The 72089-nt window shown below is 42.6% G+C and overlaps 1 protein-coding gene across 1 annotated transcript; it reads left to right on the top strand.

The window, feature by feature from the left end:
- Positions 1-25459: 25459 nt before the first annotated feature.
- On the top strand, positions 25460-58020 carry SOD1 (superoxide dismutase 1). Its single transcript, XM_069204044.1, has 5 exons — positions 25460-25622; positions 34951-35044; positions 42284-42353; positions 51567-51684; positions 57656-58020. The coding sequence occupies exons 1-5, from the start codon at positions 25548-25550 to the stop codon at positions 57764-57766; spliced, it is 468 nt and encodes a 155-aa protein (XP_069060145.1). The 5' UTR covers positions 25460-25547; the 3' UTR covers positions 57767-58020.
- Positions 58021-72089: the final 14069 nt, after the last annotated feature.

Here is a 72089-nt window from a genome sequence, read left to right as displayed (position 1 = left end):
ATACATATTATCAGCATTTGCACAGCACTTTCAACAGTTAGTAAGGCACTGAAGAGATTCCTCAAACTAAATGCCCTTTTCCTATGGTTCTGGGATGTTCATGCATTGGCTGTGTGGGTCTGTTTGCTCCTGTTTGGTTGTGTCTAGTTAGTAGAGATTTGTTGAATATATACTTTGTTTATGTTTCGTATAGTTTAATGAACATGTTTGATTGTGTTAGAGGTCTTTGTACTTTATTTATATATGAATGTACGTGGCAAAATACTTTGCCATTGTCCATTGAGTTAGGAGGTTAATTGTCCATTGCCTGGCTTATGCAGATTACCTATACAGCATCATTAGCCAAATAACTATTGTGTGCTAGAGGTGTAGTATATCGGAGTTAACTCTATTTGAATGGCTGTAAGATATTGCATTGGCAGCGTTTTGTCCAACCACATGGCTTTGCTGCCATCTTATGTATATGAGAGTGTTAAGGACTTATCTTGTGTGTTTTGCTTTAGAAATTCAAATTGTTAGTGTAATTGGAAAGGTGCTGTGTAGAGAGTGTTGGGTGAAGATGCAGTTAAGTGCCCTATGGTGGCTGATTGAGGCTCATCAGAAGTGCTTTGGGTGCGTGATGAGGACTATTTTGTACTTATGGGGTGGTTGTATGGTCTGTTTTGGCATTGGGTGATGTTTGTAGCACAGTGATAGTTGACAATCTGGTGGCCCATTTGCAAAAAAGTTTAAGCAAGGTGGACTGGTGGTGAAAGATAACATTTGGTGAGAAATGGAGATGGCTATATGGAAGGATGGTTGGAAAGACATAGAGAGAGAAACAGATAACAAGAGAGAGAAAAGTGCGTGACAGTGAGAAATGCAATCAGGGAGACAGTGTGGGTGTGTGTGTATGTGTTTGCGTGCGTGTGTGAATAAATGTCAGCGAAAGACTGAGGCCCTCCTTACGACTTTGGCGGTCTTGAAGCTGTGGGTGCCAGGAGACCGGCCGCCTTATCAAGGGCACTGGCAGATTTCCGCCACACTTAGGGTGGAAATCCAGCAGTAGTTGTGCTGGTGGGTGAAGGCGCTCTGACGGTTCCACCACCCGCCCTGCCGGTAGGACACTGCCTGCCATATTATGGGCCATAATACGGCCTGGCAGTGTCCTGCTGGTGGGGCGCTGCCGGCAGTGGGAGCGCCCCTTCCCGTTCCCTGCCGGACAACCTTCTCCCCAGAACAGATAAGGTGATCTTTTGACAGGGGAGTGGGTGGGGAGTGTTGTGTGGGCATGTATGAGTGTGTGGTATCTGTGTGTGTGTGCATGAATGTGTGAATGCATGGTTGTATGTGTGTCTGAATGTTGGAGTGAATGCGTGTCCGCATGTAAGTCTGTATGCATGTGAGAATGCATGTTTGGACGGGTGTGAGTATGCGTGCATGAATACGTGTATGGATGTTGTTGTGAATGCGTGTATGAATGTAGTTGTGAATGCGTGTATGGATGTATGTGAGTGGATGCGTGTATGTAAGTGTAGGTGAATGGGGGTATGCGTGGTGCCTGTGGGTGTTTATGTGCATGTATGCGGGGGTTTAGGGGGCGATCTGGCTGAAGGGGGGTGATGTGGCTGAAGGGGGAGAAGGCGATGTGGCTGAAGGGGGACGATGTCTATGAAGGTGGGAAAGGGGGCAGGGGATGTCTAGTGCTTGCTGCGGGGGGTGGGGAGCCATCTACCGTTGACAGGGAAGAAATTCCCTGTCACCGGTAGCCCTTCCGCCATGGTTTTCGTGGCGGTACTACCGCTGCAGAAACCATGTCGGAAGGCTGGCTCCTTAACTCTTGGAGATGATCATTTCTGGTCCGATGTTTCCAACCGCCATTGAGGTAGGAGTGGAGATGTGGTGGGTTGGTAGAGGCCAACCCGCCACACTCATAATGTGGCAGTCTGCACCGCCAGTCTGTTGGTGGTGGGACCGCCACAAAATGACCCCTTGAGTGCCTGTCTCTCTTGAGGTGGAGTTGGGCCATTAAGATAGTTTTAGAGGGATACAATCTCATCTGAAAGTTTGTACTAAGACCAATCTTCTATCTGTACTTGATCCATATTGTGGGAACTTTCTTGAGAGACAGGGGTTACTGAGCTCAGATTGTAACAATCAGAGAATTTTACCACTGGTGACCTCAGGCTTAACTGTACTCCTGTTCACAAGACTGAGCACTCCTTTAGCACTTCACCCTTAGGGAAGTGGAGTTGAGTAGTCAAAGGCTCACTCAAGGAGGTGGTGTGGGCTAGAGACTCAGAACTCAACTAACCATCCAACAGCAATAAATAAATCAATGGACAATCAGTGATTTTATCTAGAGGGAAAAATGCTTTACTTCTACCCCCAACACTGTACTGTAATAAATTTGGAAAGTCACATACAGTGTATGTTAGACTGGTGTGCTTGGGGACAAAACCATTGCTGTTCCCTCTCAGACAGAGATCTTGTTGGGATGGTGCAATGTCCTTTTCAGGCCTCATCCTAAGGGTTGCCCTTGAAGAACAATCTGGGTCTTGAGTAACGCTCCCCAACTCCTTCTAGTGGAATCAGGTCTACTCACCCTCCTCTCAGGAGATTAACAAGTTAAAGGCTGGCAAGTCAAATACTATAAGTTCCCCCTTCTAGTTGTGCACCATGAATTGCAGATGCATCTTACGTCAGGATTACACTTCTCTCAGTGGTAGGTGGGCTTACTATTCCAAATGACGTCCTCTATGCACAGCTCATCAAGTGGGATTTTCAGATCGTTGCCCGGGGCCACCAATGTTTTATGGTGAGCATTTCTGGAGCAGGTGGACACCCAGTCAAGTGGGAGCTTGTTATGTTAACACCAGTAATGGACCAGCTGAGCTCAAGATGCGCTATTTGTGGTCCGGCGATCATTGGCTTCACAGTTTCTTCCTGAGGCTCCCTATAAAAAACGAAGTTAGACGCCCATGCCACCTTTAGAGCTGATCTTCAGCAAAGGTTGTTGTCTTCCTGAGAACCAATAGAATGAGTGGTGCACGTCCTCCTATGCCACAGCGGTGGTTTCAGGTCACCCTACCTGTTCTGCTTAGTAGTTCCTCTCTTCTATACATTGCCTTCCTTGTGTAAGTTTACTTCCAATGCCCTTCTTGCGAAATCAGTCATCTCCCTCTATTAAGAAAGGTTCAGACAGTCCTCCCTAGAAGGCTGGAGAACTTCCCCAGGTTTTTAGCTCCAAACCTGGCAACGGGAGTTAGCAATAGTGTTGATGCATAAATCTGTCTTAAATTCGCACTCATGGAGAGCACCAAAGACTAGGACTTGGAGTGGTGAAGTTCCGATACGGACTCAGGTGCTCCCTAATTGGAACAGTCACTCGTTCTTGTTTAGGGAATCCATATAACAAGGCTGAGACATTCTATTAAGAATGTCAGACAAGGTCTGTTGTTTCAAGGCTTTATATAACCAATTAATAAACAGATTATGATAAACATGCCATAAGCAAGTTAAGCAGAAAAGCATACAAATCATAATCACGAAGAAGTCAGTAGAGTTCTAAATCCAATTTGGCGTTGAATTGCCTTCTAAGGTGGGGAGAATGGGTCTCCCTAGTCACAGAAATCCACGTACTCACATAGAGCTTTAGACAAAGACTTTCATGCATTCTGTGGGATTACATAGCTCTCAGCGTTTGGACCAATAGGAAAGGAAGCTAGAACATTTAACAACAGAATACATGTGAGGATTCTCTCAAGACAGCAATACATTGAGATTCAGTCATTCTCACAGTCTTAGCTACACAGTTAAGCTGATACATTGATTTAGCATGAGGGTGGGACGATAATAAAGTGTCCTTGAGTCGGTACAATGAGAAAACTTTCTGAAAACACTTCCTGCTCAGCTATGTAAACACTAACAATACTTTATTTAGCGCAGAAGATGGTATTAATCTTCATGTGGTATATAGTGACGTTGAGGCAAGATGGAGGACAGTGTAAACACAAGCTAATGTTAGCAGCAGCTCTATTTGTAATGCTGATTACTAACTCTCACAATAGTCACCCCAAACCTAGAGCACAGAAGGTCCCATATGCCAGTGGTGTGTTTAGTCCTGTTTCTTATAGAGAAATATTGGCACATTGGCTAGAAGCTTCTGGCCCACCTTCACACTAAATTTGCAGATTAGCTGTGTGTGTATGAGCAGGAGGGTGGGGTAGAAGCTGAAAGTCTCCATTCTGGAGAAACCCACATTCAGGGCATAATGGCAAGAAAAGCAGCTCCACTTAACTATGTGTTAATCTATAGGGAGAAGCACTTCCAGAGAACAATGAGCCAGGAAAAAGAAGAGGAAAACTCCCCAGCGTTAAGTGACCCTCTCTTGCCTTTCCTTACCACCAGGGAGCACGACCTGCCCATACTTTTTTGATTTTAGAAAAACGGTTCTCCTACATTTTGTGAAAAAACACAGGACCAGTCCCGGGTCGTTTAATTCTGAGAGTGGAAATGCTTCTGCTGACGTGTAAAGCAGGAGATCTCCTGTGCTGTGAAACTGAGAAATGCAGCTAAACAAGCCTTCTTGCCAGAGTGACGGCTTCCCTGAAATGTGCGCAACTGGTGCAAATGTAAAGGGTGCTTAGAAGTTGGTATTGGCTTTAATTGATGGAATCACTTAAAGCTTCCTGAAGACACACATTTATTCTGTTTTAGAGGTATTTACAAGGGGGCTACCAGCTACTCTGTGAGGTGTGTACTTTTAAAAGACAGTTATAAAAAAATAGCTTCCTTGTGACACACATTCATTCTTTTTGAGAGGTATTACATGGGGACTACCAGCTAAGCAGTGAAATGTGTGCTTTTAAAAACAGTTATAAAATAATTGCACTACATACAGTCTGGATATTACTAAAATCTATATTTTGGAAGCACTTTTATATTTTACATCCTTTTGTGCATTTTGTGGCAGCCTATTTTATACTGTGCATAATGCAAGTTTAAAATAATGACTTACATGTTCACAGTGCTTTTTCTCACTGACTGGGACATTGTAACCCTAAACATACACAAGTCACTATTTTCCACTGCTCAACCTGGGTTAAATTTTGTGGATCTCTGATGCAGTGCATTAACTAATGGAAGTTTCATAATGTTCATTTCCCACTAATTAACATAACTTGCATTTCATTTTCATTTAAGATGTGTGCTATTTTATATGTAGTTACCTGAAGGTGAAAGACTGAAAATGTTACAGAATATTTGGTGTTTTAGCCAAATGTGCCATTCCCCATAAAGTTCCCATTCTTTGATTTAATGCACTTCGACCACTGCTTAACGCTCCTTAGTCTGACCCACTACAAAGACATATGCTTGGAAAGGAAAACCCTGCAATTCACATCTGCTGTTAGAGTGAATATTTAGCAAAGACAAAATGGAATTCAGTGTGGCTATAGCCACCTGCGTCACACTCTACGCACTAAATCCATGTCCCACATAGATGCTCAAAGAACCAATAGCAGGGAACTGGTAAACTAATTTAAAAAAACATATGAGATGTATGAGATGCCGATACAACACCCTCCCTAACAGGCGACAGTTGAATAGGCGTCTCCTGCTACTAAAACTGATGAGCTGATAGTAATCAGGGGCTGGTGCATGTGTGTCTCTCTAACCACAGAGCCCAGCTTTTGGTCTCAATCAGGGGTGGATTGGTAAGGCGGGCAGTCGGACACTATCCGATGGGCCAATGTCTAAAGGTGACCTGTGGGCCGTTTTTTACGGCCTCTGTTAACAGTCCACGGCATGCCCTTTCTCTCATTCCTCCCCTCCCAGGACGTCGCCCTGAGGTATGATGGGTGAGGGAGGCGTTGAGTCTAAGATGCAGCCTTGCGGGGAGCCAGGTGCTGCTCTGTCCCTGGGGTAGTTCTCACCTCGGCCCCCTGTGGTGCTGGCCCTGCCCAGAAGCAGTGTCTTTTCCATCCCCGGTGGGCCATTACATTAAGGGAATGGTGGGTGAGGAGGGTCGGAGTATGCAGGGCCTCACGGGGAGGGGTTATCGGGTTAAGGTCAGAGCTGCTAACTTTCAAACTGGGAACTATGTTCGATAAGTCACAGTGTCCGCTCAATATCCTGTGATTCTGGGCAAATGACTCTGTTGAAAGAGACTTCACAACGAGGAAAGGCTGAGGTGAAGCGTTTATTAAGTAATTAACAGCATACACAAAAAGCGGTGCCGACCTTCCTGCCATAACGTTCTTGCATTTGTTTCTTAGCGAGCTGGTATACATCCAGTTCCACAGTATTATCCATCTGCGGTAGGTTTCTAAATTCACGTAAACCAACCGCACCAAGTCTGCGCTTCAATAATGCAAAATATCTTTCCGGGGAACATTCTTGATCTTCCAAAACCTCCACGTACGCTTCAAACATATCAATCCACAATTCCCATTGTATGGGTGGTTCACCAGGTTCTGATAAAAAAAATGGTGGGGGTTGAATACTAGACATTGCAAATGTGATTGAAAAGTGAGTGAAGGAAGAAGAAAAAAAAACATTAAAATATTAATAAAGTTTTTGTCCTTTTATATTCCTTGTACTTTCACTTTCCTTTCATCCAAAAATTTCCCTTAACTCAAAATGGCCGGTAGGATGCTCCATGAGATACAATCATAAAAATAGAGCTGCTGTGCCACATGCGTCAAAACCAATGCGTTGCCGTAACAACACAGCACACATTAGAACGTGGCTTCCTGAAGAGCACGGTTAGACGCTCAATAGAAGAAAAAAAACAGTCTACACGCTTAACTGTGTTACTATGGCAACCATAGCAACAAATGAATGTAATGAAGATGCCTTCCTTGAGCATATTCGGCACGCAAAATGTAAAAACAAACTTCCGGCTTGAAAACTGAAAGCGAGAGAAAAAAACACTTGAGGCCATCACTGTGTCGCTATGGCAACCATAACGCGCTTTGATCGTGCCTCTTCACACAATTGGAAAGTAATCCAATACGACACGCGCACAACAGGCTGGCCTTCATCAAAAAGAAACAAGGAGTCAGTAACGCCCACTACAGGATCGTCGGCAATGTTGAAAACCGCCCTCCATCCCTCGACGAACCTGAACCGGAAGGCACAGACTCACAGAATGGCAGCACCCATGCAGAGCTCCCGCTCGTCGCCAATGTTGAAATAGACTTCACAAAGAGGAAAGGCTGCAGTGAAGCGTTTATTAAGTAATTAACAGCATACACACAAGGCGGTGTCGACCACCTAGACGCGTCCACCTCTGCCGTCATCTCTCCTCAACCGTCGCCTCCCAACATTCCGTCTCCTGGTCAACACTGACCGTTCCACATTACATACTCAACACCACACATCTTTCCCCCAACAATCTCAAAATAATAATTTATATACAATTGGTCATAGATGAATATAAGTTACAAAATTTCCAAAAGTTTAACTATACACAGTACAAATAACAATATTTGAGTGATAAAACTAATTATTCACATAGTCATCCAAATAGGCTGGTGCCTTCCTTTCTCTTCCACTACGTCGTAACATACCATTCCCACAACCACCATTCCCATCTTGAGCATTACTATCCACCACATCAGGAACGCCCTCCATTAGGTACTCATTACACCCTCCTGAAAATCCGCCATCACTCTCTCCTCCAGACCTACAGATAGACAACCGTCTCACATTCCAGATTCTGCCATCATCCAACTTAACTGCGTTTCTCAAAACTTTAACAATTTTCCTTGGCTCCGACCAACGTGGCCTTCCCTTATCAACATTTCCAGGCAACTTAACTCGAACACTTTGTCCCACTGACAACTCACACACACTGGATTTGATATCATGGTACAATTTAGTACGCAGCTGATAAGTCCGCACCAAGTATCTCATTCCCTTATAGCATTCCACACCAAATTTCACTTGATTCCTTTCCATCAACCACCACGGAACCAAACTGGTAGACGGTTTCCTCCGTCTTAACAATTCAAAAGGCATTTTGCCAGCCACAGAATGAGGAGTCACCCTGTACGATGTAAGCATGTTCCGTACGGATCGTTTCCATGAAATACCAGATTTTAGAGCCAACTGTATCGTTTCTTTAATTACCCTACTAAATCTTTCAACCTGACTGTTAGAAGAAGGATTATATAAAGCAACTCTGGCATGCTTTATCCCATTCTGTTCCAAGAACCTTGACATCCTTGTAGAAGTTAATTGTACCCCATTGTCCAATACTAGAACTTATGGTACCCCTTCCCCAGAAAATACATTCTCCAGAAATTCAATTACAGTTTCTGTAGAAATTTTGTTTACAAATTCCACCTCAGGCCATTTCGAAAAAGAATCCACCAAAACTATAGCACAAGCTTCTTCAGCTTTCAAAGTAGAGAATGGCCCCACAAAGTTAATTCCTAATTTCAACCAAGGCCTATCAGGCATCTCCACAGGAATCAAAGGTGCTGTGCATGCTTTCGCACTTTTATCACTCTGTGCACAAACCAAACAATTCCTTACAAATCTGTCAATCATTATATCAATTCCAGGCCCCCAGAAAAATTCCTTTACTTTCCGTTTATTCCTTGACATACCACTGTGATCAACGTGACTCTTTTTCACGATAATTTCTCGGATTCCCTTCGGAGGAATAATTCTATCATCCCTCAAAATTACCTCACCACAAACACTGAGCTCATCCTTCAATTTCCACAAAGTAGCGCTTTCACCTCTCAACACACGTTCGCTAGGCCAGCCATTCAATATGTAACCTTTCATCACTTGCATTTCATTATCTTTCACCATTTCTCTATCCCATTCCTGTTCCGTCAAAATTCCTTGTTCCGATCTTCCATGCGGTTCCAAACCAGACAACACATCCTCATATGTAAACAAAACATCACATTCCACATCAACATTCTCACCCCCAATTGACAAATGTGACAAACCATCAGCCACAACATTACACCTCCCAGGTATGTGCCCCACCTCGAAAAAATACATTTGTAACTTAGAAGCAAATTTGCAAGTCTTGGTGATAAATTCTTCCCACCAGCAGGACGTAATATATTTACCAACGGTTTATGGTTCGTGCACAATTTGAATTTCTTCCCCTAAATGTACAACCAGAATCTTTGCACAGCCCAAGTTGGGCCAACATTTCATTCTCGATCACTGAATAGTTCATTTCAGATTGAGAAAGTGTTCGAGAAGCGTAGGCCACAATCCATTTCTCATGACCTTTCTTTTGGGAAAGAACAGCCCCAATACCATAACTACTAGCATCAACAGCAATTTCACAGTCCACACTAGTTACAAAAGGTTTCAAACATGGAGCTTGTAATATTTCCTGCTTAATACATACGATACATATAGACTGATCCTTACCCCACACAAATGGAACATTTTGGGCGCCATTCAGACCCCGGCGGGCGGCGGGAGCCGCCCGCCTGGAGGGAGCCGCCAAATGGCCGCTCCGCGGTCGAAAGACCGCGGAGGCCATTCTGGCTTTCCCGCTGGGCTGGCGGGTGAGCGCCAGAAGGCCGCCCGCCAGCCCAGCGGGAAACCCCTCCCCACAAGGAAGCCGGCTCCGAATGGAGCCGGCGGAGTGGGTATGTGCGACGGGTGCAGTGGCACCCGTCGCGTATTTCAGTGTCTGCAACGCAGACACTGAAATACAAGGTGGGGCCCTCTTACAGGGCCCCACGACATCCCTCACCACCATCCTGTTCCTGGCGGTCGGAGCCGCCAGGAACAGGATGGCGGTGAGGGGGTCGGAATCCCCCATGGCGGTGCAGCAAGCTGCGCCGCCATGGGGGATTCCCAGGGCAGCAGAAAACCGGCGGGAGACCGCCGGTTTTCCTTGTCTGACCGCGGCCAAACCGCCGCGGTCAGAATGCCCTGCGGGGCACCGCCAGCCTGTTGCCGGTGCTCCCGTATCCCCGGCCCCGGCGGTCCTTGACCGCCGGGGTCGGAATGACCCCCTTTATCTCAAAAGTTTTCTCAGACTCTCTATTTTGGTGGCATAATTCTCTATAAAACGAGAATAAAATTCCGTGACACCTAAGAATGACATCAGTTGCTTCTTACTACTTGGCTCAGGAGCATCCACAATAGCCCTTACATGACTTATTTTTGGGCAAATTTCTTCTTGAGAAATAATGTGACCTAAGTACTCTATTTGTCTTTGGCCAAATGTACATTTCTCCTTCCTCACAGTCAACCCATTCTCTCAAAGTATGACCAAAACATAATTCAACACTTTGTCATGTTCAGGTCTATCCTTGCCATAAATCAGGATATCATCTTGAAACACCCTTGCATTCGGCACCACACTGAAAATTCTATTCATCTCCCTCTGGAAAACAGCCGAAGCACTAGCAAGTCCAAGAGGCATTCTTCTATATTGGAATTCACCTTCTGTTGTTATAAATGCAGTGTAATGTTTAGAACTATCATCCAATTCAATCTGATGATAGGCGCTCGATAAATCTATGGTGGAAAATACCGAGGCCTGGCTCACAGATGATACCAATTCTTGCAAATCTGGCAATGGAAATGTGTCAACCTAGATAGCTTCATTCAAAGACCTCAAATCGACACACAACCTGGGATCTCCATTCACTTTCAGAGAAATCACTACTGGAGAAATCCAATCTGAACTCTCAATAGGTTCAATAATATACCTATCACCTAACTCCTTCAACATTTCCTTAAGTTTAGACCTATAATTCACAGGCACATTTCGCACCTTATGTCTTACAGGGCTTGCATTTTCTTGCAATATGATTTGGTGTTTGAATCCATTAAGTTTACCTAAGGATTCCGAAAATACTACAGGAAAACTCTTCTCTAATTCATCAGAGACCAATTCCTGTTGCAAATCATGCTCAAATACAGTATACACTGGAGTTGCTTTCGTAGAGTCAATTTTTATGCCCAATTTCTTGATATGTGCCCAACCAAGAATTAACTGACCCTTCTCAGCCACATACAATTTACCTTCACATTGTCTACCCTGAAATTCAATGCGCACATTTACATAACCCATTATGGGAATTCTTTGACCAGTATAACTACCCGGGTTCACATCTGTTGGAATCAATTCCCTACCAGGCCATAATTCCTTAAACATATCCACACACATAATAGTGAACCAAGCACACAAATCAACCATTGCTGTTACTTCAGTTGCATCAATAAGTAGTCTGCACATAGGTAATTTGGAAGGGTTACACTCAACGCCGCCAGTAATGTCTTGAATCCTATTCTCATCCATTTACTCATGCTCCGATACATAACTTATGCTCCTTGTATTATTTTTGCATACTTTGCTGAAATTGCTTACTTTTTTGCATGTATTACACATTTTACTTACAGCTGGACATTTCTTAAAATTAGCTAAGTGATCCCCAGCGCCACACCTATAGCACTGTTTTGCACCATTGTTTTTCCAATCAAATTTCTTCCCACACCTCTTGGAATCCTTGTTCACAGAACTAACAGCAATGGCTCCTAGTTCAGAGTCATTAAAGTTTCTCCTGACAGTTTCAACACACTTCTCAGATACTTCAATAGTTCTTGCTACTTCAATTGCAACCTTCAGCGTTAGGTCACTGCTTCATGACCATAATTTCTCCTCTATTTTGCGAGATTTGGTTTTCATCAGTATTTGGTCTCTTAAAACCTGATCTTAAGATATTTGTTCAAATTTGCAAGTGACAGCTAATCCTCTAAGTGCCGCCACAAATTGATCAATAGATTCATCATCCTGCAGCATCCTCGAATAGAACTTCTATCGTTCCAACACCACATTAATCTCCCTGCCATAACGTTCTTGCATTTGTTTCTTAGTGAGCTGGTATACATCCACTTCCCCAGTATTATCCATCTGCGGTAGGTTTCTAAATTCACGTAAACCAACCGCACCAAGTCTGCGCTTCAATAATGCCAAATATCTTTCTGGGGAACATTCTTGATCTCCCAAAACCTCCACGTACGCTTCTAACATATCAATCCACAATTCCCATTGTATGGGTGGTTCACCAGGTTCTGGGGAAAGCGACTACTCCAACTGCTTCCCTGTTTGTTTCTCAACACACGTTCCACGCAGTGCATAGCAACAGTGGAATGCGTTCGATTATAAACATAACACATCCCCTTCCTTTCAATACAGAGATAAAAAAAATTGATATAATAAATACAAATAAGAAAAATAAATGATTGAAATGAACATAAATCAAACATTGAAATTTAACAGAAGTTCTAACAGCTGTACTTAAAATATATTATATACATATGACTCCTATGAGTACATACAGTTCCTATAAGTTACTTTATTAACTCAAAAAAAACTTCTCCCCCCACACAAAATCCTTAAGCCAACCGGGTGGTTTCCTCACTTTTCCTCTCCCTCCATCCAAAGCCTCACTAACACCGCCTTTAACATCCTTATTCGCTTCAGCACTAACCACATATCCACCAATCTCCTCGTTCACCTCAGCACTATTCTCACTTTCACCAGCACAAACCTCTGCATTATTCTCACATTTAACACTCTCCATACATAGTCCTTCACTACTTACAGTATCACCTTCTTCCCCTTCCAACCATCTAAAATTAGACTTAGAGGGATTGTGACTCCTAACTTCCCTATGCACCTTGGCCACCCGTTTAAGATTCCATACCTTTCCATTGCTCAACCTGACTGCATTGTTCAAAACCTCTACAACTTCTTCTGGTTCATAAAATTGACTATGTCCTTTCATGACCTTAACCGGTTTCTTAACACAAACCCAATCACCAACCACAATGTCAACTGGTTTTGTACCATGCTGCTCATCGTAACGTTTTTGTTTTTTTTAATTAAATATTTTTTTATTCTCAATACCCAAGAAAGTACAAATACAGTTCATCAAGTTAGACAATTATATTACAATGTGCAAAGAAGCATTCACCCTACTCTACATTGCCTCTATACTATCATTTCCTAACCATTCACCCAGTATTCCCCATGTGTCTTGCCCCTTACTTCTCCCTCTCTTCCCTTTTCGTTCATACAGTACATGTTCCAACTGATATGTTGCAAAGAGGTGGTTTAGCCAACTTTGATATGTAGAGGGTTGTTGATCCAGCCATACAGAGGAAATACACAGTCGATACACTGACATAACTGCAAAGATAAACTTAGAGACAGTTGGCTCAATTAACTCAGAGACCCCGAGTATCACAACCCCAGGTGTTAATTCAACTTCTAGTCTAGCAAAATCTTTAATAAACTTCTCAACTTTCTTCCGCAAATTCGCCAGCTTTGTACAAGTGGCAAACATATGAATTACATCCACGCCATATAGCTGACATCTTGGGTAGTGTATCCCCTCTACCCGACCCCACTTCACTAATTTCCCTGGAGTGATATACAAATCAAAAATTGTTTTGTAATGTTGTGCCTGAAGGGATGCTGAGATCAGGGTGCTACACCCTAGCCTAAGGGATTCATAAAAATCCATCTCTTCCACAATCAGCTTGTCACACCACTTTTTACTATGCTTGGCCAAATCCTCAGGTAGATCATCATTCAATCTATCATATATTGACCTTATCGTAATCTTGTCACAGGAGATCATCATCTCTAACAAAGGATTCTTTGCAAAGCCTGCTGCCCTACCAGTTTTTCTATAAATAAAATCCCTTACTTGTAGATATTTAAAAAAGCCCCTTTGGGCTAGACCAAATTTTCCATGAAGATTCTCAAATGTAGTGATTGTAGATCCCTCAATAAAATCACCTAATCTTTGTATCTCCTGTCGATTCCAACTTGCCATAATATTATCTCTAAATATCTCGGGGAGGAGAGTATTATTCATGATCAAAGTATAATAATTATATCTGCCGAGCCCAATTCTCTTCTGCCAAGGGTCCCAGCATTCAAAAGCAGCATTTAGAACTTTAAACCGAACCTTCTTAAAATAGCTGGGCTCCAGAAATGCAAGCAATGCCCCATTTGCGGCGGGGCCGATTAATACATCATAAATATTCGGGACGTACTCTTCTCCACTTACCAGACGGCTATTTTTAAACAAGGGTTGCATATACTGCATTGCAGCTACCATCTGGTACAGCTTAAAGTTAGGAAGAGACCACCCACCCTTCTCCCTTGATAGTGTCATGTATTTGCTAGCTCTCCGAATCTTACCATATGACCAAACAAACCGCATTATGAGTTGGTCCAGCATGCTAAACAAAGATTTCTCAGATTCTAATGGAATAGCCCGGAATAGATATAACACCTTAGGGAGAAGCATCATCTTTATCATATTGCACCGCCCCATAATTGTCATACGTAGATTATTCCATCTACCAAGGTTATATCTGCCATTATTAACAATTGGCTTAAGGTTGATCTGGGCGATCTTCTCTACCTGAGGTGGAATATCAATCCCTAAATAAAGCGCATGTTCTACCCTTTGTGCATCCGACGAGCTGCAATATTCATTTAAAACTATCGGAGTCTTATCCTTATTAAGTGAGTAGCTAGAAACTGCCCCAAAGCTTTCTGCAGCACTCTCGATTTCCTTGAGGGACAAATCTGGGTTGACAGTAATAACTGCAACATCGTCTGCGTAAGCCAACATTTTTGTGCCCCATCCATAGCGGACCACCGGCTGAACACTTTCATTTGCTTCCAAATAATGCAGAAAAGGATCTAAAAATAATGCAAATAATAGGGGTGAGCACGGACATCCTTTCCGTGTACCCCGCTCAATCCTGAGCTCATTTGAGTAGTCTCCACCTATCTGTATTCTAGCACTTGGGTGTTGATACAGAGCTTTGACTGCTGTAATAAATCTTTCCCCTAGACCGTATATCCTCAAAGTTTCCCACAAATATTCCCAATTGACTCTGTAGAATGCTTTCTCAGCATCCAACAGAATCATAGCCATGGGCTCTTCTGCTGTATGTGTAGCATCAAACAACGCTATCACCCTTCTAATATGATCAGTTGTGTCCCTACCAGGGACAAACCCATGCTGATTATGACTAACCAACTTACTAATACAAGCAGACAGCCGAGTCACAAATATTTTAGAATAAACTTTCGCATCATTATTTATAAGGGTGATTGAATGATACGAACTTAAACTAAGCAGATCCTTACCTTTCTTTAAAAACACTGCTATATTAGCAGTGCCCCAGGACGGTGGGGGATTACCCCCTTGCTGTACTTGAATCAGCACATTCAACAACACCGGTAAAAGCATGTTCTTGAAATGTTTGTATATATAATTCAAGAGGAATGCCATCCGGGCCTACAGCCTTCCCATTCGGAAGCTCTCCAAGCGCGTCCACCAATTCCTCCATTGTAACCTCCTGTCCTAATGTTGTTTGCTCCTCTGTGGTAATCCGACCACCCAAAGTCTCACTCAGCCAACTACTATCTGTATGCGCCATACCAGTATTAGCGGCACTATGTAGTTCTGCATAGTACTCCCGAAAGGCTTCTCCGATTGTATCGGGCCTGTGACTATCAGCCCTGCCTTATTCTGCACTTTCGAGACTGAGCCTAAAAAGGCCCTTTGACAGGTCCGCATTGCTAAAATATGCCCCACTTTCTCGCTAAATTCATAGCATTCTATTCGCCTTGTTAGATATTTTTCAGCTACCCTTTCCGCTGAATATTTATCTAATGACATTTTAGCTATCGCCATCTGATATAAAGCATGCTCGACCTCTACATCATTCTTGATCACCCTGATAAGTTGCTCTTCTGCTGCCTGCAACTTTCTAATGAGTACCTGAAGCTGGGCTGCTGCCTGTTTTTGTCGTCTTACACTGAACCCAAGAGTTTCCCCCTTTATCACAGCCATTAATGTATCCCACACTATCTCTATTGGGGCAGGTCCCATGTTAAAATCCAGAAATTCCTTCAACCGCATGCTCATATGCTGTATACTAAGGGGATCATTCAGCAGAGCTCTCTCAAACGTCCGACCCTTCCTAAATCTCTGCCAGTCTTTTATCTTAACCTCCAACACCAAAGGATTATGATCTGCCATAAATCAGGGGTATAGCTAAATCTCCAATAAATCTAGAAATATAGATGAGACAAGAAAATAGTCTATTTAATCGTGCAAACTTCCTATGAGGAGCTGAGAAATATGTATGTACCGGGTTTTCCCTTTTCAACATTGGCCATACGTCTAGCAATCCGGTTTCCTTTTGCATATTCTTAAAGGCCTGAAAAACTCTAGGCTTACGCCCCGGGTATCTTTCCTTCCCAACATCTCTTAGATTCTGCGCTCCATCCCATGACCCATTGAAATTTAAATCACCACACACGATGTACGGGGCGGGCCATACTGCTAATTCTGCAGATAGAAAGTAAAATCGTAACGTTTTTTCATAACAGCATGTTTTTCTTTCATCCTATTCTGAACTGATTCTAAAGACCATTGTACCACATTAAGCTGATGCAACCAGATTATGAAGAGAAGTAGTTTTATGTTGTACGCCAATTCTTTTGAAGTAATCTTATGATGCCTTGGACAAGAACTGAACACCATTATCACTTAGCACCACCGTAGGTAAACCTTCAGACACAAAAACCTTATCTAAAAATTCCACCTAGAAAACAAATCCATCAACACTATTACGTATTTTTGTCCATTACCAAATGGTCCTGCAAAGTCAATTGCCACACATTCCCATGGTTGTTTCGGCAAAAAATATTAATTCATTGGCGGTCTGATTTTGGCCACCAAAATAAACTTCCTACCACACCCTTTGTTTTTACAATGCCAAAATGTCCCTCATTACATAGAGTCACAATTACTTCCCTCAAGCTCTTGGGAGGAATAATCCGCTCACCCCTCATGATTGTACCATTCTCCATGGACAACTGCGATCTCACTTCCCAAAAAGGCCCAACCTCTTCCTGCAATTTGTTTTTATCAGTCCGATTTCCTTGCAAAAATTTCCTGACATCAACTAGTACTGTATCCTTATCATATTCAGATATCCACTCTTCCCTGCACACAGCATGACTACCATCTGCATGAACAAAAGCTACTTGGAAATTATGCCAAGATTCATCCAAACACTCTTCCAATTTAGTAGGCATTCTTGATAGGAAGTCCGCTACTAGATTATCCTTGCCAGGTAAATATATCAGTTTATATACATAATCCTGCATTCTTATTGACAATCTTGCAATCCTCGCAGAAGCATTAACAGTTCCCTCCGTTGTCAATAATTTCACCAACGGCTTGTGATCACATAAAATTGTTACGGGTTTTCCCCACACAAAAACTCTGAAGTGATCCAGAGCCCACGCACATGCCAATGCTTCCCTCACAATTGTGGGATACTTTTCCTCTGTTGGCGACAAAGCTCTAGAAGAAAAGGATATTATAAATTCCTTCCCATCCTTATCCATCTGACTTAATACCGCACCCAAACCTTTAACACTGGCATCTGTTTTGATTCAGTTATCCAGGTTAGGATCGAAACAGTGTAAGCCTTGAACTTTATCAATTTCAGAAGTGATGCGATTGAATTCTTCCTGGCATTCCTTAGACCATTCAAACTTGACTTTGTTTTTCAACAGCTGTCTCAGATGGAAACTTTTGTCAGCAAATTGTGGAATAAATCTAGCACAGTATTCAACTAGACCTAAAAAAGATCTAACATCATCCTTAGAACTTGGAAGCGAAGCATCTTTGATAGCATTCAGAAGAAACTCTTTTGGTCTGACACCTTGGGCTCCAATGTCATGACCCAAATAAGTGACGGTGTCCCTTGCAAATTTGCATTTTGAGAGTTCCACAGTTAAACCACTTTTCTCCAATATGTTCATCACCTCCTTCAGTCTTGAATCATGTTCGATGTTGTTCTTCCCATAGATTAGAATGTCATCCTGGAAGAATTTTACACCAGATTTATTTCCAAATAACTGAAACATAAGTCTTTGGAACACTGCAGCAGCAGGCGCTAAGCCAAAAGGCATCCTGTTAAATTGGAAACACCCAAAAGGTGTAATAAATGCTGTGTACTTTTTGGAATCAGTAGTAAGGGAAATCTGATGATACGCAGCAGATAAGTCTAAAGAGAGAACCATTTCATTAATCCTAGGTAAGGGAAAACGATCAATAACAATATTATCGTTCAAATGCCGTAGGTCCACACATAAACAAATCTTTCCATTACTGCGTCTGTAAACTACCAATGGAGAAATCCATTCTGATGCTTCAATAGGTTGTATTACTCCTAAAGCCACCAATCTTTCCAGCTCCTTTGAAACTTCGTCTCTAATCAATATAGGAACATTCCTAACCTTGTGTAGCTTCCGGACCGCATCAGCCTTCAAAATTATTTGGTGTTCAAAACCCTTTAAATTTCCCAAGTTTGTGTCCAACACTGAAGGAAATTTTTGTAACAGATCCCTTGCAAAGTCCAACTCTTCATCCACCACCTTCACTTGTTCTTCCCCGTTTGGATCCAGGACAAAGTGCAATTTACCCTGATCAATCCAGCCAAGAACTGGTGGTCCTTTCTTACTTATATACAGCTTAGCTCAAGTGGATCTGTTTTTAAATCTAAGGGTTAACCATCTATAACCTAACATATCAATTTTATCACCACTTGTGGTTGTATATCAGGTTCACATAACTCCATACCAATTTTCCCTGTGAATTTATCTCTCCATACCTCTTCATTCACAATGGTATAAGGTGATCCAGAATCAGCACAAAATGTCATTATAACTCCACCAATGCTTATTTGACACTCTGGCTTGTTTTTCCCTGGCTCCCCATTGACATTCAGAATCAAATTTGCTTTAGAGCATATGACATTATCATTACCAAACACATGACCCCTTCCATCCTCTTCATCATCCCGTTCAGAATCTTCCAACACACACACTTCACGTTATTATCTTTTTTCCTGCAAACCTTCGCAAAATGACCAATTAAACCACAATTTCCACACTTTCTTTGGAGCTGGACATGTCTTGCTATACGCTAGGTGATCCTTACTACCACACCTGTAGCATCTATTTTTCTCTTTAGGAAACGATTTTGATTGGGCATTGAAAGACTTACTGGAAGGTTGGGTGGCATTGTAAGACTTACTGGCAGATTTGGAGTTTATTTTACAAACAACCTCAGAATCTTTAACTTTTGACAATAATTCCTTGGCACATCTACCTGACATCTCTGCTTTACGCACAATGTTCATAACCACCTCAAGTGATAAATCACTATTCACCCACAAACGTTCTTGAATACTCTGATTATGAACATGCATAACTAATTGGTCCCTAATTAACTCAGTTTGTAATGCTCCAAATTTGCAAGCAATTGCTAATTGTTTAAGTTCAGCGACATAATTATCCACTGACTCGTTCTCATTTTGCTTACGTTGGCAAAATGTATATCTAGTAATGCCCATACAAACCTTCGGTGCAAAATAAGTGTCAAGATCTTTCAATGCTGCCTCAAAACATTCTGATCCCCTACTACTTGGAGCTTTTAACATTTGGTTATACACTCTTAACCCATAAGGACCCAAAGAATGTAACAAAATATGTTTTTTTTGCTCTGCTGACATGTTGCCAGAACCACCCACTGCATCAATGTAATTTATAAAGTACTCCTTCCACTCTAACCACTTAATAGATGGTTCAGAACCTGTTGGCCAAAATGCTTGTGGTGGAGAAATGCTGAAATTCTGCGTTGCCATTATTAATAAATACCCTCAATCTTAAATTGAAAACAAAAAAATAATATTATGAAGAAGAGTCCAAATGCAACTAGTAATCCCTGGTTTCCATGGAGATTTTTCCAAACAGATAAAGATGACCGCTAAACACACTTGTTAAGTTGTTTTCAAAGTAAATGGGGCTTGTCACGGTAACCAGAAGCATTGTATCTAAAGGAAATAGAAGTAATATGAAGCGGCACGCGTTGAATCACTGTCAAATCTTGCATGTATGAATTCCTGCACGTTTTGCAGCACAAGGGAATCGGTACGAGTGGCAGGATATCCTCGAAGAGCTCACATCCAGTTATTATTCGTTGCTAAGCAACTCCAGAATGCCTCAGGATCCTTCAAAATGGCTGCCGGTACGAAATACACAGCCGGCGTTCAGGTTGTCATGACAACATTGCCGCGCGAATGTCGCGTCAAGCTGCTGTTGCCCACAGCCAACACAACCTCCATTGTGCAATCCAGTGAGGAGGCGTACGACAGTAAAACACAAAGTCAGGCCCACCAGGGAATCGGCAATGCACAAACTCAAAGCACGATGAATCACCCCGTCGCCGGCCCTATAGGAATGTTGTGCTGCACCACACAACTCCTCACGCCACAGCACGCGTAGTGCTTGGCTCCAGGCGCTCGTCGCCAAATTGTAGTGACTTCACCGGCAAGGTATTTTTTTGTGTAAAGCACTTTATTGCCTGGAGCCTCTGGGGAAAGCGACTACATCAACTGCTTCCCCAATCGTTTCTCAGCACCCGTTCCACGCAGCGCATAGCAACATTGGAACGCGTTTGTTTATAAGCATAACAGCCAGGTCATTAAAATGCCTATCATGTCACCAGGTGGCAACCCTAGACTTATCAAGCGTTGTGGTTCTTCAGCCGGTTTTTTCACCTCTTCCACCCAGCCAAAATACTGTGCTTCTAGTGTGCGCCAATGTTACTTGCTCTATAAGCTTTAAGGCTCTTATTTTTAAAAACATTTATCTAAAAATGCATCCAGTGACACTAAACAAATAGTGTTTCATGATAGGGCGCTCTCCGGGAATGTGGGCCATGTTTTTGGCACTCCCAAGTCAAAAAGGAAGATCATCCTGGAGTCATTCTAAAGTTATCTGATGACTTCAGCTGGGCTATTCCTGTAATTATCTGGGGAAGTCATCCCAAGCCATCCTGAAGTATGCCTATAGGGCCAACTATTGAAATGAGATGACTCTAGAGTCATCACAGAAACTACTCCAGGATGGAATCATGATTACTTCAGTGAAAAAACATGTTATGATCATTTACTACTGCAGGATGACCCCAGGATGATTTCTGGATTAGGCTGGATTACTCAAGGATGGGTTCCTGATTACTTCAGTGGAAAACATGTGATGATCATTTACTACTGCAGGATGATTTCAGGATTAGGCTGGATTAGTTCAGGATGATCCTGGGAGTATTCCGGGATGGGACTGTATTATTACAGAATTATGTTGTGATGACATACAAATGAGGCTGCATTACTCAAGGATGGCACCAGAATAACTTTAGAATGAGGCCATATGATGCCGTAATGATGGGGATGTATTCCTCTACAACAGTGGTTCTCAACCTTTTGACTTCTGTAGACCCCCTTTTAATCATTACTGGAACTCAGGGAACCCACCGCATTATTGCTATCACTAGGTCACAGAGTTAAGGCTGAGCTGGGCAGACATAGCAGGTCTCCCACAGGATTTTTTTAAATTTCAGGACAGGGCAAGACCACATGAAATTCGGCCTAACCTGTCAATTCATGGCCCAGGTGTGACCATTGTAAAGCAATAGCTTTATCCTGTGATCACTGCACTCACAGATCAGGCCTGGATTACAAAGTGCAAATATGTTCTCAGGTGCAGGAGTATGGAAGAACTGTGGACAAGGAAGGAAGAAAACAGAAAGAGATGTAAACCATCAAGTATAGGTGAGAAGGAAAAACAGATAAAAAGGGAGAGTGAGGAAGGGGAAGAGACTGGAGGGTGAGTCAGAGATAATGACAAGAGGAAAGCGAACTGGGGAAAGCCGAGCCTGGAGTGGAAGAAAAGAACACGATGAGAATGAGAAGAGGGGAAAGGAGAAGGGGTAACCGAAAGGAAGATAATAAGAGCATTAATGGGGACAGAATGGGGACTGGAAGGGAAAGATTGAAAAGTGAAAAGCAGTTAGTGAGGAGAGAGTAAAAGCAGAGCTTGAAAGGAGAATGGATAGTAGTAAAGGAGTGAGGTGAGAAGCGGAGGAAAAAAAGGAGATAGCGTGGGAGAGCGAGAAAGTGTGTATATCTCTGCTTCATAATACATACAGTAATAAAATATGTAAAGCTAAAGAATGACACAGCTGTATCGTTCCTGGGCCTTCCTCGACTAATGTGTAGCTCTGCTTTACAAGGAATGCAATAGTGATTCTTACGAAATTCCTAGGCTGCTAAGGTTTTCTGTCATCATAGGATGTTTTCCTGTCATTAGTATAGGTACTCTGATAAAGTGTCAGTGTTCCCATTAGAATTTTTGGTGGACAATTACGGTGAGGCTCCACTCCTACCTCTGTCCCCTCTTGGTAGTCAATCTCTTTTACCTCCAGTCATGGCACTAGCCAGTCACCATCCTGTGATCCTATCTTGGAGCAAAAAACACTTCTCTTTTAAAAACATCCTTGTCTCCTCCTGTTAGCCATCTTTTCTTGTACCCCTTCTCCTTTGTCACCGAACTCCCACCTTCACTTAATTATTGACTTCATGCTAATCTTTGACCATGTATAGCGCTATGCTGCCTTTTGGCTAGAAATAGCATATACATGCATGCTGTCACCTGTTTAGGCTGTGGTCTAACACCTTTCATTCAGTACCAAAATCCTCCAACCCCATCCTCCTCCAAGACATTCATACCTGTCCTTTTCTGTCATAATCCCTTCATTCTATTGTTGATACACTCATTATGCTTTCCCAACAGCTTTTTTTCCTTCGGCCTGCCCGTTTTCTCTTCTGAAATCCACAAAATGGCTCAGTGAGGTAAATACTCTTAAGGACTTCTAATAATCGAGAGGGCTCAAATTAAAACCTTTTGAAAGCAAACTCAGTCTTCCATCCTTCTGAGACTGATGGATGGAATATGATGAAAGAATGTAACAAATCTAATTGTCAATGCTTATACAAAAAAGAAGAATAGTATAAAAATCATCTTATCACCTGCTGCACTCTGGCCCCCATCATCACCCACAAAAATCAAAAGTTACTTATTACTGGTACTTAAATCATGTGATAATATCTGGATCATACGCCACACTTTCACTTTTTTTTTTATGTCGATCCAATTTTCTGTGTCTTTCTGTGACATAATTGTTAAGTAAAACGTTATAGTGGAATTTCAAATAATGTAAACAGAATGCCATTTAGCTGTTTTGGGACCTGTCAAATTCTCAGGAAACTTATTTAAGGAAGAGGCTTTAGGACAGCTGATTAGATGGCCATCAAAAGATGGTTTGTTTACACAGGAGGAATGGAAATTAGCCATGTCTAATGATAACTTACTATCTCAGGTTTTACATTACATTAGACATGGTTGGCCTAATAACAATAAATACTGTGGTGAAATGAATATATACAAACAGATAGCCATGGAATTATCCTGCAAAAATGGGAAAAAATTGCCATGGATTTTTCTGGACCTTTTCATATGTTATCAAAAGATATGAGATATCTAATTGTTGTAATTGACTACTTCTCACAGTGGATTTATTTTGCATTTGTGGAAAATGCTGATACTGACACTGCAATACAATTCTTGTCAAATTTGTTTATGCTGGAGGGTGCTCCGTCGGTGATTGTCACCGATAATGGAATACATTTCACTTCAAAGAAAATGAAAAGTTTCATGGAGAAATTCAATGTCCATCATTTACAGGTAGCCTTATATAGTCCAGCTTCCAATGGCCTTGTAGAAAGAGCCAATAGAATTTTAAAGGAAGGCATCCAAACAGCTTTAGCTATTAATTCTAATGTTCATGATTTTCTCAAAGAGAAAGTTTGGGCTTACTCAAATACTCCTCATTCCACCACAGGAGTTTCCCCATTTGCTCTTCTTAGAGGGAGAGAGTCGAGGTCTAAGCTTGTGCCAGCATGGTTGACTGAATCTTTTTTAAAAAAATTAGGCAAATCGGATGTAACATTAAATGATTTGAGAACCCAAGTATTAAGGAAACAACTGAAGCAAAAAGAAAGTTATGATACCAGGAACAAAGTTAAGGAAACTGAGTTAAATATTCAGGATTGGGTGTTAATTAATAAACCTAAGAGAGTCTCTAAGGGAGAATCTAAATACTCACTACCTGTAAAAGTTGTTAAAGTGACTAAGGCTTCTGTTTTATTGGATGGCAGAGGGTGGTGGAACAGAAACAGTGTCATTCCTATTTCTTCCAGACAAGCAGACATTTTCAATGAAGTTTATGCGAACAGAGAGGTAGACAACTCAAGTCATGCTTTGTTTCATGAGGTGCCAGATACAAATTTGTCCAAGTCAATCCGGGAGGGAAGTAGTGAAGACAGACTACAAGCTCATGCTTCGAATGCCACTGTTGAGAGTGAAGTTTCTACTCAGCTCATCCACGACGAGATGGATGCTTGCGGCAGGGATGTTCCCAGGCCTTCAAGTATGGAAAGTACTCGTGGCAAAAGAAGCATTAAGATGCCTTCGAAATTTGACGATTTTATTTTGGAATAGTTGCATTAAGATTTAATTTCTTTGCTTAGTTTTCGTTGTGAAGGGGGGAAGATGATGTAATATGTGACTACATTACTCTTCCTTTTGTTTAACAGTGTACATATTATTCTAGTGGAACTTGTTCAATGTTGTAAATGCATTCTGTCAGTTCTGGAGCCTGGTGCGAAGGCAGTTGGAGGTTGGCTCTGGACCTGTGAGGGTGTTGATGTCTGTCGTGGATCCATCAATAAATCTATATCTCTAAACTTGCACTGGAGTGTGAGTGGAGCTTATTCCTTCCTTGTTCCCTCCATACTACACCCTGCAAGGGTAAGAACTGTGCTGCAGCATTGTTTAGCAATGTTTTGAAAAAGGGGGCGGGAAGGTTGATCCCCCCCCCCCCCCCCACCCCCCACTGTCACTTCGGTGCGGCCCTGGCCGCAAACCATACTGCAATTTTGGCCCCCGAGAAAAAGTGTGAGTACCCATGGTTTATAGAGTCATCCTGTTTGCCCTGGGACTGCCCAGGCTTAATTATGATCCCAATCCGACCCTGGTCTCAATAGTTGTCACAAAAGCGCACATGTACGATATCTATGAGATGTAGGTCAAAACGCCCGTAGTCAGGTACGAGTGGGCTGCGTAACACAGTCACGCATGTACGTGGAAAAGTTGACAACCGTGCCAAAATATACTGAACACTGGTGTCCGGTTCATATTCTTACTGTAGATTAATATTTATGCTTAGGTAATTATCTATAACATAAAATACAATTACGCGTTCGGCTCTAAACTAGAGTTTAAATATTTGTCTACAACGACAAGAGCAACGTTCATTTAGATGCCAATCCCTGTACGCTGTCTCTTCCTTTGTTATATACAAATTTGAGGTCAGCACTCTAGTTGTTTACTAGAACTCGGTGGATGTCGGTACATTGGGATTGGTGGGGAAGTCGGTGACGCAGCTCCATTTTACAATTGGTTTGGAGCGCTGTGACGCGACGCCTGTTGAAAGGAGAGTGCGCTCTACAAAGCTCGGAATCTGTCAGTGCTTCCAGCAGCTTAAACCATGGTGGTCAAGGCGGTGTGCGTGCTGAAGGGGGACAAGCAAGTGACGGGCACCGTGCACTTCACGCAGGATGAGGCAAGAAGAATGTCCGGGGCGGGGGGGGTGCTGCTTTTGAATTACTCGGGAGGGTGGATCGTTTTTTCAGCACGAATCAAAATCTTATATGTCCAGTAAATTGTCACTGCTGTCCTTCGTGGATATTATCGGAGAGTGGGGGGGGGGCTGACTTGTTGACGTTGGAAGGGGCAGCATTCGCCTTGGCATCAAAGTACGCGCTGTTTTGGCCAAGTAGAGCGGCATCAGTTGCGCATGCGTGAGGGCGATGGCTCAGGCGCCCTCGGGACCGTCTCGTGCAGGGTCAAGACCCTCCTCTAGGGAGAAGAGGCGATTACTTGCAGGGAGCTAGACTTTGTACACCTTGGTTCACTCTAAAGAGTGCTACCTCTTCCCCACCCATGTGCAATCCCTAACCTCTGTCTCTATAGGTCCCGCCCACCCTGCTGCACGTGTTCCTTGTCAAGGATCTGCGTATTGTTTTCCAGCCCTTTCAGAACTGCTAAATTAAATCGAAAGGGGGCGTCGGAGCCGAGTATTTAACTTGTTTTTGCTCCTGTTTTGAATTATAACGAGGTGAAGAGAGGAAACTCTCCTGAATTAAAAATTGTAATCGGGCAATATTTTTATAAGGGTATACACACACACTAGCGTATAAGGATGCCGTAGTGTGTATATATAGTACTAAATTAATATGCTTCCCTTAATTCGTGATTGGCGGTGTAATTGGGGTGTGTTGAGCCCCTTGCCTCTGCAACTGCTGCAGTATTGATAGTTAAGTCCTTGGTTGTAGGTTGGATGACATTTGGGTGTATTCTCTGCTCATCCACCCGCTCAAATAAGTTGGCACCAAGGGAATTATTGCTAATAATGCTGCACTCTTACTTTTTGTGCCACGTATTGTTTTCTAACCTAGTTGAAAGGATTAATGCAACTGCGTCAGAGATCTGTGTGTCCTGAGTGTTTCACTCTATAATACTGGTGACGTAGCTCAAGCGTTTAATGCATTTGCTGGTGGAATCTGCCAGCATTCTAGAGTGTTTGGTTTTATATTATCTTAGCCTCAAACGATTAATGTGTTTATAGCAGAGGGTAGTGCATAAGTGTATGTCACAGATGGGTTACATATTTCAGTTTTTTTTTAGTTCTTGAGTACAAACAGCATTCCGCTGTTTGTTAAAGAACTCCTGTGGACCATACCACCAACTTACTGTCGGCGTACAGCCCTCCCCATTACTTACCAGTGGTTTGCTTTGTCTCTAATTATTCCTTGCTTCTTTCTTGTTTGATACTTTTACTTTCTCTGCTTTTGTTTGGTCTTTCCCTGGAGCATAGTCAAAGCCATGCGTTTAATTGGATGACTTGTATCCTTCCACGACTAACACGCAGGGACCTACTTTTTTTCTTTTTCTTTCAGCACTCAATAAGAGTGATGTGTTTTCTTGATTTTTCGCTTGTGCTGCTCTTTCCCCCAAAATATTTGCCACTGACCCCCATATTGTGTTTGGGAAGTGTAATAGCAGAGAAGTGTGATGTATTCTTCTCTCTTTGCCTACATAGTAAAATATTATGCTAACGACAGCATCTTAGTGAGGATACAAATTGGGGTTGAGTGCAGATGCACCATGAAATGTTTTTAGCTCCTTTCTAGAATCCAGGCTCATCCATTAATAGCATACAGTGGACAGGTGGGCACTTGATGACCTCGCCATCCCCTGGATTTAAGTTAGGCCGGATAATTTCTTCGAAAATCTATCTGTAATGTCGTCAAGCGCTACCTCGCCAGTGTCGCATGGTCTGCTTCTGGTGAGGGCTATCGTGCCCCAACCCCACGGGTAGAGCTTTGGTAAGGTGGCATGTGTGATCCCCGACGCTTACCCACTGTCACAGCCTAGTATCCATTGTGTGGCAGAGAAGGAGCACTTTCTCTTCTGCGTGTGCCATCTGCAAACTTGTCTGTCATGGTTCTGTACAGCACTCGAGGAAGCCATGATGCTGCGGAATGCCACCGATAGTGGTTAAGGTTAATTCTGCAAACAGAGCCAAGAGTGATTTGATTTTTACAAACTGAGGCAAGGGCATTGTATTTTGTCCCTGAGTGTATACTAATTCAAAGACGTTTGTGCAGACTAACGTAGAGGATTGTGCGAGGCTGTGTTAAAAGTCCAAATTGTTTTGTTCGTGTGCGCAACAGTGACGTTTTTGATTGGGCCCCTAGAAGGAACTGGCTGACATCCGCGTTGGTAAATTGAGTATTGTGCGCTCGCAAGGAGAGAATCCTTCCACTGTGGACGGTGTTATGCGACCAGAGCCGGAATGGACACCATTGTCCCTGGCACAAATGTTCAAAGCAGCCTCGCTCTGCAGGAACTAGAATGGGGCATGGGGTTGGTTTCTTAAAGCAGCACATGACCGTGCCAGACTGGACCTGTAAGTGGCCCATCCGACAGGTGGTACTTTATTTGTTTCATGCAGAAGTCATCAGTTGGCCCCCAACTAGAAGTGGGCGAGCCGCTGAAATCTCGAGTCTGAAATCTGCCAGTGGTTCAGCTCGAACCGATAACGAACCAAGCCTTTGTCAGCTTCTGTCAGCCACCCTCACGCTACCCTCCTGCACAAAGATCTGTCGCGTGTGAAAACGCTTTAAAATACGGGAGTTCAGAATACCAACTGTACAAAAACCAATGGTTTGATTTTCTTCACTATTGTGTTGCTCAATCTATAATAATCCAGGCCACATACAGCGTTGCCTCTTGGGTCACTAATGACATGTTATTTGAAAGTAAATCTACAACGGGAGTGTGTTTAAGTGCGAGAGCCAGTTGGCAAACAAAACGTAGTTGTAAAGGGAGATAACATATCATCTTTCCACCCTGATCGAATTCTGGACAAACCAGTCGATCTTTTCTCCCTGTGACAACGTTCTCTTTTATAAAATGGTGCAACCGTAGCATTGCGAGTCACGTAGACGCCTGGGAGTTTTGGTTCGGCATTTTAACAGGCATGCCAGCAGGTCTCATCAACCTGTGGAGGTCGCGCGTCGTGTCCGCGTGGCGGACGGGGTTTCCGCTTTGTTCATACAGTGATGGGCATTGCTTGCCACTGTAAATTTGTTCACAAACGCTCCACTTCAACATCTGACCCACACACGTTAATTTCAGACTTGCTCGGTTGGCATTTACCCTAATTGGGATGATCCATAATTCGCCACGGGCAAACACACTTCTGTTGGAAAGGGCTGCATGCACTCCGCCTCTCCCTTCTGGCATGCTGCTGCAGTAACTCTTATGAAAACCGCTGAGTCACTGTCTCTTGTGTAACTTAAACTTTGGAATTGCTGGACTGTGCTACCGGTAGAAATGTGAACTTGAACCTTGGGATTTTTTTTTTTTTGAGTGAGAGTTGGTGATTTACGCTTTTGCGATGATGGTAGTGACTTGTCGATGACAAAATTAAACCGATGTTTTTGGACTTCCATTTTTAAGTAATTCGATGTTCATACATTCACTAAACAGGCTGTTGAAGTTTAGTGCTTGAGGGGCGGAGTGTTTGTTATACTACCGAACGTGTGGATTCTGCTGCTTTGTCTCTTGACATAAAGAACATCACCTGCCATGAACATAATTTGAACACATCCTAGCCCACTAAGCGGCGTTTTTTATACACACACACACATTTTTTTATTATTTTTTTCATGTATTGTTGATTTTATTGAACACATTGAAGTGCTATAAAAACTCAGTTTTCCCCCAGGGGACCGTGAAGTATGGAAACTATGTCCCTGTCCCTTGTGAAACAATGAGTTTCATCATGTTGGAAGTCATGAGTTCTTCAGCAGGATAACGCAGGATGCTTGGTCTGTTGCTCTGAGATTGAATACAATGAATTAAATGTGCTGTTAACGCCTCAGTTCTGATGCTAAAAGCTCAGAGACCGAGGCTTCCAACTGAAGCTTTGGATTTTGGCACTGAAAGGTGTGACCTGGAACTTCCGGAAATTCATAGCCATTGAATTTCTCGTGTCGCTAAGGTCATCTTGAGCCACATTCACTCTCTCTCTTCATCTGCACTTAGTTTTTTGAAACTCAAAATCTTAAAGGGGAAAAGCTGGGAGCCTAAGTCGGGCAGGACGCCTCAAAGTACATTACCTTCTGAAAGTCCACAGTGCTTCCTCACAGCTCTAAGACTGCCTGGACATCATCTAGGGCAAATGGACACAGATAGCAGTAGGAAATAGACTTAATCCTTTCCCTAGTTAGGACTTGTGTAATGTCCAATCCCAACTAGGTAGCTGTGTCTTCCACATAGAAGCCCATTTTTGTCCCTTTACTCTTTGAGAAGACAAGTTCCAGTTGATTAGACCTTACCTTTGAGAAGCACTAATGCTTGTTTACAAGGACTTGTACTTCCAAGGGATTCCACAGAATTTGCTGTTGGTGGTAGTCCAGGTGTTATGTTGAGATAAATGGTCTAAGTTAGATGAGGTTCGTTACAGATCACTGGTTGAAACAGGTTCATTTCAAACCCCTCTCCCCCCCCGCCCCCAAACACACAAAACTACAAACACCAGGTAAGAAGGACCACTAAATTCTGTGGCAGTAGAACAAGTACCCACTCAGTTATTTGAGTCTGGTTTGAGGAAAGGGGATGGAATTGCCATTACAGGGAGTGCAGAATTATTAGGCAAATGAGTATTTTGACCACATCATCCTCTTTATGCATGTTGTCTTACTCCAAGCTGTATAGGCTCGAAAGCCTACTACCAATTAAGCATATTAGGTGATGTGCATCTCTGTAATGAGAAGGGGTGTGGTCTAATGACATCACCACCCTATATCAGGTGTGCATAATTATTAGGCAACTTCCTTTCCTTTGGCAAAATGGGTCAAAAGAAGGACTTGACAGGCTCAGAAAAGTCAAAAATAGTGAGATATCTTGCAGAGGGATGCAGCACTCTTAAAATTGCAAAGCTTCTGAAGCGTGATCATCGAACAATCAAGCGTTTCATTCAAAATAGTCAACAGGGTCGCAAGAAGCGTGTGGAAAAACCAAGGCGCAAAATAGCTGCCCATGAACTGAGAAAAGTCAAGCGTGCAGATGCCACTTGCCACCAGTTTGGCCATATTTCAGAGCTGCAACATCACTGGAGTGCCCAAAAGCACAAGGTGTGCAATACTCAGAGACATGGCCAAGGTAAGAAAGGCTGAAAGACGACCACCACTGAACAAGACACACAAGCTGAAACGTCAAGACTGGGCCAAGAAATATCTCAAGACTGATTTTCTAAGGTTTTATGGACTGATGAAATGAGGGTGAGTCTTGATGGGCCAGATGGATGGGCCCGTGGCTGGATTGGTAAAGGGCAGAGAGCTCCAGTCCGACTCAGACGCCAGCAAGGTGGAGGTGGAGTACTGGTTTGGGCTGGTATCATCAAAGATGAGCTTGTGGGGCCTTTTCGGGTTGAGGATGGAGTCAAGCTCAACTCCCAGTCCTACTGCCAGTTCCTGGTAGACACCTTCTTCAAGCAGTGGTACAGGAAGAAGTCTGCATCCTTCAAGAAAAACATGATTTTCATGCAGGACAATGCTCCATCACACGCGTCCAAGTACTCCACAGCGTGGCTGGCAAGAAAGGGTATAAAAGAAGGAAATCTAATGACATGGCCTCCTTGTTCACCTGATCTGAACCCCATTGAGAACCTGTGGTCCATCATCAAATGTGAGATTTACAAGGAGGGAAAACAGTACACCTCTCTGAACAGTGTCTGGGAGGCTGTGGTTGCTGCTGCACGCAATGTTGATGGTGAACAGATCAAAACACTGACAGAATCCATGGATGGCAGGCTTTTGAGTGTCCTTGCAAAGAAAGGTGGCTATATTGGTCACTGATTTGTTTTTGTTTTGTTTTTGAATGTCAGAAATGTATATTTGTGAATGTTGAGATGTTATATTGGTTTCACTGATAATAATAAATCATTGAAATGGGTATATATTTGTTTTTTGTTAAGTTGCCTAATACTTATGCACAGTAATAGTCACCTGCACACACAGATATCCCCCTAACATAGCTAAAACTAAAAACAAACTAAAAACTACTTCCACAAATATTCAGCTTTGATATTAATGAGTTTTTTGGGTTCATTGAGAACATGGTGGTTGTTCAATAATAAAATTAATCCTCAAAAATACAACTTGCCTAATCATTCTGCACTCCCTGTATTTGGCTTCTCTTATATCTAAAGTGCCATGGTTGTTACTTGCTAAGTCTTGGAAGTGATTTCAGGTCCTATTCAAGCAAACGTTCTAACAGTTATCAAAGCAAGGATGACGGTGCCTCTTAAATGAGGTTTGCTCTGAAGTTCCCAAGTGGCTGGATATGGCAAAGTGCAGATGTTTTTAGACAATTGTTTAAAATGTTGACTGCAGGAAGCCGAGCACAAACTCTAGGAACATCTTCATTTTAAAACCAAAAACAGGACCTTGAGCCTAGCTATCGAAACTCATGTTTGAAAATTCACACCTCCCACATTCCCATCTGTAGTTATTGGGGCCATGGGGAAAAAACCTGGATTCATATAGTTGAATAAAGTGTTTTATAACTTTGCTACCCATGGCAGGGGTGTGGTATTCCTATAGCCCGACTCCCAGGACATACTCTTTGGGGTCAAGGGCAAGTTTTCAGATGTGTTTTGTCCAGGGGAAAAGTAGGCCTAACCCTCTGCAGCACAAAACCTTTGACTGCCAATTTACAGTGCCACATTATGGAGCAGGGAGGGCAATTGTCCGCAGTTGAGGTATTTTTTGTGCACATTAATGCTGTTCAAACTTGTATTTATGGTTCAATAATGCAAAGCCTTTGTTAGTAGGGTCACTGCTCCAAATAAATGTTGTAAGCTGCGACTGCACTACTGACAGTGGTTCCAGTGGAAAAAAAAAAAAAAAATATGTACACACATTTGCAAAGTTTAACACTGAGGCTACGTATAACGCTCCCAGAATGCTCTCTGATTAGATGCAAATATTTGCAGAAGTTTGAAAGCAAGATTGATGATTCTTTGCTTTTAAAATAAAATGTTCACAAAAAACATGCAACTGGAAGACACAAAGGTTTTGCTAAACTATAGTGACATTTTAGGTACCATTTCTTTGAAGCATCATTTATTAATATGTGCTGATGTATGTGCTAGTATTTCCCAAAATATTCACAATGGAAGGTCAGTGTAACCAGTTCCAACAAGATTATGGGAAACATGAAAATAACCATTGGTAAAACCAATAGGTCTGACATTTGTGATCAGTCTTTTGTTTTGTCAATGTGTGTCTGGGTTTGACATGGCTTTTGTAAAACTTTATTGTTGTTGGAGCTGCTGGGCCCTCACTGTTGAAACAAGCAAGAATATTGTTTTGGTAAAAAAAAAAAACACATTGCCACAGTAGTGCCTGGCAATTGGACACAACTATGTTGTGTGCCACTATGTTTTGTGCCAATATATTCCTCGTGAAAGAGCAGATTGTGATCATTCACATTGAAGCCAGCCAAATGGGACATCGTTTATCTTAATAAAAAGAGAAGGTCTGATTAATGCCAGACCTAGTTTGAAGCCCAGTTCTTAAAGACAGTCACAAACGTGCACCCACTACATTTGTCTTTGCGTTCATGCATATTTACATATTTCATGAATTTACAGAAGTATACCAGAAAATTGTACTCCTAGAAAATTTGTGAACTGTACTTTAGCACAAGCAAATATGCATATATAGATTTGCTCATGTGAAAGTCTGGTGAGCGTTTGCAAGTTCACTTTCCCTCCAACCACTTTTTTCCCAACCCTGGAAGAAGTTTTACTTCAACCTTTTGCCAGGAGTAAATTTCCAACCTTTCTCGGTATTGGAAAAGATCAGAGAAGAGCTGTTGAAACCTTAAAACATGGAAGTTACTAGGTGTGAGCAGACTTTAAAGGACATTCCAACCCTGCAACTACTGCTACTTCCAGCCCCAGTACTTATATCTGTAGAAAAGTGTCACAATAAGTAAATTGCTAGTATTAAAGTTCTTCTATAGTATTGACCCGGATATAATCAGAGAGGCAGTTATCAAAGCTTTTATATAATACGATTGCTGCTATAATTCGTTGCCGCACTACATGGAACCAAAGGGACAAGTAGATTTATGAAGTAACCTGTCCCATCGACAAGTAGATATTTTATTAAATTCCACACCCTTGCCATGGTGAGAGGTTTTTGTTACTTCAGTGATTAGTATATTGTTTATCTTTTCTACCTAGCACCAAAAGGAGCAAATCACTGTTATTTTATCTCACTTCATAAGGCCCCCCCCCCCCTCCAAAAACAAAATTGGTATTATTCAATTGTAACTAACTTTCTTGTTGACTTGCAGATAAATATTTTTTCTTCAGTCCTGCCTCTGAAGATAACCTCTTGTCCGCATGTCATGCAGACTACTACTTATAATGTATACCGGCCTGTATGTGGCTGTGTGCAGTATTCTGTGATGCTGTCCGTAAGGTAGTAGGGAGTTGATATAGATGTTCGTAATGTTTGAGGGTGGATGCACTATGGGAATGAGGCGATTGAAAAGGGGTAGTCGCCACATATCATCCTACCTGCATCAACTGTTCTGGGCCATGACTCTGATACACACAAACGGGGGAGTTCCTGCTGTTGGAGAACTATGTTGTACATTTATATCCGTGATTTGATTTACTTGTGTTCTAAAATGAATTTCCATGCAGGAGTGAGTATAGACCGCCAAGTGAATGGAACTTTGAAAATATACTGGACCAATTTGCAAGATTAGTCTTCTTTCTTATTATATGTTACTCATTGCCTGTTTCTTACTTGACATAATCTCTCTTGACTAGTCCGCCTCTTACAACAATTAATTTCTCAGTTGCATTCTGCAATATTTACATTTTAGGGTCACATTCTTCTCTATGCGTTTGATTGGATTTATTGCTCTTGTGCATCTGAAGACACTGGTTTGAATGTTAAGAATTACAGATGAAGTATTTACATTTGAAGCAAAGAAAGGGCAAATGTTGTTAGCTACCAACTCAAACGATGCCTTCCAGCTGGATCTGTGGTACAGCACCTTGGCTTTCTGGTGCATTGGAAAGGGGGGGGGGGGGTGTGTGTGTGTGTGTGTGTGTGTGTGTGTGTGTTTTTCTCGATTTGTAATAGTAGGACGTTATTATAATATGCCATGACAGATTGATGAACAATAATGACAATGAAAAAGCTAGAACTACAAATAGTTTGAGAACAGTAATGACAATTCCCCACCCCCTTTAAAAAAAAAAAAATATATATATATTTATTTTTTTCCTTTAGGCGGGTGGACCAGTTACCGTTGAAGGAAGTATTCAGGGATTGACTCCTGGCAAACATGGCTTCCATGTCCATGCTTATGGCGACAACACAAATGGTAATGTGTTAAAATCATAATCCAATCTGTTTATTGCTAGTTTTAACCATTTATGTGGGTTCTGTTACTAGGTACTTTTGCGGCTAAGTGACAACTTCAGAGTTTTAAAGGGACTGGAAGGGTAAAGGATTATAATAGCATGACAAGCAAGAAACGTATAGATTTCGAGGATCCAGATGTAGAGCGGATCAGGTGGCTTGGCTTGCGTGCACTCGGCTGAATTTCAGTCAGCCAGTTTTGTTTTAAAAAAAGATGAAGTGTAAGATGATTTCAAGGGGAAGAACTTGAGTAATGCAGCGATCTTTCACCAAAGCTAATGCACTGCTGGTTTAGAGAGATGGATGATTGAACATGTTTGGCTGGTTGCTCTCTGGAGAGCTAGAGTGGTGCCTCTCTTCGGAGTGTAGTGGGTTCTGCACATGGTTTTGAATCCAGCGAGTGGTCTACAGAATTTGGAAGGAGTTAACTCCATGGGTTAGCAGAAAATGATCTGCAAGGCATTTCAAATTTTAACTGGAGTCACTGCAGGAATGTTATTAAACTGAAAAATGACTGCTGTTAGTACCATAAAAATCTTGTTCAACATCTGTAGGAAAAGGGATACTTCAGAAGAGTTCTGTATGGTTGGTAGGTTAAATGGCTGCATTCGCTATTGGCACGATGGAGAATTCATAATCAGTAGTACCACCCAGATCATGGACGTGATGATCAGGTAAAAAGGGGTTCTCTCTTGGAGTGTGCCTAGTGAAATAGGCGATCAGAGTCCACCAGCCACACAAGCAGGTCCTCCAACTTAAATTCATTCAGATCAAGGTAGTTATTATTGATCATCACTGTATGTGCATGGAACAACGAACAACCTTTGACAACCACTAGTTCACAATAGAAGCTTAAATTGTAGCTGAGTTTCTTGGACATATTAAAGCTGGTCTGTGACTACCATTAATTTACACAAGTGGTATCTCATCAGCATGTGACGCCTTGATGAATACTTTTTACCTGTTGCCCATATAGAAGCTACCCCCTGGACTTCCTCTTACAGCAGACCACACCCCTTTTCCCGTTCTGGTTGCTAGCTTCTCCTTCTATCCTCCATCCACAGCTTGCAAACCCAGACAAAATCAGAACCTGATGCACTAATAACCCCTTTTTCTGATACTCTTTTAGTAAACTATTTCCATCATTGTTCATGTGACTCGCAATTTCAAGCCTCATCATCCTTATTCTGATGGTCTCCACTCTTTTTTACTTCATTACCACAATGGAAACCTATATTCATACCAATGGCTCTGTTACTCAGGTCCACACTACCGTCTCTCAATCCACTTTATATCTTTCTGCTGTATTGATCTGTTTTTCCCTTTAACAAGACACACTTGACTTTATCCCCATCTGAGACCACCCTCCTCATTTTTGTATTCAGTCATTTGCCGACGCCTTAACTTTACCCTCGTTTGCTTCCCGAGCCCGGCCAGGTTCTTTAAGAAGCTTAACCTGGTTATTCACACACTACATCACTTCTCTTGCTGCCCTAACCCCCAAACATGGAGGCACACACAGAGGCCTTGATGTGTTAATTTGACACTCTTACCAACCCCCACAGTTGGCTCAGTACACTTCCTGGCTTACCCCCTTATGATTCTGGGGTAACCTGAGATGTTGGAGCGTCTGGGTGAGATAGTCAGGAAGAACTGGGTCCCTCCCGGGGGATGTTATCGGTTGCACCCAGGGCCACAAATAAATGAGTGAGTTAGTACATGGAGTGGAGCACAAGATTGGAAGAAGGAACCAGAAAGTTCAGGGGATGCGCCCCCGAGATATAGGGGGGGGGGGGGGGGGGGGGGGGAGGAATGTACCACCGTGATACGTGCTGTTGTTTTAGTTGGATCTAGTGGACATCCTCAAGTGGGAGTGGTGCCGAGCTACACCTCAAGTACATTCCAATGCTCACTTGCTCCGGATGTCAATTTTGCTGCACATTTTTATTTTATGTGTTCTATGTATAAGTTTTTTCGAAATGAAAAATGAGAATAAAAACAAGTTTAAAAAAAAAAAAAACAATTCTGGGGTAACATACCGGCTTCGTCTGGTCTATCAGTGCCCTGACTGTCGCCTGACTATTGAGTTCTCTCCCTCTGTCGGCTGAAATAAAAACAGCAGTCAGGATTGGGACTGTGGCAGGGGGAACAGCAGTCGAAGTTAACAAATAAGACAAGATTGATGGTCCTTCTTGCTTGATGTGCCATTTGGCTACCGAATAGTGCATTTGCGAGATCTCAAAAGTCTGTAGACTGGAGGTGCTCTGCGGGGAGGTGGGGAATAAGAAGTAATTGTGCATAATCCCTATCGAGATGAAAGCTCTGACACAGGATGTTTTTTTATAAATGATCTATTAATCATGTTTGTTCAAAGATAATGATTCACATAAATTGATAAACCGTAATTACACAAGTTCTAGAACATGTACTTACAATAAAATAATCAAAGTACTCTATCACTTAAAACTGTCAACGTTATTCATGATCCTAAAACCTGTTTCGATGTCGTTATCAAATATTAGAAACAAATGTAACATTTTGAATACGTTTTTATTCTGTATAGAAAGAGCAAACACTCAAATAAAATATGATCATTATTTGGGATAACCTGGAAAAAAAAAAAAAAAAAAACTTTTTCTTGGTTAGTCCACTAGTCCAAACATGTGATCGGAAGGAGGTATACTTGCCCAAGCGTTTTTAATCTGTACGTTCAGAGTATTTTAACTTGTCATGATATAAAATGAACGACTGCTTTAATGTAAGCTGTAAACTCTAAATATTTTTCTTTCTGCAATGTTTTCTACTTCATATATTGCACAAGTCTGAACGTTGTTAATAGCACACCAGAATTGCTATAGTCCTCCAGCAGATCAAAAAATGAAATCCTGTAAGGCCTAAGTATTTATAATGAAGTTTGGGCCAAGATAATGGGCTTCTTAGTATAACACCAAGCATATAAAAGTAAATCGATACAACCACTCAAACCTTCCTGAGGCCACAACCCACTGTAAATATTTTAGTTGAAGTAGTGGACCACAAGGAGAAAGGCCTCCACCATGCCCTACCTTCCAGCTAATTAATTATAGGTTGGAATTTGGTGAACATTGTTGTGAGCCATTTATTAATGCAGGAATGGCTTTTGTGTGTTAGACCTGAAACAATGGGTGTAATGAAAGGCTGTCGTATTTACTATTTAAGTTACAAGTGTATTAGTAAGAATCTTCAAGGCCTTGCTTAGTTCATGAAAACTGTGAACTAGAGTTAAATGGCATTTCCCTCTAAATTGGTTGGCCCCAAAAAACGTTTTGCCATGAACGGATTCTATAAAAATACCTTTAGTCGTTGAAGTGGAAGTAATTGTATAAAACAGCCCACAAGGATGTTAATAGAAGTCTAGAGGGAAAGTACCGGTGTGCAGAAAAATGACAATTTCTTTGTGGGTGTTTTCAGTAGACTGGGATCTCAAGGCCGGTGTAGTTGCAAGTGGATCTGAGTAGCTTTAATTGAGAAGCTTGACTTTGTCATAAAAAGTTAATTTTATTGCTTTGTCATTTTTTAAGGTGCGTGGGTTGTTGAGCTGCTAGCAAGGCCTTTAATAGATTGAATACCATAAGGAGGAGCGTGTAGACCAATTTGTCTCTGAAGATGCAGTAGCTATTCGAGACTCCAATGTTAATGTTTTCTATGTAGCATGTATGTATGTGTTGCCCAGTTCCCTCAGAAGAGATTATCTCCTTGGGGTTGAAAGTTGGGTAGTTTAGTACTGTACAGATGGTGCCTTAGCTTGCCTTCTCATATAATTTAATGCCCTGCTCTGACCTGCCCTTCCCTCTCCTCCTCGTGGGGCAGTGCCAACATTAGTACAGGCTCCTCATCTTTTATTCACTCGAGCATGACGAGGCTGGGAACCAGCCAGAGTAAAGGGTTCCTGACATTGTTTGGGATTGGGGGCCTCCACACTTGCACCAAGACAAGGTGGCACGAGCATGTTGCACCTTGAAGTTGTATAGCGCTGGCGTTTTCTAATCCAAATCAGCTATGTTACTGGTAGTATTTTGAAGAGCTAAAGGAACTCATCTTGGTTAAGGAAGCCCACCACCTTAAGTTGCATTATGACATGACCCCAACCTCTAGAGGTGAGTGACTGTCTCGCAGGTACTTCCTGGATAGCCAAAGCGGCGCTCTCAAGATTTACTGAGCAATGCAGTGTTCTCCGAGCATGACATTTGGTGCCAGCATGGCTGATAGCCTTTTTTTCTGGCCATGTATCAGTAGTCATTTTCTAAGAGTTTTATAAATTGATTAGCCTTTACTCAAGGGAAAGGTACCTTCATTCAGTAGGAGAGAAATGGAAGACTAGATGGTCCGGGTTTTTCCCAGTCCGGGCAGTAACTCTGTGGTGGGCATTACGTAGATTTCAGACGCAAGCACTGTAAATATTCGAGAATGTAATGTAAAAGTCTGCCTTTTGCTCTCTCCCTACCTATCTTTCTGTTTGTCTCTCTCTCTGCCTCCCTCGCTCTTTCTTCTCACTCTGCCTCACTGCATATTTCCCCATCTCTCTCTGCCTGTCTCCTTGTTACTGCATTTCTCACTCTCTTCCGGTCTGGCTCCCTAGCTTTAAAACATGGTTATCAGATGACTGTGGCCTGGGAATTTAATACCACGTGGGTTTAAAGCACCTCTCCAAGACAAGTAGCCCTTATTTACTAAGTTTATTTGTAGTTGGGGATTTGAATTAACTCTTGTGCTGAATTGATAAAACTCACAAGCCAGCAGACTACTGATAATATGGGTGCATGTAGCCTTCCACAGAGGCTGCAAGTGCATCACCCTTGAGCTGGTGTTCTTCATTCCAAGTGCAGTTAAGTACCAATAAATATTGGTTGGTCAGGTGAATTTTTAGTTACTGTTGAAATTACAGAGTTCGCCGAATCAGTCTAAGCATTACCATAGAAGTAAAGCTTGCCAGAACTGGTAATATGTTTCTCGTAATATGCTCGAGATGTAGATGGACTGCCATGCTAAATCGGGAAACATCTTAAACTTTATGTAACCCATTAAAGAGCCATGAAGAACACAATCAGATTGATGGCCAAGGCATCTTTACTAATGAGTCTAAACTAAAGCAGCTCATCGGTGAACTAACAGCAAATTTAATAACCCAGATAAGAAGGGCAGAGGGCACTGTGGACTACAAGACAGAATTGCATATAATAAACCAATGAATAAATATATAATCACAAACTCGGTGCTGGGAAAGAACATTTTGCAACTAAAGTAAGTTTGGCCTTTAGCGCCACTAGAATATCATTTAAGACTCCATCCCTGGCAAACGTACGTGATGCACCATGAGGTGATCCCAAGTCATTCTGTAGTAGTAGTCCTAGTACATAAAGTTTTTAAAAAGTCAGGAAAATTCGATATATTGGATTATTGCATAGCAGCTACAAGGCAAAGGTTAGTATAACTGTACCGTTTGACAATTGGACCACCATGACGCACTTTGATATATTGTATCCACTCTGATCAAATGGCTGAAACCTCAGCCTGTTGGACATTTATCCTGCAGACATCACTTCTGCCCTCTCTCCGACACAGTTTGGTGGAGACGCACACGTAGGCTTTTATGTGTTCTCATATTGCAAGTAAAAGTATATGAGGCTGGGCTTTGTTACCTAATTATTAATAGTAAAATTGGGTCTGTTTTTCAGAATGATCAACTGTCTACTACATGTCAATCCACCCCATACGTAATCCTCACGGTAATGGAATGCTTGGGGCCGTAGAGATAATTAATCTCTTGCAAAAGGCATTAAAGAACGAAAGCTATAGGCATTAGAACAGAATGTTTTCCAGCTTTTACAGTAACTCGGGAAATAATGCAGTTTTCTCAGTTTGAGCACGAGAGTTACAAACCGTTTCAACTTAGATGAGCGTTTTATTTCCAGATCACGCAGACTCACAAGGGATTACTAGAAGGACATGTAATGCAGAATGCAAGTTAGATATAATGTTAAGCTTGCAGACTTTGCAGGCCAAGAAGGAGGAGCGACCAAGACACCGGTTAAGATGCACCGAACAGACTGTTTTAATATCACCCTATTCCTTTCTCCTAGCCAGTACAGTTATTTAGGACTTTCACAAATTAGATAAAGCCTTTTCGGGTTTATTAACACTGGGTGCAGAATTTGTGATGTTTTGCAAACAATTCTGATCCTTTTCCGTAACAAAAATTTAAGATACAAGGGCACAGATGCATTAAGAACCATATCTTCTGTGGAAAGATCAAATAGTCTGCTACACGCCTATGGACCCTCGCATGATTAAAAAATTAAGGGGTGAAGGGGGTGCTTAATACAGAAATGTGGGCACCCAGAGATATTTAAGGCTGGGTTAAGATGTTGAGGGTTTTCTATGACTTCAGAAGAACCATGGCATTGACCTACTGATGCAAACAATTGACGAATTAGGAGGCAAAGCCTTTGAATAATTTGATAGATTACTCATCATCCTTCTTGAACGATGGGAAGAGTCCTAATGTTTAATTTTTCTTGCAGCCGTTGTTGAGCCATGTTCTGAGCAGGTTCCGTAAAGCATTTTGGTAGAGACTGCAATTCACCTTGATGTTCGGGTGGCTGCAAGCATGCATCAAACTCGAATGCGGGTCTTCTGGATTCTTTTCTGACTCCGAGCCCGATTTCATTTGTGTCAGCCAGAGTTTTTCTTCATGACATTTTCTGACAGAATGGACACTAAGGAAGATGACACTTAGGATTAGGGTATGGAAGTTAGATTTGAAACCGGTCGTGCATGTCTTTAAGGAGAAAAAAAAAAACAGAGCCCAATTATCGTAGTATCAGGAGTTTTTAACCTTAAAGTTAATTTCTCTCATCCATATACATTGAGATACAGGAAATGTGTTTATTCCTATGCAGGAGAGGGATTACCAAGTACATATCCTTAATGCTACCCAGACACATACGCCAGTGTTTGTGTGCCTGCCTTTACTCTTAATGATGTAAAATGCAGGAGGTAGTGGGATTGATCATTCCAAAGTTGTAGAGAAGCCTGAATATTGATACTCGTGATTTGAAAAGCATTGCTATTTTGTGAGTTTTCTTTAATTTTGCTATAGAAAATGCATTTGAGGTTTTACATTTTAATAATTTTGTTTTCTGGTCTTTATGATTTGCTGTAGGCTGCATGAGTGCAGGGTCACACTTCAACCCAGAAGACAAAAAACATGGTGCACCTGGGGATGCAGTCAGGTAAGAAATGTCTTCTTTGTAACCTCTGTAGCAGGGTATGTTCCCTATTTAATCATTAGGGACCCCGGTGCTAGTTAACTAGAGTTGATACATCCCTTTTTCCCTGATTTTTTTTTTTTTTTTTTTTTTTTTTTTTTTATATATATATATATATATATATATATATATTTTTTTTTTTTCAAAAAAATGGTGCAATGCAGTCACACACAAAAGGGCTGCACAATATCCGAACAAGTTCGTAAAATGTAGAGTCAAAGACCACTCGTATATAATCTCATCGGCTCCAATTTATTGAAAAAAGTTTAAATGCAGGTTAGTTTCACACCGCATGAAAAAATATAATAAATAAGAGGCACAATAAAAGAGTCTCTAATGTGCCCACCAAGAACAAACACACGCTGTCCCAACCAAATGTCGACGCGTTTCGGCAATAGCCTTCAACTGGACATTGGCAGACATTTTTACACCCAACTATTTAAACCCTATAGTCCTTCTTTTGTTATTGACTACATAACTAAAAGGAAAGTGCAAACAGAGCGGCCATTTTGTAACATAACCGTTTTAGATTTCAAAAGTAGAGAATAGTGACCCTGTGCTTGGATGGGATATGAACTCTTAAATATAACGTTATGTATTTCTTTTATATTGTAATACAACATCACATTTATGATATAATCACTTATGAATGCATAAATAGATATGTTTTCTCAATTGATAATTAATAAATACGAGGAGGAAAACAACCCATATATAAATATTTTTTTCTCCTTTTTCTCTCTCTAATATCCAAATATTGTCCACTTTTTGCTTGACAATTTCAAAAGCTTGATATATAAATAGATAAATATATGTACTATGTTATTTTCAATAGTCAATCTATATACAAGCTATAAATAAATGGAATAATTCCAGTCAATTTATATCAAAGAATAGCGATAAAAGATATATAAAAAGGACAGATATATAGATAATAAATAACCAAAATTCTATACAATTTATGCTGACATATAAATATCTCAATTAGTCTTAATGACAGTATTAAATTCAGTTATGAATAAATAGTTACACAATTCATAAAAATGGTAAAAAGGTCCTCCAGATATCAATATAATATCAACAGAAAAAATTATTATCAATATATCTATGACACAGGTAAAGATACCATTAATCTTGGAATTAAAAATATAACCCATCAAATTCAACAGGGATATGTATGTGCAAACCACTAAAGTATCCCTCAAAAGTTCATAAAGTGCAAAAGTAATAAAATGAGTGTAAAATCATTAAGGAAATTGATAATGTAAATATGAAATAACAAAATAAACTGTGTCCTAATCCGGAAATATTATTGATCAGTAACAGGATCCCGAAAAAATCTTCAATACAGAATGAATTTCATATTTTCTACTGTAAGAATATGTAAATGTAAAGATCTAAAATTTCACAGATGTACATGAAGCTCTGCATCCAAGTTATGACCCCAGGGGTTTTCTGTGCCTAAGAGTAGAATCATTTTCGACTCAATTTGTCTCAACTGGGCAGTTCTATTAACCCCCCGGGGGTGTGCAGCGATGGTTTTAATGCCATCAAATGTTAGAGAACTGCAATTGCCTTCATGTACATCCCAGAAGTGTTTAGCCAAAGGGTAAGATGGATCATGGTTCTTGATGGCTCTAAGATGTTGTAAAAACCTGACTTTCAATTTATGAATGGTGCTGCCTCATATTTTTTATGGCAGCCACATTCAATAACATATACGACATATTCAGTTTCACAGGTAATGCGATCTGCTATATCACAAATTTTCCCTTCAAATGTAGTGTATGTGTGGGTATTTTGTGCATATAAGCAAGATTTACAGTGCCCACATTGCCAAAAACCGAGGCTTTTCTTAGTTAGCCAAGATGAATTATCTTTGGAACTAAATAGACTTCTGGTGAGATGGTCACCCAATGATTGAGTTTTACGATATGTTATATGTGGATGGGGACCTATACTGTCCTTTATGGCAGAGTCATGTCTCAGAACATGCCAATTTTTTAGTATGATGTTATTTAGTTGAGTGTTGAGAGTTAAATTCGAGAAAGTCTAGGTGAAGATCCATCATTTTGATCCTGATTATTGGTGCTACCAGATTTGAAAAGAAGTTTTTCTCTAGACATGTTCAGCACCCTCGAATGTGCATCTTTAAGGGATAACCTCTCTCCAGAAATCTCTGTCATGGTAACAATTTCAGTATTGAAACATTCATCATTAGAACAAATTCTGCGAGCCCGTTGAAATTGACTATATGGAATGCTCCATTTCAAAGCTTTTGGGTGACCGCTATTAGCATGCAGAATTGAGTTACAAGCTGTGGGTTTACGAAATATAGTTGTCTGTAAACTGTCCTTTTGTACAGAAATCTGGACATCAAGAAATTCTATAGTTTGGGCACTATATTTTAAATCTAAGTGGATATTAAGCTCATTATTGTTCAAGATGTTGTTATTTTTGGTTTTAAATGAAATCCCTTGTCCATTCCTCTACATCCTATCCTACCAAGGATCCTCTTGCTCACTATCCCTTGCTAATGTTTTGCCAGCAGCTGGTGGGTGGCTATCTTAAAATGGGTTTTTGACCCTACCAAAATGGCCACAAGAATGTGCACGTTTTCAAAGGGCATAAAAAAAGTGGTCCAGGCAGTACTGTGTGTGATCTTTTCATGAAGTAATACTCTAGTTTTTGAATCTCAGGCTATCATCTCCTTTATTTTAAAATGGCACGGGTCTGAGGCCTCATGAGTCGTCTCCGATAAAACCGGTGACCAGGTTGTGACAAAAGGACTTAGGACCCAAGTGCAAGCATGCATCCCATTAGAATATAAATATTGGCCCTTCCACTGGCTGATGGATTCTTTGAATGTAAACTAAATTTATGTTACTAGCACCATGTAATAGAGAAGGTAGTAGTCTGCAGTATTATTTATTGTTGCGGGACCTGTCCAAGTTTCGATTCAGTGTTGTGCTGACGCAGTTTTCTCAGTTAGCTCACATCTGACAAAGCTGGTTCAATTAGGAAAAATAAAATAAAAATCTGTGCTCTCATTTGGACTGTGTATTGGAAATGCTTCGGTCTTAAGAATCTCCTGGATGCTCAAAATCAGACCCTATTATCTCTTTATTAATTTTTGAGCCAAAATGGGATAATGCACCTTGATGAGGTTTGTCACCCCCTTTGGCCTGTCTGCGTGTGCAGAATGGAATTGGGTTTCGTACAGTTGAACTTGAGCCTTACTCTGTCCTCCTACCTTAATGGTTATTTCGCAGGAAGAAAATCCCACTCAGAAAACATATCTGCACTCCAATGTTTTACTAACATATTTGAGACCTGCTGAAAGCTTACCTAGGAACCCATTCGGTCATTGCTTAGAATTGGCTTTATGGTTTGTCACCCACATTTGCCTGCTTTCTATTTGCTGCCTTTGTTTTATTTCGCTCAGTTTGTGTTTGTCCCTCCCATGGAGTACAGCTGGTTTACCATCTCCCTTATTGGCTCTGTTTCCAACAGTGTCAGCTTTCAAGTAACATTTTGTCTCTTTCTTGAAGCACTCCATGTGAGTGCATGTTGTTTCCCTTGTGAGCTTCTCTTCCTACTGTCAGCGCTCCATGTTTCTTCTTCCATGTTCTGCTGTCAGCTCTCCCGCACCTTACTTTGTCTTTCTCTCCTGTCCTCCCTCATTGTTGTTCTCCCTTTATCCGCCACCGCTTCCTACCAATGTGTTTCTATCCGACACTTAAATATTTCTTGCTATTGTGCAGTCCTTCACTCCACCAAAGCTTCCTCACCCACAACTTTTTTTTTTTTTTTGTCCACCCGCCCTCAGTTGCCACGGTTGCTTAGTGTACACCCACCCACCCTCCAATGTAGTTCCTTTTTTCCCCAACTCCCACCCTCAATTCCTTATTGTCCTCTAACCCTCCCTCATTACTTAGTGTCTGCCTATCCTCTGTTGGCTCCCTCTATTGCAGTTGTTGCTTCTTCTCCCCATCCCCTCTGTTGCAGCTGTTGCTAAGTGTCCATCAAACCATCTGTCCATTGCCATTGTTTTTTCCCCTAAACCTCCCTTGTCTGTTGCTCTGTGTCCATCGACCACAAATAATTGCTGTTTCTTTTTCACTACCTACCCTCCCTCCCTCTGTTGGACATGTTGCTTTCTCTACCCATCCTTCCTCCAAAGTCTGTTGCTTAGTGTCCACTTACACTGCCTCCGTTACTGCTGTTGCTTAGTATTTGCCCACCCTTTATTGCCATTTGCTTCTTCCTGCCCACCCACTGTGTTGCCGCTGTTGCCTTTTCCCCCACCCACCTTCGTGCTGTTGCTGCTTCCTCTGCTGCCTGCTTACCCTTCGTTGAAATTGTTGCTTTTCCCCTTTTTATTTTTTTATTTTTAATAAAGCACTTTGGTGCTATTGTCTTTACCAGTAGATCTCATATGTGAGAACAATTGTCTTTGCTAGTGTTTTTTTGTTTTTTTTAAAAGGTCAGCCATGCAGTCACTCATCCCATCCTGAACACCAAGAGCTGGTCGACCATGATGTAATGTTAAATTGTATTGTTTTTACTTGGAGGCACCTTCTCATAGCAGAAACTGCTAGCCAATGGAGCCGTCCTATTCTACAATAATGGAGTCAGATGATGACAAAACTGTTGCTGTTTTGATATGTGCAGAAATCAATAAAGTTTGACCAAAAAAAAAAAGGCAAACCTTTCTCACACAAACTTGGAAATCCCCTGTGACCTCTAACCATATCATGACAGTGGTCCAAAGCCTGGAACACTTATTTGATGGGAAAGTTGGGGGAATGGGGGAGACTGGTGCTGCTGCTACTGCTCGAACAGCCAGGTCTTGAGAAGTTTCCTGGAGGTATGGAGGTCTTTGTTCTGGCACAGGTGGGTGGGATGAGTTCCCCGTTTTGGCAGCGAGGTGCGATGATCTACCGCCAGTTGTAGTTCTGCAGATGCATGGAACAGTTGCAAGATCGGCAGAGCGGAGATGCCGGATCGGGGTGTAGGAGAGCCGTCTGTTGAGGTATTCTGGTCCGGTGTTGTGCAGTGCTTTGTGAGCAAGGGAGAGGAGTTTGAAGGTGATTCTCTAGTTGACTAGGAGCCAGTGCAGGTTTCTCAGGTGGTCAATGATGTGGCAGTGGTGGGGGATGTCCAGCATGAAGCATGTGGAGGTGTTCTGGATGCGTTGTAGCCTCTTCTGGAGTTTGCCTGTGGTTCCTGTGTAGAGGGCATTCCCGTAGTCCAGTTTGCTGCTTTCGAGGTCTTGGGTGACTGTTCTTCTGGTTTCAATGGGTATCCATTTGTAGATCTTTCGGAGCATGCGGAGGGTGTTGAAGCAGGAGGAGGAGATGGCGTTGACTTGCTAAGTCATGGATAATGAGGTGTCCAAGATTAATCCTAGGTTGCGTGTGTGGTCGGTGGGAGTCGGAGCGGCTCCGAGAGTGGCAGGCCACCTGGAGTCATCCCATGCAGAGGGGGTGGAGCAGCAGATGAGGACTTCCGTCTTGTCGGAATTGAGTTTGAGGCAGTGGCCTTCATTCCTTCGTGGAGGTTGGTCTTGGCGGAGTCCTTGGTGAGGGAGAGGATTGCATATGCGATGATGTTGAGGTTGTGGGATTGGGTGATGTTAGCGAGCAGGGCCATGTAGTCGTTGAAGAGAGTCTGGCTGAGGGACGAACGTGGGGTAAGCCGCAGATGATTTTGGTGGCCTCCGAGCAGAATGGGGGGGGAGGCGGACTCTATGGGCTCTGCCGGTGAGATAGGAGGTGACCCAGTCCAGGGCTCTGTTGCGGATTCCTGCATTGCTGAGGCTTGAGCGTAGGGTGTGGTGGCAGACTGTGTCGAACGCGGCCGAACAGGAAATATCCTGTGATACTAATAGTTATATGAGTGGAAAGGACACCGATGGATTGATGAGTCAGACCATACATGGGAACACCACAGAGGAGCTACAAGACTTGGGGATATGTGTTATAGCCACACTTCTGTTATTTCTGGATGGAAGCATTGGTGTCCAGTCTCCAAATATGGTTTCCACCTGAGGAAATTACCTTGGTCTAAGCAGCAAATGGATCTACATACAAAGGGCCACAGTTAAAGTGAAAGTGCCAGTCTCTTTGTTAGCGGAAGCATCTCTGTCTCTAGCCTATTGCTGTTTTGTTGATTCCCCAAAGAGAGATTGTGCTTGGACTGATGTGACTCAGGAGTGAGAACTTCTAAAAGCTTTTTCAGAGGCTGACTAGATATTTTGAACCTGTGGTCCCATGAAACAAACTGAAGTTATTTCTTAGCCTGAGAAGGATCAAACAAGTAATTTTAACCTCTCTGACCAAAAAGCAACTTCCGACCCATCTCCCTGCTTTCCTAACTAGCCAAAGTGATTGACAATGAGCAACTCGCAACCCACCTCGAACTTCACCATCTTCTAGACAAGACTCAATCAAGATTCTTAAAGAACCACATCACTGAAACGGCACAAATTATGGCCACTGACTACACTCGAATTATCCAGGGCTGAGGAAAAACGCCAGCTCTCATTTCACTCGACCTCTTTGCAGCCTTCAAGACTGTCTCCCATTAAGCACCATCAGAAGAAGACTACACAAGATTGGCATACAAGGATCTGCACTCGAATAGATCTGTTCCTTCCTCACAGGCAGAATCTAAAGAGTCAGGCTGCCATCTTTTACACCAGAGACCAAGAAACTGATATGCGGAATCCTACAGGGATCGTCCCTCAGCCCCACCCTTTTCAGCATTTACATTAAACTACTCACCAACATCCTCTGATCACAAGACATCACTGTCATTTCCTATGCCAGTGACACCCAACTTCTCCTCTCCCGGAAGTGCAGGACCACCAGAACCAACTTCACCAACTGTATAACGATGATAGCAGACTGGAAGGGAACCAACTGCCTGAAGTTGCATTCTAACCGAAGTCTTCAGCAAAAAGACCTTCCCATAGAACTCCACCTGGTGTCCGTGTGAGCTAGTACCAACACCCACACAACACGCAAGAAACCTGGGGATCATTCTATATGACAGGCTCAAGTCAATGTAGTGTGCACCCCCTGCTTCCACATCCTATGCATGCTGCGACAAATCTTTGAATGGTTGCCTCAGAACACCAGACAGACTTTCATGCAAGCACATATCGCCAGCAGGCTGGACTGTGGCAACACTCTTTTTACACTGGAATCTCCTAACATCTCCCTGCATAGACTCCAGAACACTGCTGCAAGACTCGTACTTGACCTCTAACACCGCACTGCACCTCAGGAAGCTTAACTGGCTCCCCATTCACAAGCACAGCCAATTCAAAGTTCTCACACACACATAAAAAGCCCTCCACACCACAAAAACCAGAATACCTGTACAGCCGCATATACTTTCGCCAACCCACCAGACCCGCACACACTGCCTGCATCCAGAAAAGCAAAACTGGAGGTCGCTTATTCTCCTACATCGCACCTAAGACATGGCATGACCTCCCTCACCACATCGGTGTCCTTTTCACTTCTTGCGTTCAGCTAGAAGCTGATGTCCTGGATACCGTCTCTGGTGATCAGTGTGTTAACAAGTCAACATAACATCAAAATCGGTTTTACTAAACTGTTGTTCAGTAATGAAATGACCAGGTATTATACACCTAATTTGTGACGTGGACTTATCATCCCACCACAGGACACCTGCTGAGAAATGACTCCAGTTCATTCTCACTCTGTCACACTCACCATATCCCCACCTTCCTTGCTAGCTTGAGGGTGACTATCACTAAATCGTAATTAGTGCCAGATGTTTTACCATCTGTGTTCTGTCTGGCTTCCAGATTAGTCAAATTTGGATGGAATCCAGATTTATTCAACCCTTCTGTAACCATGTACTTGTGAGTGAATTTGCTTTCTTCCCTGGAAGTTTAGTTGATTGGTACTATGAAAGCCAAGCATTTTATTCTGTGCGGGAGCGAACTGATTTATCCCAATTCCTAAAATAAATCCCAGATACTGAAGGATGCACTCACAAATGATTGATCTTTGGAGTCACTCGGTTTTGATTCTTGAACAGCATACCACCAGGGTGTACAATTATCAGGACTCCCTGAACATCTTGTACTTTAACTATTGGCACCAGCTTAAGTAGGTGCCACCATTCATGCCACATATGACCCGTTACCACAGCCCACTTTCATGGTATAGTTTTAATGAGAACTAAAATGTGTTTGCCATGAAGAGTATGTAAGTGGTGGGGTGCCCCACCCTCCCCCCCCCCCTTTTTTTTTTTTTTTTTTTTTTTTTTTTTCTCTTCTCTCTCCAGTGTCGTACCTCAATGTTTTCATATGTAGAAATAGTTTTCATAATTTTCGGAATATTTCTTTCCAAATCTGTGATCAAAAGTGATGTTTATTGATAGTGTTGCACAATGTGAGGACAATTATGTTACACAACCTACTGAGTTTGGAGAATGTACAAGGGTAGAACAGCATTAGCAAAGCAAATGTGTCTAGCGTGGTTGGGTGGTGCAATTATTCCATGAATGTGAAATTAACTATAAAACGATTTGTACCCACTTCACCTACGAATAGCATGATGTTAGTGGTAGTGCAACCACTCTGCTACACACCGTGCCTCCTTACTTATGACCACAAACTGCTAAAGTGGGCCATAGGCAGATGCTATATAGCTATTGTTACAGCTCCATGTTGTATTTTTATGACTGACATAAACTACGTTTAACACTGCCAGAGATGGGCCCAAAAGAAGCTCTAAACAGAATCTGAATATGATGTGAGTAGCAGCTACAAAGAACAGAAAACATGTCTTGTATATTTTGTGGATCCTTAGACTTAACAGCTGCAGAGTGGAACAGTATACACTTTCTGTTAAATTGGGGTCTGCCTCATCCATGAAAAATTGTACATGTTCTCTCATAATTATCTTTTAGTCGCCAGTAGTGTCTACGCACCTAGTTGTTTTCTCATGGAATAAATAACCACCCAAATATTAACTCAGAAGCGCAAGTTAGGGATAGCGAGTCCCACATCTCTGCAAGAAGAGGAAAAATAACGAAAGACTGCTTTTGCAACATCTGTCTTTAAAACTGTGCTGTTCTTCTACATGGAGTAGATGTTTTCACTAATTTATTGTAAATCGATTTTCTGAGCAGGCATGTTGGAGACCTTGGTAATGTTGAAGCGACTGGAGATGGGGTGGCAACTTTCAAATTTGATGACCATTTGATCTCTCTACGTGGGCCCCTTAGCATTGTTGGGCGCTCAATGGTGGTAAGTACTACTTTTGTTGTGTTAGATGTTCTCTATTTGACCAGGGTGCATGCACTTGAGAAAGGAGCTATATAAAAAAAAAAAAAAAAAAACTATAAAGAATGGCGAGCCCATGGCTAAGCTTATGCAGGCAAATGGATTTTGTATTTTGAGTAGATATGCCACCGAAACAGAATTAAAATAGAGTAGACTTTTCTGTAGAGGTCTGCAGGGAGATGTTTTCACCACCAGATGTGGTGGAAGTCTGGACATTTGTACTGTCGTGCGACGGTGGAGCCAGACATTATTGATTCGAAGTTACCAAAAGAAGGTAATGCAGTGAAACAGCATGTTTGCTTCTTGCACTTTGCTGCTCCCTGTGCGTGAGGATTCAAGTGTGAGCGCTGATCACACTCCAGTTTACTCTGCCAGTTCATGGAGATGGGTTCAGGAATATCGGAGCCAGTATTGTGTACACACTTGAGTGTTCACACGTGCTGGTGGTTCAAGGCTTTGGAGCAAAAGTTTGTGTGTTGCCTGCACTGTTAAGTTGAGCCTGAGCATGAAGCAGGCAGAGGCTATCGATCTTTGTAGCTTAATGAGCTTGCAGTGTCACTTGTGTGCAGTGGTATGCTCTTGTCCCTTAGCAAAGCAAAATGAAAACAAAACAAAACACTGCAGCATTCAGTTTGTTTTTCAAGTACAGTTCTGGGTAGGGTTTATTGAACATTTACCATCGGGGTGCTTTTTGAAGGTGAGTTGCCTCCGATTGTAACTTAAAATGTTATAATGTTGTGCTTGGTGTAGATCTTCTTGTGTACTTAAGTTTGTTGGGGGCCGTATACCTGTGGTGTAGCTTGGGGGAAAAGCTCAGTTACAACTGTCCCAAGAGGAACACCACAGGGAGAGCAAATAGAGACTTTCCAAGCTGTGGGCATTCTAACTTGGCCTGAAGCTGCAACGTGCTCATGGGGCTTTTTGTTTATCCAAAATGTGCTTTTGTAGAGTAACACGAGTCTCGAACTTTTGTGTACGGCTTTATCTCTCTTATTGCATTTTAACATTCTTCTTGACTGTTGCCTCCATAAGAGGGTAGAGACAAATGTTAGTTGACGAATGTAACATTCATAGTAGGTTTCTTGGTGGTTATTACCTTCTCTGGAGCGTAAATACAGAGTTATTCTGAGAACATGTAAAAAAAAAAGTGTTTTTTTTGGTCTGTCACGTTAGTAAACTGCAGAGTTCTTTTTATGTACTACATGTTCCAAGTGCTTTGATGTACAATATGGACAGGACAATGGGAGTTGGGCACGTTTACCTCATTTTTGTAGTACTTGCATCACACCACAAGGGTAACCCTAGTGGAAATGTTGGGATTGTAAAATGATTGACCTCTGTTTTTCCCGCTCTGACTCAAAATAACCCTAGACTAAAGAGCAACATCATTGTCAATGTGTCTATATTGTATACATTTAAACCTGGCCATTTTCTATCTGCTGTGCCTACACTTACCAAACATTGTATTAATGCTAGTCCTAGTGCGCACTTAAGTATCTTTTCGCCATACTAATTGCATGTGTACAAACTCTCGCTCGCTACTTTGACGTGTAATGTGGACAATACCAGATTCACGGCATTATTTGATTTTATTGTAAGACAGGAGGCTAGCATTATGCGTAAACCCTTTTAGTCACCACTTCCAAGCAGCAGCCTTTCAAAGCTTCATATTAGAACCAAGTATGGCAACATAAACAAAATAGAACTCAGTCCATAATGTCCCAACACTTCAGCCTACTCCCTTGTTTGCTGCTTCTGAGCACATAATATCTTATATGCACGTTCTTATGAAACTGGTATAGTTACATTTTAAAATGTTTGAGCTTACTTTTATTTATATGTAATACTATGTTTTAGTTGGAGATATATTGTCAGAACCTAATTTATGTGTTCTGCCATAGGCTTAGTCCTAAAAGTAAGTGTTTTTATCGGCAAAGTATTTTTGAAAGCTAAGTAAGATGGGCTTAGATGAAAATACAGCAGTAAATCTTATATTTTTACATAAATGTCAGAAAGCGACTTTCTGAAATGTATATATCTAGAGTTGGTGTTTTTATTGTATCATAACTGCATCTGACGGTTAGTCAGGAGCTTTGTTTCAAATTGGGCTTGTGCTGCTTTGTCCATGCGTAGTTTACATGGTCGGAGATCTAATTTGTTGACACTGGTAAGGTGACTGAGGTCGCATGGCCTCTTGGAGGGCACACGACCCCGGTTTAAGTAGGAGCGTCTTTTAAACTTAGACTGTCTGAGCTTTTACCTTCCGTAGCATCTCGCCCCATGCACAAGCAGTTTACTTGTTAACTCATTGTGGTTCTCTTGTTCTGAGTTGTGAATGCCACAGCAAACTTTTTTTCCGTGTTGGAAGACGGATAATTGTTTAAAAAAAAAACAAAGCAAACGGGAGATCTTCAGTTTTTAAAATGATCCACATTCTTTTTTTAATTCGGCCCTTTTTGAAGGCTAAATAGAATGTTGCTTGTGATTCTTTAAGACACTGTCGTGGGAGTGTAACGATCGCATTCTTGAAGGAGATAAGTGCATTTTTAATGCAAAAAGGTTGATAGGTACAATTATCAAATTTATATTCTGATTATACATTGACATTATCTCTGAGGAGCAGACTGTAAAAAATTTGCAGGAAGAAAGAATGAGATATTACAAGACAAGAATTGAAAGAGTGTAAAGGACAGTGTGTAATTTATTAAAATGAAAACAAATGAAGGATGATTATCAGTTTTGGACTTTGTCTGAAGAGGATGGTTCCTCTAATAAAGGACCAGGAAGTTTGTGGGATTCATTAAAGATACAGTGATGGTGCTACTAAGGGTATTGGAGGGAAAACTAAAGCTGACAGAGAGAAGTTGGTCAGTTAGGAATGAAACAGGAAGTATCATTGAGGGTAGTAGCTCGTGTAGTAGGTCTTTTGTCATCTTCAATACAGGCTGCATTCTCAAGTCCTTTGCATTACGGAGCTCTCCAGAGATTGAAGACTTCAGGGTTATCAAAGGATTTATAGTACGAAGACAAAGTGAGACTGTTTGAGGAAGCGAAGGAAGAGTTAAATTGGTGGTGTTGAAAACGTGGAAGCATGGAATGGTCGTGCAGTGTTTGGGACAGTTCCAGATTTTATTTTGAATTTGAGTGAAAGCACTTTAGGATGGGGTGCAATGTGCAAAAGTCAAGAGACCGAAGGGCAGTGGGAGTATGTCAGAGAAACAAAAGCATATAAATTATTTAGAGATGAAAGTAGGTTTGTTTGAACAGTTTCAAGGAGACTTTGAGGGGTCGGTCAGTCCTGAGGATGGACATCACTGCAGTATCATATAGAAACAATCTTAGAGGAAGCAGATCCAAGAAATCAACAGAGCTACCAAAGGAAATGTGGAGCTTTATCGGTAGCAGGCAATAAGTTTGACAGTGCATTATTTACCAGGGAAGTAGAATGTAATAGCAGATTTAAATTCACGGTTTATCAAGGATTACAGCAAATGGATGTTGAACAAGCAGTTTTTTGGGGAGATGGAGTTTGCCTTAGGTCCAATAGAAGTAGACCTCTTTGTATCCATATGACCCTTCCAGAGAAGAATTATTTCAGTTGGCGCCCAGATCCGAATGTATTAGCAGTAGATGCTTTTACTCCGAACTGGGCAGGATTGAAGGGGTAATGCATTCCCGCCTTTTGCAATGATTCAGAAGCTGTTCTTGCAGGTGAGGAGACAGAATTGTTAATTGGTACTAGTAACTCGTTTTACGAACACTCCGATTCTGTTTCCTTCGGTTTTAGAGATGGCAGTAGAAATTCTATTACTAATAGATTGTTGTCAGGGAATGTTGAAAGGTGTAGAGTAAGAGGGGGATCCTCCTGTGGAAGCAGGTGTGCTAAACCTACTAGCTTGGAGAGTATCAGGAGTTCAGAAATATTTGAAGGACTTTTGGGGGATGCTTCTGAGCTCCTCGATGAGTCTTGAGCTCCGGGACAAAGAAGAGTTACCTTGGGAGGGAGTTTGGAATTTTTGGGCACATTGGTGCATGTAACATAGTTTGAATCCAATGGAAGCGGATGAGGTTGATGTGGCCAATTTCTTAGCAGAATTGTATGAACAAGGTTTACCATATAGAACTTTGAATTACTACAGCTCAGCTATAGCAGCGGGACATTCTCTTTTGGAGGTTTCGTCTGTAGGCAGGAGTTCGTTAGTGTGTAAAGTGATGGAAGGTATTCATTTGAAAAGACTTCTCAGGTCGAGGTATGCTAAATTATGGGATGTAAATTTGGTTTTCAATTTGTTTGATTGTTGGCCAACAAATAGGTTTTTTGAGGGAGTTGTCATGAAAGTTGGCGACTTTATTGTGTTTAATATCATTTAGATGGATTTCAGATGTTCAAACTTTGGGTCTGGAAAGTAGATTCTTCCAACCGAAAGGAGTCTTGTTGGCAGTACGGAGGAGGACAAAAGCTATGTCAGAGTTTGTGTTTTATCCATATTTTGAGGAACTGACACAATTTTGTGTTAGTTGTATCAGGGAATAGAAGAGATGGAAGAGTGTAGAGCCAATGGTGTAACTCAGCTGTTGATTTCTTTTGTAAAGTCTTTTAAAGCGGTTTCAGTGGCAGCTATTGCACATTAGGTGAAGAATGTTATGAGAGAAGCTGGAGTGGATATGGAAAGATAGGAGGGGAGTGATGTCTTCACAATTTTTTTGGTTCAGGAGGAAGATAGGAAGAAATATTGAAAGCCACAGATTGGTCTAATGTGGGTGTAATTAAGAAGTTTGTTTATTTTAATTCAGTAGAGTATGTATTTAGTTCTGTATTAAACTTTCAACATGCATAATGCTAGCTTTGTGTCTTGCCATAAAATGCCGGTTCTCATAGTTTTAATGATTAGAGAATCGTGATTTTATTAATGACAAGGAGGCTACCATTATCCCTCCCTTCCCTGGGAGGGAGTAAAAAAAAAAAAAAAAAAAAATGAAATTAGGATGCTATGCAATTTAATAAACTTTATTTGTTAGCATTGTTTGCTCTGAAGTTTAGGTATTTAGGATTTCAGTAGAAATATTTCAGGAAATTATATAATAGTTTGTTTTCTTTAGAAAATTGATGTATCGTTTTGGAAGAAATTTGCAAGACATTGACCAGGATGATCAGAACAGCGTCAAAAGGGGAGAAAGTAGAAGTGTTGAGGACTTTTATGGGCTGAATGTTCTATTGTGTTTGTGTCATACTTGGTTCTAATAAGGTGCTTTGAAGGTTGCTGCTTGTAAGTGGGGAAATAAGAGTTTATGCATAATGCTAGCCTCTTTGGCTCTAATAAAAACACGATTATCTATTCATTTAAACTATGAGAATCAGAGTTCTCTTAGTGGTCTTAAACTTTTGAGCCACATGCACCAATTCCACCTAATTGTTTGAAGCATATTTGTAGGCGGACAAATGTATATGAGGCTGTTTTTTTTCCTACACTGTGTGATCTCTTATGTCCGACATGGGAGGCTGCATGATGGAATTGGACATGTCTTGTCAATGTAGAAAAGCCAAGCTTCCATCTTTCATACAGGCAATAGTTGCAACAAGATGGTGATCAGTGATAGCGGTGGGGCCCTTTGAATAATAGGTGACAATTAATTTATAAAGCATTGCTTCTTTAAAAGGTGTGGCAACCTAGAGCAGATGGAACACATTGTGCTTTATTTTTGCCTAGCGAAGAACACCAAAAGAGTTTTACATGTGCAGTAGTACCTAATTGACAGCGGAAGCAATTTACGTATTCCCATCTTTACCTAAACTAGCAGTGCTAGGACCTTTTTAAGGTCTTGTTTTATTGTCTTCTGTGGCAAATAACAGTTTGTTACATAAAGATTCTGTTGAAGCTCTATTATCTTTATACTGTAACTCTGTAATTCATGTTTGTTTAATTCTGTCTTGCAGGTTCACGAGAAAGCAGATGATTTGGGCAAGGGGGGAAATGATGAAAGCCTGGTTACTGGAAATGCTGGTGGACGTTTGGCTTGTGGTGTAATTGGGATAGCTCAATGTTGAATCCCATTGCTTTTTGCGTCACACAGTACTTCGTGTTACAGCATATAAATGGTGGTACCTCCAGCCAATAAACTACAGTTCAAAACTGAAAGCATTTACCATCCCTTGTTAGCCCTATCATGTCAAAGCTATAGATATCAGACGCACTTAATTTCTATGCTTCAGTTGTTTAAATTGTATTGTAGTATTCCTTATAAATTTCAGGGTTCCATTGAGATGAGTGTATTGGTGCTCAAATATATTCAGTTACACTACTTCTTTTGCCTCCTTTTGTACTTTTACTAAACTTTGGGAGATATGATGTGTGGATGAAATGTTTCTTGCCGACATTATCATTTTTGTATGCATGTTCAGAAGTTATCCTGCAGTTGAAGAGCATGTCAAAACTTTCATGTATATTAGAAATGTTGGGATGGGTGTACTTGTGTTTCTATCTTTCGTGTAACATTTATGCGAATACAAGTAGAAGAAAACACACTATGTTAAGAAAAAAAGGTTTACCAAGTGCAGGGCTCTCTGAATTAAAATCTTACAAGCAATCTTTTGCAAATACCTGCAGACCAGAAAGTAAGCATGGAGACTTTTGGATCATAAATCTCTGGGCCATACCTACAGCGGATAATGGCAAGTATCATCCCTTTTTCCTTCTGTAATTGTTGATGCTGTGATGTAATGAAATGCTACCACTAACTAGTGAAACCAACATAACTGAAACACTTGCACAGACAGAAGAATGGGGACATTAATGGAAATGAAAAAAGATCAGGTTAAGACATTGCTGCGTGGACCACTTATGACCGAATATTTGGGGGTCTACTCAGCACTTGCAGGTTTGATAGATAAATTTAAGTTGCAATGTCAGTATTTTTTTTTCACAAAACTAGAGTAAAAGCCTTTTTCTTAGGGACCCAGGAGCCCAGACCAGATCCTACACACACACATTTGAAGAAAATCTTTCTTCAGTCCTCCCCCAGCCTTGATTTCACCAAAAGTTATAGCCTTGGATGATGCTGTGACCAACTATATAGAAAACTGGCCACCAGGAGAATATAATACCACAACTTGACCAAATAGGGGAGAAATGGTTTGAAAACAGTACAGAAAGGAAAAAAGTTAGTTATGAAACAATCTGACAAGTGTGGAGCAATCGTTCAAACCAGAGACTCCTATCCTAAGACATGTATGACCCTTTTGGGGGATGACAGAAATTACTAAATATACATACAGACACTATAAAAGAAAGAAAGGCAGAGCTCAAAAAGCTAGTTGAAGAGGCTAACGCCCACAACTGGATAACTGATATGAGGCTACTTTCTGATTACTGAAAAACTTAGCACCACCTGTTTTTACATGTAACTTAAAATCCACAAACAAAAGAATCCCTCTGCAGGGTGCACCATTGTTTTTGGCGTCTGGTCCCTACTTGAACGACTGTCCGTGTTCGTGGACTTTTTTTTTTTTTTGTTACACACATTAATAACTAAGATGAGATCCTATGTTGGAGATACTAAACATTTACTGAATGTGATTTCAGATTCAGGCTTTTGATCCCAGTACATAATTAATGACCGGGTTGAATGCATAGGCTATCTACATGAGTACTCCTCGGGAAGAGAGATTCAGGGCATTCAGACTTACTGAAGGAGGAAGAATGGCAATTTAGAGCCCCTATCCAATGGGTTATGAGACTAGTCTGTTTGGCATTGAAGAAAAAAGTTTTGTTGTTTTAATTTGGGAGTGCTGTCTACCACAAAAAAAACAGGGCACATTGACACAATTTTAATAATAACAACCCTTATCTTAAATTCACACTCAGTATTTCACACTTGCTATGAACAATACAGAGGTGGCCTTTTTAGATGTGGCCGCCAGAGCAGAGAACCGAAAACTGAAGACAAAAATATTTAACTTCATTTTTTTAGAGTTCACATTCCAGTATCCTATGAGAGAACCTATGGGTAGGGCAGTTCCTATGCATGAAAATAAACTGCTCAGATGTCCAAGGGTACATAGTAGAGGCAGAAAAGTTGACAATGACACTCGCAGAAAAAAAAGAAAAAACTCTCCAAGACATCTGAAAGTGCTACTAAAAGAGCTAGGAAGGACCCTAGTGCTATCGTACAAGAGGATAGAACAAGAAAGGGCACAAACAGTTGACCTGTGTCAGAACATGCAACAGTGTTTGGAACAAAATAAAGACTATGAACAAACTCATGCGGATTCTGAATTGTAATAGCTAGAATTTTGAGAAACCTGTGTTTTCTTTCAGAAGAAAAACTGATGTGAAGGATAAAAAAAAATCTAGCTTTCGCGCTAAGAATATTTCAATTCTATTAAGGACACGGAGGCGAGGATTATGCTTCTCTTTCCATGCTTTATTTATACACAGCAGCCAATGAACATCATGGAAACACAAAAAACTACATGACCCAACATTAGTCATGACACGTGATGAACCATAGAGGAGGAAGCCTATAAAATGTTGAATCACACCAAGTCACTCCTCTTTCTTTGTCCAATTCAAACCCAAACTAAAATTCGCAACAAAAGTCTCAATCCAAAACTTATGAACGACATCCCGAAAGGCAGACGAACTGGCATCTCACTTGACTGGAAGAACGAAATCGCTTCTGATTTCCTTACTTCTCATCATTTCCTAGAATAAATGAAAAAATTCAGGCCATAATAACTGAATAACATAAGAAATACTTATATTACCAAACAAAAGAGTGGGAAAGCACTATCGTACAGTAATTTGCACATCATATCAACAGATATCATAACATTCCAACATTATGTATATACCGTGCGGTGGGATAATCCTCGCCTCCGTGTCCTTAATAGAATTGAAAAATTCTTAGCGCGAAAGCTATAATTTTTTTTTTATTCTATGTCAGGACCGGAGGCTCAGATTATGCTTGTTCAAAGCTGATTCACAACTACAGAGGCTATATCAACAATAGGTTTATAATAAAAAGTTTTAAACGTAGAAGGTGAAGACCAATCTGCTGGCTTTAAAATGTCCTCCAAACGAGAACCTAAAGCCAAAGACTTTGATGCCATCGCCCCTCTGGCCGAATGTGCACCAAACCTAGAAATATCAATACCTGCTTCACTCAGCAACCAACGCATCCACCTAGCGAGAGTGGCTGATGAAACAGGATGATATGGTTTAACCAGAGAAATGAGTAATTGACCCCCCCAAATCAGAACGAAACTCTTCTGTACTTACCTCGTAAGCTTTGAGACATTGAACCACACAAAGCTTGGGGTTGTCCACAAAACATGGATAAGTCACAGATTTTAAATTGCATTTAGTTCTACGGGAGATGGAAAAAACAACTCCATCAGGAGAAAAAACTCTCCCGCCAAATCTAGAGCCCTAACATCTGACACCCTCTTACATGAAATTAAACACAATAACATGGTAAGTTTAGCTGATAACTGTTTTCTAGACAAAAATCTATTAGCAGGCCAGGATTCTAAGAACCACATTAACATCCCAAAGGGACGAATAACGTGGTCGCGGGGGGTTAGCTAATCTGATACCCCTCATTAATTTACACACGAGGGGATTCACCAATGGGTTTACCTTCTACTGGTAAATGGCCTGCAGAAATAGCGGACCTGTAATTATTAATAGAACGGTACGCCAACCCTGACGCTGCTAAGGAGGAGAGGAAATTTAGGACCAGACAGCTACCTGCTGAAGAAGGATCTGCACTCCTAGAACTGCACCAAGTACTCCATCGCTTCCACCTGTAGTGTATCTCTTGTGAGTGCTGGCGGACCAGGAACCTGCAATGAAATCGGAAGACTCCTGCGAAAGTCCTGGGATGATCCATCTCTGCCTGAAAGACGCCATGCCATCAGGGACAACTTGCCTGCCAGAATCAACGGGTGAAACAAGCCCTGAGGGTCCTGGAGGAGATTCTCTCGGAAGGGAAGTAGGATTGGAAGATCGCAACTGAGTTCCATTGCTATCGGGAACCACGCTTGCGATCTCCAAAGGGGCGTCACTAACACTAATTCCGCTTGCTGACGTCTGATCTGGGCCAAAACCCTGGGAATCATCAGGAAAGGAGGAAATGCATAACTCAGCTCCTGCGACCAGTCCTGAAGAAACGCATCCGTCCTTGATGCCTCCGGATCTGGTCTCCAACTGGAAAAAAACGTTTCATCTGCCGATTGAGGCGAGATGCAAACAGATCTATCGAAAAAGGACCCCATTTCGCAGACAGTGTCCGGAAAACTCTGGGATGTAACCTCCAATCGCTGAAATCTCTCAGGTGACGAGAGTTCCAGTCTGCCACTAAGTTGCTGGTCCCCGGGAGGTACTCTGCCACCACAGAAATCCTGTGCTGAAGGCAAAAGTGCCAGAATTCCTTGGCTATTTCTGCTAGAATGCGGGAACGAGTTCCCCCCCCCAGCTTGTTGACATATCTCACTGCCGAGATATTGTCCATGCGAAGAAGAATGCAACAATTCGCTCTGATGGGAGAAAGACTCTTGATTGCGAATGCGCCTGCTAGGAGTTCCAAGCAATTTATGTGGAGATTCAACTCAGAGCTGGACCATCTGCCTCCCGTGGACACTGCACCACACCGGGCTCCCCAGCCCCAACGACTGGCGTCGGACTCTATCACTACATCCGGGAGAGAGCTGAATATGGTTCTGCCGTTCCAGGCTTCCATATGATCTAGCCACCAATGCATCTCTGCACGTGACTCCTCCGACAGAGGAACCTGATCTGCATAGCCGAGACCCTTCTGAAGATGAGAAATCTTCAAACGCTGAAGGGCTCGGTAATGCAAAGGACCTGGAAAAATCGCCTGAATCGAAGAAGATAGCAGGCCCACCATGCGAGCAATCGCTCTCAAGGAAACAGTCTGTCTGGATAATAGAGACTTCAATTCTCTCTTGATTGACCGGATCTTCCCTGAAGGAAGAATCAGAAGAGACTGCAAAGAGTCTATCTGAAAACCCAGAAAGTCTATCTGATGCGAGGGGATCAAGACAGATTTCTGGGCATTGATTATGAAACCCAGACTCTGAAGCAGAGACACCGACCAATTGAGGTGATCCAACAGAAGATCTCGATCTTGAGCCATGATTAGGATGTCGTCTAGGTAGACGATAAGCCTGACCCCTTGGGAGCGAAGAAATTCTACTACTGGCCGCATGACCTTCGTGAAACACCACGGGGCAGATGACAGGCCAAAAGGGAGGACCTTGTACTCGTAACATTCTGTTCCCCAAAAGAACTGAAGGAACCTCCGATGTGGAGGAAAAATAGGAATGGTCAAGTAAGCATCCTTTAGATCTAGGCGAACCAACCAGTCTTCCTCCTGGAGAACATCTCTTAGTAAATGGATCCCTTCCATTTTGAAATGACGATATAGCAAAAAACCTTTTAAATTTAGAACTAGGCGAGATCCGCCCCCTTTCTTTTCTACCAGAAAGAGTGGACTGACAAACCCTGAAGGGTAGCTTTGATAACAACACCCTTCTTGAGCAGGGCTGTAATCTCTGCGGAAATAAGATTGTGCTCTAGATGGGGGAAAAACACCCCTGCCTGGGAAGGCATGTTTGATGAGGAGTCTCGTAAAATTCTAGTTTGAACCCCTGAACGGTCTCTAGGACCCAGGCATCTGAAGAGATAAGATGCCAATTCTCTAGAAAACTCTGAGTTCTGCCCCCCCAATGTTACTTTTGAACTCAAAATCAAGCTCACCTGTGGCTCCCGAGTCCTGGGAGAAAGATTGTTGTCCTTTCGCTCTTCCTCTGCGGAATCTGCCTCAACCATACCTAGGTCTTGATGGGTAAAAGGTGGATGAGGAATCGTAGCCCTGGAAACCCCCTCTTCCATGTTGGAAGGAACCACGATAGGGGCTTTGCTGATTGAAACGGCCGAAGGCACGCCCTCTGTAGCGTCCGGCCCCTCGAAAAAGTGGACGCAGCACTCTCTGAATGGATCCTTGTGCCTTATCCAGACTGGCGTAGGTGGATACGAACTTAGCCAGTTCCTTCATGAAAGGAAAACCAAAAAGTAAGCTCTGAGCCATGGGCCCAGATTCTGATGCAGCTAAGTCTGCCAGTTTGGGGTCTAGTTTCATCAAGACCGATCTGCGCCGTTCAGACAAAATAGCGCAATTAGCATTGCCCAAGAAACATAGCGCCCTCTGAGCCCAACCAACTAGAATGTCCGGGTTAATGGGATCACCCGATTCCTTGGCTTGGAAGGCCAATTCAAGAATCTTAGTTAACGGACCAGACACGTCTAAAAGTTTGTCCTGACATCCACGCCAGGCGCGATCGATACCCTTTTTCGGATCCTTGGCTGATTTTTTGAGGAACGTAACAAGGGTAGGATCTAATTCTGGAGTCTCTGTGACTTTGGAGGGAAAGTCAGGTCTGGGGCACTCGGATCTTAGTCTAGATCGGATATCTTTATCAAACCCGTGCCTGATGTGGGCTTCTACATAGTCTGCCACCTCAGGGGGTGGCAACCACAGAGAGGATCTGGGGTGCACGATGTCTTCCGGCTCGAAAGTCAACACCTTCGGGGTAGGAGCCTCTTGGTGGTGGGCTTTCTTCTTGCGCTTACGTGGAGGGGCGTCCTCCTGCTCTGAAGAATGACCGGATGAAGCGGAAGAAGATGCTGGAGCATCCACAGCCTTCTTTAGCGATCCCGCATTGTAATCATGCTCTCTAGCCATATTCCTAAGAAGGGATGGGAAATCTGCAGCATGCGGATTAGGTGTTTGTTTTGCAGATTGTGTGTCTGCCGACAAAGAAGGGTCTGCCAGGGAGGGGGTGCCCGCGGGCGCTGACCAGGCTTGCTGGTCGACCAAACCCAAGAGATGGTGCTTAAAGGGTTGAATGGCCTGAACTAAGGCCTGATTGACTGAATGACGCATCCCCGCGTCTAAAGCATACACCAAATCCTGGTCAAAAGAGGCAGTATTATCATCAAAATAGTACAAGTCCTCCGGTTGGTCATCATAACCAGCCATACTGACAACAGTAAAAGGTTAGCTCCCGAGGAGCAGTATGATCAAACAAATAACAAATCAAGGCAATAAAAAAATTTGTAATTTTTTATTTTGATTTTTTAAACTTTTTTAGATGTGGAGGGAGTTGCCCTGATGGGACTTAGGCGGTCATTCCAACCCTGGCGGTCTGAGACCGCCAGGGTTGGGGACCGCGGGAGCACCGCCAACAGGCTGGCGGTGCTCCCATGGGCATTCTGACCGCGGCGGTACAGGCGCGGTCAGTGACGGAAAACCGGCGGTGTACCGCCGGTTTTCCGCTGCCCTGGGGAATCCTCCATGGCGGCGCAGCTTGCTGCGCCGCCATGGGGATTCCGACCCCCATACCGCCATCCTGTTCCTGGCGGTTTCAGCCTCCAGGAACAGGATGGCGGTATGGGGTGTCGTGGGGCCCCCTAACAGGGCCCCAATAAGATTTTCAGTGTCTGCCATGCAGACACTGAAAATTGCGACGGGTGCAACTGCACCCGTCGCACCCCTTCCACTCCGCCGGCTCCATTCGGAGCCGGCATCCTCGTGGAAGGGTGTTTCCCGCTGGGCTGGCGGGCGGCCTTCTGGCGGTCGCCCGCCAGCCCAGCGGGAAACCCAGAATAACACGGCGGTCTTCTGACCGCGCAGCGGTATTCTGGCGGCTCCCGCCGGCCCTGCGGTTACCGCGGCCGGCGGGAGTCAGAATTACCCCCTTAATGTCCTTGAAACCAGGCCCAGCCTGAATAGAAAGTATTTCAACCCCAGCGTCCAAGCACTGGGGCGTAGTGGGAGCTGAGCCGATGGAGATGAATAAGATCTGGGCTTAAGTGCAGTAGCACTTGATAAACAGAGGGCAGAGCCTCTCAAATAATAACCTCTAGAAGAGGGGTTAACTGGCGCAGATGCGCTGATTGCAGATGAGGCTGGGCCTCTATAAAGCCCTCAAAAGGGGGGCGACAGAAAAACTAAAATAAATTAACTGAAAACGCGCTCTGGTAAGAGCGCTGTGGAAACTGGAGCGAGGGAAATTAAATGTTCAATGCTCAAAGGAGCGTGAACAAATCAATAGATAACGCTCCGAACGAGCGTTAATAAATTTTGAGGTCCCGAGGGAAAGAAAAATCCGACCTAAACCAGCGCTCGGCAGGATGTGAAAGCCGGCGCTGAAATCAGGAAGGAATATTGATTTTTTTTCACGCTCAGCCGAGCGTGAAAAAACTACATTAAACAAAACTCTCCAAGCGATCAATAATACTCCACTGAGCCGGCAAGCGCGTGCGGGAAGAGACAAAGCGAGGTCTCGCACGCGCGAATAGAAGAAAGAATTTCAGGCAGATCGACGTGGGGCCATAAAACGCGCTCACGGCGAGCGCGGATCGTAAAACCAAACTATTTAAAACTAGAAGGGAAACATCTCCACGGCCGTAACTAGGACTGCGCAAAGCGCAAGTCCTGCTCCCTTACTCCCACTCCACTTAATAAAAGCGCTCCGAAGAGCGCTTATAAGGAGGGGAAAGGCCCGCTCCAAACATTATTTAACATACAAATAGTAAGACAAAATCACACTTATCTGGCTGCGAAGCAGCAAAGAAAGAGGAGTGACTTGGTGTAATTCAACATTTTATAGGCTTCCTCCTCTATGGTTCATCACGTGTCATGACTAATGTTGGGTCATGTAGTTTTTTGTGTTTCCATGATGTTCATTGGCTGCTGTGTATAAATAAAGCATGGAAAGAGAAGCATAATCTGAGCCTCCGGTCCTGACATAGAATTTGTTTATTCACACAAGACCGGAGGTTGAGAATAATAAAAGAACCCTTTGCGACCTCCCAAACATCACTTGTTAGTGCTCAGTGTGTCCTTTTTACTTTGCAGAGCTAAAAATAGACTTGGGTCTTAAAGCTCCCTGGGAACAAGGACTTCACAGAAACAGCAATTCAGCAAATTATGATTTAGTGTGCTTCTAAATTGAGAGAGAGGAAAGAATTCCAGGAAAGTCAGAATTGGTGAACACTGGAGTGTAACATTTGATGTCAGTGGAGTTACGCATGACAGTATGTTACCTTGAAAAAAAAGTCACAAGGATATAGACTGGTGGGTGGGGTAGAGGGGTCATAATGAGTTTGGCACCAGGCACCGCTGCCCACCGAACTCTTTGCCGCCACTTCACCGCCAGTGCGGTGAAGCCCCGCAGGCCCTATTATGATGTTCCCACCAGCCCAGTGGGAAACGGGGCCTTTGCATTAACACCAGCTCCTAATGGAGCCGGCATCAATGTGGCGGATGCAGCAGCAGCACCCGCCACGCAGTGAAATGCACGACTGGGCTGTGCATGGGGTCCCCCCCCCCCCTGCACTGCCCATGCCAAGTGCAGGGGGCCCAGAGTCACCCATTCCGCCAGCCTTTCCCTGGCGGTGTAAACAGCCCAGAAAAGGCTGGCAGAATGGGACTCACAATCCCCAGGACAGCTCTGCCTTGCTGATTTGAAAAGGCTGAGACCGCCAGGCTGCCTGGTGGTGGCGTCGTTTCCACTGTGGCGTCTCTGCCACGGTCATAATATGGCAGACGGACCGCCCCTACCGTGGCGGTCTTCCCGCCCGCCACCGCGAGTCTGCCGGTCCATGGACCGCCAGACTGATCATGAGGCCTTTAGTATTGGCCATCATTGCAAAGGTAACAACATGAATAAACAGCTGCTTGAACAGTAGCAACGATGGCTCTACAGACTGCAAACATACAAAATTGGCCTTAACAATGAGAATCAATTGAACCAGTTAAGTACCATAATGTAGACCCCCTTGCATGAACCACTAATAACGTGTAATGCCATGAAACAGGACATACTTTTTTCAGCACCATATGAAAATAAACAAATTCTGCCCAGGTAGATTAAGCAGTCAGCCTGCATACAGAGTAGGACTGCTCATATTTTCCTTTAACAAAATAAAAAATAAAAACATACTAGCATGCAATTTCTACCTTTAAGAACATATATGTCCTCTAATCTTGCAAGGGGGGGGGAGGTGTGTGTGTGTGTGTGTGTGTGTGTATATGTATATATATATATATACACACACACACACACATACTCTAGATAGTACACAAAAAGGTTAAAGCTTATAGGTAGAAAGAATAAGTTAAGTTTTCTTATCAGAGGAGCGAACATAAGAGGGAAGAGGATGCTGTCCTGAATGTAAGATTACAGCTGAGACAGCATAATGTCTGTTTTGCCTGCATTCAACTGGAGACAATTTTTGGTCATCCAGGCAGCAATCTTTCATCCCCGCTGTAGGCAGCTGGCCCAATGTGTGGTGAACACCTATGGTGTTGCAACTTATACTGGGCCCAGGCAAACCCCAATTAGTGTTAGTGTCTTGACAGCCAGGGCTCTCTATTGTAGTTGTGGTGAGCAGCCAAGACTTACGTGAAGCACTTGCAATACCACAGTTAGTTACACAGTAACTTATCACACATGAAAGGAACCACACAGTATTGCAGAAATAAAGGTACTTTATTATAGGCACACTAAACTAGACTGCCATCGTCTGGAAGTATGAATACACAAAATATACACAGGTAAGTACCAGGAAAAGCGTAAAGTAGCAAGGGCCCTATTGGCAGGGTGGGGCGTACCATGTATTAAACAAATGGAATGCAAATGGGTGTCCCCCCCCCCCCCCCACCAGAAAGTATAGAGTAGTTATACAAGGGCTGGAGGAGAGTGGAACCCAAAAGGTAAGTACCTAAAAGATCTTTATCGACTGGGTGTAGAGAGGTAAGTTACACGGTTCTCCTATATGCTAACACAGGGACATCATGGTTGGAGAATACAGAAGCAGGGCCGAATCAGGGGAACTCACAGGTGGATTCCAGGCATTGAGGACCTGCAAAAGAAGGGGACAGAGTCCAGTCCACGCAGGAGTGTCCAGGTGGGGCAGGAGCCAATGCCCACCCTTCTGTAGCTGAAGATCCGGATCGACGGTGCTGGATGAAGTCCATCTGTGGGGTACAAGAGCTACAGAGGAGTCCCTGAAGTCGCCTACGAGCTGTTCCTCAACAGTCACCGGATTGCAGATGGGTCAGTGATCAAGAGGACCACCAACAAGCAAAGGCAAATTCAAAAGAAGCTGTTGGAGAGCTCTGGAGGACCAGCAAGGTCCTGGGGACTCTACCCTTGAAGGGGAGTCCTTGCTGACCCTCCGAAGGCAGGAGAGCCAGCAGAAGCAGTCCATGCCCCCACAAGCAACCCACTGGCAGCCGGCACAGTAAGTCGCAATGAGGACTGAAAAGGAGTCCCACGTCCCTGGAGCAGCAGTGAAGAGACTGCCCTTGCAGAGGTGGGGTCTGGGACTACTTGGAGCCTGAAGTTGCCCTGGACAGGGAGTCACCAAGTCTTGGTTGATGCAACCGTTGTGGTGCACAGGAATTCTATTCCAGTGTAAGAGACAAGGGCTCACCATATCCCACGTTGGACAGAAGGCAGAGAGTACTCCAAGGATCCCTCAGAACCACCACCACCTGTGTTGAAGAATCTTTGCAGATCCAGAGGACAAAAGATCTCACCAGCCGGACATTGTTGCCTTAGGTGCGTGTGGATGCAAGGGAGTGACTTCTTCACTCCAAGGGAGATTGCTTCTTGGTGCAGCTGAAGTCTTGCCGACCCCAGAGGATGCTCAGCCATCAGGATGTTGCAGAGTGCTGATAGGAACCATGGAAACAATGTTGCAAGGAGAGGTCTTCTCAGGTGGTGCAGTCTTGTTCGGTTCTTGTGCAGCTCAGCCGTGGTTCCAGAGGGCAGAAGATGTCTTTGCAAAGAGGTCCCTGTGGAGTCTTGCACAACAAATCTGGGGAGCTACCCTTGAGAGTCCCTAAATACTCCAAAAAGGGAGTTTGGTCATTCTCTCGGGTGACCACCTATCAGAGGTCTCTGCCCATCTCGGTGCACAAAACTATAGAAATTCAGCAGTTATAGTTAGTTTCAAGTATCTATAACTCTGGGCCATAGATAGAGATAGATAGATATATATCTATCTCTATCTAACGTGTGACACTCACTCACGCCATGTCATCTGGGTGCCCCGCATGGCACCCCGTCAGCACCATTGGTGACCCCGAAGAGAGCTTTTGTTTTCTGTTTCCCAGTCCCCATCTCTGCAGGTAGGGAAACAGAGAAAACCTCTGCTTCCAGCAAGTGAGAGCTGCTTGACATCGATAGCTTGCTGGAACCAGAGTGTTTGCTCTGACTTGGTGGGACCCATCTAGGCACATTGGCGGTCCCCAGTGCTATCTATGGCTCCATTAGTGGGGGGGCTGTGCGGCCCCCCTCCAACATAGTATGTGCCCCAGGGAGGTGGTGTGTTCCCAGGGTCTGCAATGGACCCCCTCCATTCTTTTATTTCAGCCCCAGGGAAGTGGCGCAACCCCCAGTACCCTCGTGCATGCAATTGAAAGCCCCTGGGAGGTGGTGGTCTGTGGGTTTTTGGAGGTGGGGTGCAAGGCCCCTACCATGTAATGAGTCTGCCCTGGGGAGGTGGGGTGGACCCCACACCTTTGCAGTCACTCTTTCTTTTGTTCTGGAGAGATGGCAGACCCCTGGGCTGCAGGGGTGCACCCCATTCCTTTATTTTTAACATGCCTCCGAGACCTGGTCCACCTGGGGGCTTTCTTTAAAAAAACAAAATAATAATAATAATAATTTTTTACTGCGGATAAAAAACAAAAAATACTGTTTTGCTGAAGTAGAGTCCCAAGATGGCTGCCAACATTTTTCAACAAGATCTCAGCACGAGATTGAGAGGGTTTGTGGAGCCTTCACGTCTATATCTCTCGCTCTCTCTTGTCAGGGCACTTCTACCCTGACCCCTTCTATCACTTTTTATCTTTAATTTTCCCTGGTGAGAACAGAGTCCTGATCAGCAAAATGGCAGCTGCAACTTTCTTATCAGGTTACCTAAAAGGCTCTTTCTGGACCAAGATCTTGCGTTCTGCCAATTTCGGTTCAATTACATCAAGTTGTTCGCCCTCTATTCCTGTTCAAAATCCCTATGGAAAGTAACATGGGGAAACCGCGTTTTGGGGCCCCCACTTCACGGATCATCCCAAAACTTTCCAGGCAGCCGCTGAAGTGAGTATTGTATATATATATATATTTTTTTTTTGGAGGGGAAATTTGTGAAGTTATCGACTGGCTCCAAAGATATAGGCAAGTAAAAAAACGCCTTTTCTATCAAAAGTAGTACCTTACTATAACTACCTAGTGGCAAACGCTACTAGGTTTTATTCATATATTTTTTTTGCTGAAGGACCATCTTGTGATTTTAATCTCTGCAGTTTAGCTTTCATGCCTGTGGTTTTAAGAATGCTGTTCATACAGACCATGCATTTTTAAAGTAGACTCCATCATGCTCATTTCTATCATCTGACTCCTAGCTGGGCATGTCCAACCCTCCAAAGAGGCTCATAGCCAGGACAGATCCCATTTCCAAGTTAGCACCCATATCATGGTGGTTCTAGAAACCTTGATTGTTCTTTCACTTACATGTCTTTGTGGCCCCCCTCGCTCACTTTAAGATACACGCGATGGACCTTCACTTTGCAAGGACAATAGTGACTTAACCCACTACCCACCCTGATTTCTTTGACTCTGGAACGTGAAGAGGCATTCCGCTATAGCTGCATGAGGCAACATTCTTGATGGGAATTCTGTTTCACACTACCAGTTGTACATGCCTTTTATTATGTTGACTCATCTGTGTATACCCTTGAGATGCCTACCTCCATATAATGTTCCTAGAACTGAAGGCTTTTTCTAGCTCCCTTTGGTGGCCTTCTGGTCCTGAAAGGGAAGAGAAGAGAGGTGGACCCTCACTGAGGTCAGCCAGATATGTTTTGCCTTAAAACCATTGTGCTATAGTCCTCAATAATAAACCAGGTTGTTTCTGACTCTTGTCCCCCATGAGTGGAAGCTCAAACACTCTGGTGTACTAAAAATACTGTGTAGAATGGGCTACGATTCTGAAACTGAAAAATGATTAACAGCAGTTGCTATTTTGGAATCTTCATTGAGAAGTATCTACCTTGTGTGTTGTTTTTTTTTTTTGTGACAAAGCAATTTGGTTATCCCAAAACACTGAAAGGTATTTTTGAAGAAATACTCCCTTGAAGAATGTCAAATGTTGACTTGTATTGGGAAAAACAACATGTTCTAGAATGGAGGGTCAGAATAATAATGGAAAATCATAAAAACGACAATTCCTGAAGATGTGTATTGAATGTTGATATAAGGTGGTTAAACAAAGGTA

This window comes from Pleurodeles waltl, chromosome 8, assembly GCF_031143425.1.
Source record: "Pleurodeles waltl isolate 20211129_DDA chromosome 8, aPleWal1.hap1.20221129, whole genome shotgun sequence".
NCBI lineage: Eukaryota > Metazoa > Chordata > Amphibia > Caudata > Salamandridae > Pleurodeles > Pleurodeles waltl.
Note: the sequence above shows the minus strand (reverse complement) of the source record. Positions and strands in the feature narration are given on the sequence as shown.

What these genes read in the sequence shown, in the direction of transcription:
- SOD1 (XM_069204044.1), top strand. Translation starts at nt 25,548, where the DNA reads ATGGTGGTCAAGGCGGTGTGCGTGCTGAAGGGGGACAAGCAAGTGACG. An exon ending in TTATGGCGACAACACAAATG is followed by an intron (nt 35,045 to 42,283) that starts GTAATGTGTTAA and finishes GATTTGCTGTAG; the next exon opens with GCTGCATGAGTGCAGGGTCA. An exon ending in TTGTTGGGCGCTCAATGGTG is followed by an intron (nt 51,685 to 57,655) that starts GTAAGTACTACT and finishes TCTGTCTTGCAG; the next exon opens with GTTCACGAGAAAGCAGATGA.